General features: G+C 39.6%; 1 protein-coding gene across 1 annotated transcript; it reads left to right on the forward strand.

Moving 5' to 3' along the window:
• Positions 1–29,073: 29,073 nt before the first annotated feature.
• LOC124283432 (probable glutamate receptor) lies at positions 29,074–60,036 on the forward strand. The gene is made up of 11 exons (XM_046719489.1): positions 29,074–29,175; positions 33,113–33,223; positions 34,505–34,701; positions 35,333–35,473; positions 38,015–38,176; positions 41,358–41,458; positions 46,234–46,324; positions 47,835–48,153; positions 51,558–51,775; positions 52,243–52,508; positions 59,718–60,036. The coding sequence occupies exons 1-11, from the start codon at positions 29,100–29,102 to the stop codon at positions 59,968–59,970; spliced, it is 1,935 nt and encodes a 644-aa protein (XP_046575445.1). The 5' UTR covers positions 29,074–29,099; the 3' UTR covers positions 59,971–60,036.
• The last annotated feature ends 7,088 nt before the right edge of the window (positions 60,037–67,124 follow it).

A 67,124-nucleotide genomic window follows, 5' to 3' on the forward strand; every position in this document is an offset into this window, starting at 1 on the left:
CAGAGCATGGTGCAAACATAGCTACCTATATACTCAAAGAAGTGATATCATTTTATACGGAAAGATCCTCCAATGTATACACTGTGTTTCTCGACAATGAGAAAGCGTTCGATCGCATCTGGCACAACGGTCTACTACTAAAACTATTTAACCTAGGTGTGCAAGGAAAAGCCTGGCATATAATACGACAGTCGTACAACGAATCAACCGGATGTGTCAGATATGATGACAAGACAAGTCGTACGTTCAAAATCAGACAAGGCGTAGGACAAGGGCGTGTGCTATCCGCGTGGATGTTCCTTGTGTATATAAATGAGCTAATATGTCGCCTTGATCAGCTAAGACAAGGCCTTATCCTTGGAGGTGATCACTATCCAGTAGTCCTACTCGCGAATGACACGACACTCGTAAGCCCGACAAGTAGTGGCCTACGTATGTCTTTAGAAACTGTCCATCAATATGCTTGCCAATGGAGGCTGACATATAATGCAAGCAAAAGCTGTGTATTAATATTTAAAGGTGTAAACAAAATTGACCAGTCATCACCTTTCAGCCTGGGCAACCACATACCGTCCATGAAGTCGAACACAATATACGCAGGTTCCTTTATAAATTCTCATTTGGAATCCGAAAGGAGTACGAGAGCTTGTGCTAAGGCGAGACAAACCTTGAACTCACTTAGAGATATTGGACTTAAAGCTGGTGGTCTAAACCCAGTCTGTTGTGTTAACATTTGGCGAAGAGTAATTATTCCTTGTGCCTTCTACGCGAGTGAGCTGTGGTCAAATATGTCAAGCACAGAAATAAATACCAATGAAAATACCCAGCGCTACTTTGCACGAACTGTGCAAAATTTTCATCAAAGATCTCCGACCGCTGCAACTATTCAAACTCTAGGACTGTGGACTATGACAGCTACTATCGACAAAATGAAGCTGATGTTCCTTGGAAGGTTGTGCCGAAGCAACCACAGATATGCCTTTAAAAAGATATTCTATTTCAAGTGTGCTCTGTATATAGCAGCCGGTTACAAATGTGAGTCTGTAACACACGATCTTCTCAATGTAGCCAAGAAATATGAGTTATGGAATGCAATTGATCTCTTTATGAAAACTAACCAGTTTCCATCCAAGGAGGCGTGGAGCAAAACTATACGGGCCAAGATAAAAGAGCATGAAACTGCTCATTGGCATACATGCCTGCAAGATCGCCCTGAATTGGACAGATTCTACAGAATCCACAGTAAACTGGTTCCACATAGACTTTGGAATATATGTATACTATACAATATCCCAACCAGACCTGTGTATGCACTTGTGAAACTAGGAATGCTACCAATAACACCTGGTCAGTGTCTAATGTGTAATGAAGAATGCAATGATATAATAAAACACCAACTGGTATATTGTACAGCTTTAGCTAATGCAAGAAACATTCTTTATGAGCATCTGTTTGACACATTAAGCCTGGAACAGTACATGTGTATCGAAGACTGTGCAGATGACGAAGTCAGAATTGTGGCATTCCTAGGTGGAATAACCTCTATTATAGAGAATATGAGCCTTGACACCTGGGCTGAATTCATAGGTTCTGTATCACGTGACATAAGCTCCTGGAGCCTGCGATCACTCTTTATCTATAGACAGCGATCTATAGACAATGACTTAATTCTCACCAGAATCATGTAAATATGTGGCTTTGTAAAACTTCATGTTTTCTCTTTATCATATTTCTGTAAGTATGTTGTGTTTAAAGATCACCCAACGTTTGTCACTCTCCGAGGCTACTGGAGGAAATAAAGATCATTCATTCATACATACATACATACATACATACATACATACATACATACATACATACATACATACATACATACATACATACATACATACATACATACATACATACATACATACATACATACACACACACACACACACGCATGCATGCATGCATGCATGCATACATACATACGTACATACGTACATACATACACACATACACACACAGACACACATACATGCATGCATACATACATACATACATACACACACATACATGCATGCATACATACATACATACGTACATACATACACACATACACACACAGACATACATACATACATACATACATACATACATACATACATACATACATACATACATACATACATACATACATACATACATACATACATACATACATACATACATACATACATACACTATCTATATGCAAATGGTATGAGTTACGGTGGCTACGGTGGGACATGATATACTTAACCTTTCCGAGAACAACCGGTGAACAGACACAGTTATGGGTAAAACATACTGGAACACTTTACGGAGCATGTAAATCCATGAATTATAAAATGATCCCTTATAGCAGGTGGATCCTTGCACAACTAAGGAATGTAAGCTCGACCATCAAATTCAAACATCAACATGTAATATGTCACCCTGCGCTTATCCACGTGCATCACTTAAGACTTACTATGTACAACATTGTTAACGTGTTGGCCGAACCAGCTACGGCTTACACAGTGAACACACTTCCAAGCATACCAAAAGGGTAATTGCACATATTTATGAGTGCAGTGTAAGCTATGTTTCGTACGGGCCTTGGAAAAGCACGAGCAGCATTTTCGTGAAAGGTTCAACTACTCTTTTCTCTACTTCTTTGGCCTTTCGGTATACCCTAAATTGGAAGTTATGTGTCTTAAACAAATTATGAAGGAGGAATGATAACATTGTTGATTGTAACATGTACAAGTGGCCCAGTTGTTCAAGCAACCGCTGTTCACTTAAGAGAGTTGCGTCCATTTAGCCCTCCCAAACCCTTTGATAGTGGGTTAAAATCCGGGTTCCATCAAAATGGTAAACAGACTGAGACCCCATCACTTGTGTGTCTCCTACCACATAAGGTTGACACGACGTCGCGTCATGAAATTTGAATACTGTGCAAAGCGTCGCCAAACAACGCGAACTAAAAACATTAGCTAAAGCCAACTCACTGACCTTAATTATCGAACCGTGGCAATCATATAAACAATGTTAAAAAGAACCTCAAGAACACCCAGATTGTACGGGTAATACCAGTGTTAGTAATATATAACTCGTCTATAATCACCAATTGTATTGAGTACAAAGACAATTCAGATCTCTTGACCGTAACAATCATAATGATAGTGACACATTGTACAACGTACTGAACGCTTCCTTGGCATACCCGTAGTATTACTGACTGACTGACTGAGTATGGTTTTACGACGCTTTTAGCAATATTCCAGCAACATCACGGCGGGGGACACCAGAAATGGGCTTCACACATTGTACCCATGTGGGGATTCGAACCCGGGTATTCGGCGTGACGAGCCAACGCTTTAACCACTAGGCTACCCCACCGCTTTGTAATAGAAGCACTGATTGTTTAGCACAGATTCGTCAACTATGACACAATTAATTGTAACACAACTAATGTTATTTGTTTTCAGACATGATGTATAGGTTAGATGTATTCCAAATGTCAACACCATAAAAAAGTAGTCTCGAAAGGTGTCTTCTAGTTATTTAGGGCACAAAAAGCAAACTAGGGATGAAAACTGAAACAGTTAACGTCAATGAAAACAGCAGGTGTTCGCACTTAGCGTGAGCATGCCATGCACTACAGGTACACACTACTCACACAATCTTCATTAAATGCAGGTGAATCTGTGAAACACCGATGTAAAGGTTTGACATTGGACAGCACCATACATTGTGTTCACATTCGACTTAACATATTAATAAATTGCTCTTATGTCTACCTTCATTTTCTGGAATAACGTCATCAGACTTTTGGTTTAGAATCCTAGTTTGAACATCTTGAAAGTAAAATGAATTGTCCTTGGAATTGAAGTACCTAAGCAATGACGACCCACAAAGGAGGAGTTGATTGTATAACTCACCAGATAAGGGAAATTCACAATTTAAAAATCGTTATGACCTCCTTTATCGTGCAGCCTCGTACCGAAGCAGCCATTACTTTGTCTTTGGTTGCAAAGATCAGGATATAACATGTGTCATTTTGACAGTGTCATTAATACCTCAACGGTGGTTAAAAAACTCTTTTGAACTGTTTTATATAGCACGATATCTCAGGATACAGTTTAAATGGATATCATATTTTTATACCAATTTAACATATCCAAACATCTTACCTTTCTCCATGAGGGTAGACTCCGAGTGAAGATCGTCGATTTGGGTTTGAGTGTTTTATAGAGCCAGCGCTTGGGTAGACCTGTTTGATCACATACTTGATTGCATATTAACGGACCGCCGGTGGGAGGGGTCTGGGGTACTGTGGGTTTCCATTCACCAACGGGTGTACAGTGCTGCAATGTAAACACACAGACCGCTAACCGAACACAAGGGTAAACAAAGATCTACACTAGACATACGTCGGGAACCACACCACACATTAACCCTCCCTGCCCGGTTTACTTCTCCACATTTTCCTCATTCATTTCGTAGCGAAAAGTTCGCGGTCGTCCGGCATAGTGTATGGGAGCAGGGATTTGTATCGTAGTGTCTGTGCAAATTTACTCTATAACATCAAACGTAACATCTGAGTAAACGAGAAAGATGTAATAGTGTCACATGTTAAAAAATCGCTTTTCTTGTGTGCGACTTAAATTACATGTATATGCACTTCTTTACGTTTAGTTTGCGTCGAGTAGATAAATATTTTTAAAGGAGATAAACTGTTCCTGTATGCCTTGAACATTTAGTCTAGTAAACTTTGTCTACTTTTTATGAGTAGCAAAAAGTTATAAAATTGGAATTTTAATGTAGGAATGGTTTCATTACGATTTCTACGGAGATAGGCTAGTGGTTAAAGCTTTCTCGCCTCGATAGTTCGGGTTTGATTTTCCAGATGACAAAATTGTGCTTAGAGCAAATGTTGTTTCCCTCTTGTGACAGTGTTTGACTATTGCCAATGCCATAGCAATCCCATCACTCGTGCAACACGTTGGTAAGTGGATGAAGCGGGTGACTGCCATTTGTACCAAGGTTTCATCCCAGTGTGGAAATTTGAACTTAATATTGGCCATCGGTTATATAACAGTGCACTACAGACTTCTGCCGTGATCCCTGTTCGAGTTCGTGACTGCAGTCAAGGTGTCTGTCTGTTCATGGTTGAATCACGCGCAGGGCGACGGCTCAAAATACCTGTAACAATGAGCTGTCATTCATATTATATATATTCATTTCAGAATGTATTTAATATAAATCTTGACTGGTAATAGAAGATGCGTACTTTGGCCTCTGCAGTTGTGCATATCCGAATATACACCCATTTGCTAAATAGTGCACCAAGTTTTGAATCAACACTGCAGTGAAGTCCTTAAAGTTAGTGAGTAATGCATCGCTAACGTTTAAATATTCACCTATTTAAAAATCTATATTGTACCTTCAGGAAACCCAGTCTGTTTACAGGGACATTGTAAGGGAATTTCGCAATTCTTGACTGGAAGCACGATTTGATAAAAAAGACGTTTCATATTTGACGACAATCTAACCTGACCGGCGGTTGTTTGCGTAGTCAGTGAGCTATACAAAAGGTCTGTTTACCTGCAAGAGGAATAGTCACGACTTGACATGTGAATCTCAAGATTCCGGGATGAATGCACACTTGGAAACATTATGGGTTATCGCATATGTTTGAGTATGCAGATCTCCAGCATAAGTTAGAGAGAGGACATTCGCCTTTTTCAAAGCATGTGTAAACGTTCACAAAGATTCGTGATGAGGTTGGTCGTGCGTGAAGATATGAAGCGACATTCTGTTACTAAATATACTGAACTTACTCATACTCGACATCTCACTTCCTGGTTCGAGAAGGGATTCTGTAGGATATCTATTTCACACCGACAAACACGATTTAATAAGTCATAGAATAAATAGTATGACTTATATTTGTAAAATGACTTATCTCGAACTTTTAACTGGGTATCTGTAAGCACATACATGTATCTCAGAGAGTACCATCCCAGACTGGACTCTGTAAAGGTTTATGCAGTCAAGTTATATGATATGATTACAGTAAATTACGGTTATGACGAACTCAAAGGCACCATTAGATTTAGTTCGATATAACCGTAATTCGTTATACGCATTTCTCACGCCGAAGACCCGGTTTCGATTCCCCACATGGGTACAATGTGTGGAGCCCATTTCTGGTGTTACCCGCCGTGATATTGATGGAATATTAGAAAAAGCGGCGTAAAACTAAACTCACCCACGCAAGCAATGATACGCATTTCGATTGAAATCTAAAGCAAGGGGCAGGGACAAAGAAAACATTTCGTTATATCCGTCAGTTCGGTTTAAACGAACTTTTCTGAATTTGGAAACGAAGGATTGATGTACCCCGGTGTGGTAATATTCAGATGGTAATATTCAGATGGTAATATTCAGATGGTAATATTCAGATGACGAATATGCTGCAGCAGAGCCTTGCATCAGGACAGAACAGAATTTTTATAGCTAAGGCAGGGATACTCGACATAAGAGGTACAATTATACATTTAAGAATCAGAGCTACAGATTACTTTTTGGGTCAGTGAGTTATGAAACTCGCCTGTGTTCATCTCAATTGGGAATCCTAATTTCCCTTTGAGTAACCAAATAAATTGTACCCACCTCACTCACTCAAGCTCATTTGGGTATTTTGCCATTTTCCATTAATTGTAAAAATTTAATAAAGTTTAAATGTTGGTTTACGTGTTTGGTATTTATATTTGATCTGTAATATGATAAACGATAAGAAAGACTCCAAGTTGCCAAGTTCATGTGCTGAAATAGAACCTCTCAATACAGATCAGTTATTTTATCTCTTTTTCTTTGTACGCATGTAAGATCACATTTATTGAGTATTTACAAAAATTCAAGCGTGCTTGTACGCAATAGTCTTAATAGGAATTGAGTTTTCAAATATATATTTGCTAATTTATTCAGATACGCAGTTTAGCTGTATCTCTGTAAGAATACGTAGGATGGCGGGATGATCTACATGAAAGATTGTATATTGTTCATGATGGTATTACAGAATGTACACAGGTTTTTTTAAACCCTTTTTTGTTTACAGTTAAATAATTCTTTAAATTTTAACAAATTGTCTTTTTAACATAATGGTTTGGGATATGATGACGTTTGGAGAAAGGGCAGATATTAATGCAATGGAATTCATCGCACATAGGTTATATATTCTTTCTTTAATGGGGATTTTGTGCCACCTACCTAATTCTATACGTAAATGACGACAGGAAGTTGTAAACAAGAGGAATTTAAAATCCAAGAAAAACGTGATACAAGCCAAATAGTTTTCAAGTACACGTTCAGATTTGAATATGCGATAAGTTGTACCTTAGGAAGAATTCGAACTCTCTACACGCCATGTTTGAGTTGCTATATCATGTAACCACGAGGAGATAATAGATTGAAGTACATTGGTATAGATTTCATTGAAAAAGGCTTCCGCGGATCCTTCCCATTTTGTATTGCTATGGTTTATACAGGCTTCATTCTATAAGTTTTAATATAGCATTCTTGACAGCCTTAGTTTTTACCAGAGGAAGAGAGAGAGTTTACCACACGACGTTCGATAGAATCAATTAGGGGTAGCTGTCCAGGTTCTCCATATAACATTTATACTGGCGTGCTTCTCTTAATTTGCGTAAAAAGTTAATATGAACAGATTCCATTACTTTTCGGTTGTCAAAACCCTAATTTTCGCAGCCAAGTAACAGAATTGGCGTAACCATGGCATCAGAGACATACAATTGTAATTTTATTGACAGGTTAAGGTTTCGACTTTAAGCAGCACGAAATTCACTTGCTTTCGTGGCAGATTCATAATAGAGGTTTAAAATAGTTATTGTTTGTAAAATGAATTCAAAACTATTTTCGATTGGTGAGCACTGTAATAATATCTGTTTACTTTTATCTCTTTTCGTATCGCCGAAAATTAAAATTTATGTTTTGCTTGTGTTGATAACTAATTCCCATGTTTTACAGTAAGAGTAAATGCGTCAAATAATGTTTGGAAACTTTGATGGTTGAAGGCATAAAGAAGCATATGGACATATCTAACAGTCCGTCGAACAACTTTGACTCAACAGAAAGACTACAGCAATTTTGAAAATCTTTTCCAAATCATTAAGAAATAACGAGAATAGCATTGGGGAGAGATTTACCTCTTGTCGTATACCAATAAGGCAGGGTATACAACATTTGAACACACATGTGAATGAACGTCATCGTGCAATAATTCGAATGAGTTTGGCATCAATACCCTGTGCTAATAATTGTTTTCCATAAACCAAACATTGTCAAAAGCTTTCGGAAAATTAACAAAACCACAATACAATATGTTTCTTTCTCTTTTTAAGTAGATAAGTAATAGTACACAGACTAAATATATGGTTATTAGTATTGACCGTTTCTAAAACCTGCTTGCGATTCTGAGAAAATATTAGTACTTTCAGCATGATCGTTTAACCTTTTGTTGAGAACTGAGGCAACTTATCATACCTATGGGCCCGACACTTTCAGGGTCATCTGTACTTCCTTCATCTTTGTAGATAGGACGGATAATACCATTCAACCATTGTTCGGGGAAAATCCCAATATCAAATATTAAATTAAATAGTCTAACATACAAAGATGAATATGCTGGCACAGATTAAATATATTGATTAACGATGTTATCCTGGCCACATGCCTTACTATTTCTAATAATATTAATAATAATAATAATAGAGGGTAACCATCCCGGACCTCCTCAGCACAGACCCCCAACACCTCTTACTCATCTCCTTTACATGGATGACATCGAGCTCCTTGCCAAAGGAGATTCCAATTTGAAAGAGCAGGTTCTTCTTGTCGAGTCCTTTTGTAATGATATTGGCATGATATTTGGACTCGACAAATGTAATACTCTTCATTTGAAACGTGGCAAGGTAACTAATGATGGATCGGTCAAGTTACAAGGGGGAGGAGTTATTGAGCATCTTGTGGAAGATCAGGCCTACACCTATCTTGGAATGATGCAAGTTCGAGACAAGCTCCAGAATGCCCAGATTCAAGACAAACTTCGGGCCGAGTACAAATCTCGTTTAAAGAAAATCTGGAGCTCAGAGCTAAATGCACGAAACAAGGTCAAACTACCAATACTTTTGCTGTGCCAGTCCTTTCCTATTCCTTTTGAGTAGTTGATTGGACAAAACAAGACATCCAGAGTCTTGATCGTCTGACCAGAAGGATCATGTCTGATAACAGAGCCCACCACCCTCGTTCCTCTCTTAACCGTTTATACATGCCAATCAAAGCTGGAGGTCGGGGTTTAATTAATGTGGAGGCTCTTCATGATAGAATTTTATTGTGTACTTTTGCACATATTTATTTATCGGATGATCCTCTAGTGATGCATGTGAAGACTCATGATGAAAGCAAGGAATTCCACAGTTATTTTAAGCGTGCCAAGGTTGTTGGACAGAATCTGAAATTTGAGGTTGACTTTGCTGATGGCGATGTACTGCTGGACGGTACAGCGATGGGAGTAAACCAGGTGAAGTCCTTCACCAAGTCTGCCCAGAGTCGGTCTTTTGTGGAGAAGCTTTCTGAGAAGCCATTGCATCGTGTGTACATGCAGTGTGTGGAACAGAATAGCAATCCCACCGACTCCTTCGCCTGGATGAAGTCGGCTGGTCTTAAATGTGAAACTGAGGGCTTCCTTTTTGCTGCTCAGGACCAGTCACATCCCACTCGTAATCGCCAAAATGTGATTCTTAAAGAGAATATTAACATGAAATGTCGACTTTGCAATGAATTCACAGAGACTGTCCAACACCTTGTCAGTGGATGCCCTTCCTTGGCACAAACAGCATATCTTAAACGACATGATGGCATAGCTCGTTGCTTTTACTACCGTCTCCGACATGCCTGTGGATTTGACTCTTAGGCCCATCCATGGTACGACCCTGAACATGTCCAGGGCGTCATGGAAAATGATGCTTTCAACCTTCTCTGGAATAGGCACATATACAGCCTCAGAAGAATTCCTGCCAACAAACCTGATCTTGTCCTTTTTGATAAAGCCAATGAATTTATTTATATCATTGAATTTTCTGTCCCTTTTGACAGCAATGTGATTGGCAAGATTCAGGAAAAGCATGATAAATATGCGGATCTCGCCTTTGAAATGTCTCGCTTGCATCCCAAGTACACTGTCGTCAGGCTCCCCATTGTTCTCGGTGCCCTTGGTTTGGTAGCTCCTGATCTCTTGGCGCAGGTCAGGAGAGTGACCGGGTTCTCCACCTGGAGTACAGCCCTTCTGACACTCTGGGTAATGCAGAACGCTGCAGTGTTGGGGAGCCTTCATATTCTCCGGAAAGTTCTTGGTGGGTTCGACTAGGCAGCGTTTCCTGGGAGAAGTCCCATTCGCTGTCTGGGCTGCGTGTAGAGGGGGCAAGGGCCCTGAGCTGATGATGAGCCTTACCAGCCTGACTGTGCCAGGATCACCCGAACCCTCTCTGCTGCATACAATTTTTAATCTGTAAAACATAATAATAATAAACTGAGGGCTTCCTTTTTGCTGCTCAGGACCAGTCACTTCCCACTCGTAATCGCCTAAATGTGATTCTTAAAGAGAATATTAACATGAAATGTCGACTTTGCAATGAATTCACAGAGACTGTCCAACACCTCGTCAGTGGATGCCCTTCCTTGGCACAAACAGCATATCTTAAACGACATGATGGCATGGCTCGCTGCTTTTACTACCGTCTCCGACATGCCTGTGGCTTTGACTCCGAGGTCCATCCATGGTACGACCCTGAACATGTCCAGGGGGTCATGGAAAATGATGCTTTCAAACTTCTGTGGAATAGGCCCATATACAGCCTCAGAAGAATTCCTGCCAACAAACCTGATCTTGTCCTTTTTGATAAAGCCAATGAATTTATATATATCATTGAATTTTTTCTGTCCCTTTGACAGCAATGTGATTGACAAGATCAAGGAAAAGCATGATAAATATGCGGACCTCGCCTTTGAAATGTCTCGCTTGCATCCCAAGTACACTGTCGTCAGGCTCCCCATTGTTCTCGGTGCCCTTGGTTTGGTAGCTCCTGATCTCTTGGCACAGATCAGGAGAGTGCCCGGGTTCTCCCCCGGGAGTACAGCTCTTCTGACACTCTGGGTAATGCAGAACGCTGCAGTGTTGGGGAGCCTTCATATTCTCCGGAAAGTTCTTGGTGGGTTCGACTAGGCAGCGTTTCCTGGGAGAAGTCCCATTCGCTGTCTGGGCTGCGTGTAGAGGGGGCGAGGGCCCTGAGCTGATGATGAGCCTTACCAGCCTGACTGTGCCAGGATCACCCGAACCCTCTCTACTGCATACTATCTTTAATCTGTAAAACATAATAATAATAATATGGCTCGTTGCTTTTACTACCGTCTCCGTCATGCCTGTGGATTTGACTCTGAGGTCCATCCATTGTACGACCCTGAACATGTCCAGGGCGTCATGGAAAATGACAGCTTTAAACTTTTGTGGAATAGGCACATATACAGCCTCAGAAGAATTCCTGCCAACAAACCTGATCTTGTTCTTTTTGATAAAGACAATTATTTTATTTATATCATTGAATTTTCTGTCCCTTTTGACAGCAATGTGATTGGCAAGATTCAGGAAAAGCATGATAAATATGCGGACCTCGCCTTTGAAATGTCTCGCTTGCATCCCAAGTACACTGTCGTCAGGCTCCCCATTGTTCTCGGTGCCCTTGGTTTGGTAGCTCCTGATCTCTTGGCGCAGATCAGGAGAGTGACCGGGTTCTCCACCTGGAGTACAGCCCTTCTGACACTCTGGGTAATGCAGAACGCTGCAGTGTTGGGGAGCCTTCATATTCTCCGGAAAGTTCTTGGTGGGTTCGACTAGGCAGTGTTTCCTGGGAGAAGTCCCATTCGCTGTCTGGGCTGCGTGTAGAGGGGGCGAGGGCCCTGAGCTGATGACGAGCCTTACCAGCCTGACTGTGCCAGGATCACCCAAACCCTCTCTGCTGTATTTTCATCTTTAATCTGTAAAACATAATAATAATGCTAATTTTTGCGCCTAGAAATCCAACACGATGCTGCTCTCTGGCGTTACATTATTACCCTGACGGAATTGTACTTTCAAAGCCGCTACTAAGCGCTTGGCGCGACCGTAAAGGTCCGTACATCCGGTTCTCAGGTACCCATTTTGAACAGCTGGGTGCACGTGGACTGAGTGCAATGTGGACGAAGTGCCTTGCCCAGGGACACAACACAGTATGAGACCCAGGTCACAAATTTTGGTGTCTCCACCGGGATTCGAAACCGGGCCTTTGGCGTGAGAGGCCAGCATGCTAACCACTACAACACTGTGCTCCACAGTAGTCGTATGTCACATATAATTTCATGTTCACTTATGTCAATGTTCAGAACGTCAGACATTTATGTCAAAATTAATGCTAAGATCAAAGGGATCACCGGGGATATTATTTGCCTTTTCTGTATTAAAGTTCTTGAAATAATCAAAACGTTTTTTGATAGGGACGAATTTGCGTCAGTATCTTTCTAACGTAACATTTTCCACAATGAGAGTGTGTCACTTATATGTAATTAGGATAGATATTTACTTTATTAAAGGTGTTGCCTTTTTGAATACTGAATTATGTAAAATATAATATACTCATGCGGGCCAATAATGGTTGTCACCCCCCTCCCCACCTTAACCCCCCACCCACACACACACACACCACCTCCCCAATAAAAAAAATTGAAGGGGGTGACAACCATTATTGGCATGAGTATAGTTCCATACTATATCAGAAATGTTTCTGCTTTGAACATGTCATCATGTTTAATAATACGATGATGTTTACCATGTAATGCAAATACATCATGTAATCAACATCATCATGCTTATCATTATGCAGACAGATAAACGCTTCAAACTGGAGTTTTGTTTGTTCTCAATTTGCGATCCAAATATGTCCCACATTCACAGATCACCTCTAACAACTTGCGTACATTGTAGGCAACGTGTACAGGAGAGCTATATCAACCGTGCAAAAGTGTTAAAGCGACAACGACACAATATACTCGTTTTTAATTATTAATGTTACATGTATACACCCGAAGGGAACTCATCAGGAATGAAAGGTTTGTGAAAAAGTAATACTTTTACAGTATTTTAGTTATATCATAGCGTCAGTTGGAAAAATATTCTGAAATTATTTCAGATATCTACCAATTTGGGGAACTTACGAATACTGACAAAAACTATCATAGTCAAGGTGAATCTCAAATTCGAACTGACAGGCACAGTCATTTGATGACTAACAGGGTTCACCGAACGTTTGATGGGAAACGTGCAAGAGTTCATATAGATTACTGTGTATTGAGGGCATACACGACTGGATGTATCATCTCATAGATGCCCCTGTTGTGGTGTTGTGGATCATGACAGGGTAGCCGATACGTTGTCTCTAAGGGTCTCAGTACCCGACGGTTTGACGACTGACTCATGTTTATAATTTCGTTATGATATAGCTGCCCTAGTATTCACCCGGCATCGTCACATATCACAATGGCATCCATTATCCCAGCTTACTATGTCAACATCGACACTTTCGTCACACCCAGGGTTGAGGAGGAAGCAATGACCCCTGTACACTGAGTAAACAAACCAATGAGTTCCTGTTCGTGTGAATTGTAGAGGAATAAACGTATTCAAAACTAATCGTGTTATTTCAATGTTTTTTGTAATATTGTTCTAAAACAATGGGATTCACGAGAAACCCATAAGAACTTTTTTGAAGGGTGATCCTCTTACCCAAACCCATGTCTGCAGCTTCTACACTAGGAATCAACTGTTCGTAAGGAGGAAAGGCGTAAGACGTCCAACCAGAATTTTACAAAACAATACCATATCTATTGCTTTTATTCAATGAAATCCCTGACACAGGTATATGGAATATGGGATTGATCATATATTTATGCCAATTAGGAAATGCTGTCAAACTATTTTTTACAGAGGAATGTCTGTTTTGAATGTCATGGGTAAACAATTTGCATTCAATGTGGGAAAACGGCTTGAAGTATAATAATATGATATCCGAGGTTCAAGCACGATTTTGTTCCGAGTATTCTACAATCGACAATTTTTTCAACATATGTTATATCTAGCATTACGCTTAAAAATACAGATTCATGTACTGAGTAAGTGTAATCCTAAATCCAGCATATGTTGATATGACCACTTTCGAGAAGGTATCGTGTAATCATACCTTCATGGAAGCTGTTTCAATTAACGCTTGTGAGAGAGGTACACAATATCCCTAGTTACTTCCAGTTATCAATATAAAACAAACTTTATGGATAACAACTTCTTTTTATTCGTGAGTGCGACGTTTCGATACAGATTCTTGTACCGTTGCCATGCTTAATGAAGTTGTTATCCATAAAGTTTGTTCTATATTGTACTTCCCAACTTCTAAAATGCCACTCAAAGAAGTTACCAGTTATCGGGCTACCATTTTTGTGAAAGCTCCGGTGGCTGAATGGGTTCGACTGCTAACGTTGTGTGCTGGCGATAAGGTGCCTCACTCTGACAGTGGGGGTTAAACACAAGTGTCTGTACTTTGCTGAGAAAGTCTAATTCCAAATATAACATGTGTTGCATTTCACAAGACTTTGTTCAAAATATTGATGCAAATCTAGACGTTGTTATTATTGCACTTTTTTTATTTCCACATAACATCTGAATACGGTGGTAGAAGCAAATATGCCGTACCTATTGATCACTAAAGGGTGTCATAGGAAAACATAAATGGTTCTAAAATCTATGTATTCCTCAGTTAAAACATGTATAAACTTGGGAATAGCTTTATTACTTCCAGTGGTATTCGTTTCAGTTTCAGTTTCAAGCCCGTCGTATTTATAGTTTTAATGAACGAACTTGATACTGAAAATTTATAAAGAAGGTGGTCATGGTGAGTTTGTTGGCAAGACATGCTTACCCTTTTCGCGAACACCTGGTGTCATCACTGAATTCCAGTGATCCATTCATATAAGTTTCACAGTTATTGTTTCCTTTACAGCAAACGGAATATGTAAACATTTGAAAGTTGTTAGGTATTTTAAGTATTTGGTACTATAATGTCCTCACGATTAAGTTGATCCTAGGTTTGGCAGCATTTAGCAAAACAGGCGTCTAAGGCTATGTTGCCTTTTAAAAATAATTGTTTAAGGAAAACTACTGCATCACATTTTTCAAGGCAATTTCGATACTTAAAGGTATTATTATTTTCTCCCTTTGTGACATGCGGCTCGGAAATACGGTATTGAGTATTATGAACCCAGTGTAAACGTTCATTCGTTGTATTTGAAGCATTGATAGGAATGCTTCAAATATGACGGTACCTGTTGAAACTGGTTGAGTTTTTCCTTTGCATGGGTCTCACAATACATTGGTAATGAAAGTAATTCTATATTCACTTGAACAAAGTCTATAAGACATATTTCAGCAAAATTGACACCAACAAATTTCTTCCTGCCAGTTTCTCAAACAGTATGTTACAATGAAATCATAGCAACAAACTAATAAATATTTAACTTCTGTACAAGATAAATCTTTTTCTAGAGACATTTGTACATTTCTCTCCATAGCTTCAATGTCAGTAGATTTTATAGAACTGAAGATACATGTTTGAAGACCAGTTTTATGTTCCTTTTTTAAAAGTACAAAACTTTGATATCCTGTCAAATATGAGTATGCCACACGGAGACAAATAATCAATGATAATTTTGTTGATTTCCAACCAACGAGTACAGTAAAGATTACGCAGCAGTGGGTTTAAAACATACACTTACGTTATGAAAAAAATATATTAAGCTATGTTCAAGATCACATTAATTACCAATAAAATTGACCTTACATATTGACTAAATAATCTGTGTGTCACTGTTGAAACATCAAAACCCATGGCTACACTCTAAATCAACTGTGCGCAAGGGGACATCTTTGAAGTAACTGCTCTATATGTCAACAGTTGACTTCGCTGGGAGGCAACCGTTACTGTTGGTAATGATGACATTGTTGAAGTAACCGATCTATGTCTACTGTTGACTACACTTCATTCAACTGTTGGTATTGATGACATTGTTGAAGTAATCGATCTATGTCTGCTGTTGACTACACTTCAATCAACTGTTCGTAATGATGACATTGTTGAAGTAATCGATCTATGTATACTGTTGACTACACTTCATTCAATCGTTGGTATTGATGACATTGTTGAAGTAACCGATCTATGTATACTGTTGACTACACTTCAATCAACTGTTGGTATTGATGACATTGTTGAAGTAACCGATCTATGTCTACTGTTGACTACACTTCAATCAACTGTTCATAATGATGACATTGTTGAAGTAACAGATCAATGTATACTGTTGACTACACTTCAATCAACTGTTCATAATGATGACATTGTTGAAGTAACCGATCTATGTCTACTGTTCACTACACTTCAATCAACTGTTCATAATGATGACATTGTTGAAGTAACCGATCTATGTATACTGTTGACTACACTTCAATCAACTGTTCATAATGATGACATTGTTGAAGTAACCGATCTATGTATACTGTTAACTACAATTCAATCAACCGTTCATAATGATGACATTGTTGAAGTAACCGATCTATGTCTGCTGTTAACTACACTTCAATCAACTGTTCGTAATGATGACATTGTTGAAGTAACCGATCTATGTATACTGTTGACTACACTTCAATCAACTGTTCGTAATGATGACATTGTTGAAGTAACCGATCTATGTATACTGTTAACTACACTTCAATCAACTGTTCGTAATGATGACATTGTTGAAGTAACCGATCTATGTATACTGTTGACTACACTTCAATCAACTGTTGGTATTGATGACATTGTTGAAGTAACCGATCTATGTCTACTGTTGACTACACTTCAATCAACTGTTGGTATTGATGACATTGTTGAAGTAACCGAACTATGTATACTGTTGACTACACTTCAATCAACTGTTGGTATTGATGACATTGTTGAAGTAACCGATCTATGTCTACTGTTGACTACACTTCAATCAACTGTTCATAATGATGACATTGTTGAAGTAACAGATCAATGTATACTGTTGACTACACTTCAATCAACTGTTCATAATGATGACATTGTTGAAGTAACCGATCTATGTCTACTGTTCACTACACTTCAATCAACTGTTCATAATGATGACATTGTTGAAGTAACCGATCTATGTATACTGTTGACTACACTTCAATCAACTGTTCATAATGATGACATTGTTGAAGTAACCGATCTATGTATACTGTTAACTACAATTCAATCAACCGTTCATAATGATGACATTGTTGAAGTAACCGATCTATGTCTACTGTTAACTACACTTCAATCAACTGTTCGTAATGATGACATTGTTGAAGTAACCGATCTATGTATACTGTTGACTACACTTCAATCAACTGTTCGTAATGATGACATTGTTGAAGTAACCGATCTATGTATACTGTTAACTACACTTCAATCAACTGTTCGTAATGATGACATTGTTGAAGTAACCGATCTATGTATACTGTTGACTACACTTCAATCAACTGTTCATAATGATGACATTGTTGAAGTAACAGATCAATGTATACTGTTGACTACACTTCAATCAACTGTTCATAATGATGACATTGTTGAAGTAACCGATCTATGTCTACTGTTCACTACACTTCAATCAACTGTTCATAATGATGACATTGTTGAAGTAACCGATCTATGTATACTGTTGACTACACTTCAATCAACTGTTCATAATGATGACATTGTTGAAGTAACCGATCTATGTATACTGTTAACTACAATTCAATCAACCGTTCATAATGATGACATTGTTGAAGTAACCGATCTATGTCTACTGTTAACTACACTTCAATCAACTGTTCGTAATGATGACATTGTTGAAGTAACCGATCTATGTATACTGTTGACTACACTTCAATCAACTGTTCGTAATGATGACATTGTTGAAGTAACCGATCTATGTATACTGTTAACTACACTTCAATCAACTGTTCGTAATGATGACATTGTTGAAGTAACCGATCTATGTATACTGTTGACTACACTTCAATCAACTGTTGGTATTGATGACATTGTTGAAGTAACCGATCTATGTCTACTGTTGACTACACTTCAATCAACTGTTGGTATTGATGACATTGTTGAAGTAACCGAACTATGTATACTGTTGACTACACTTCAATCAACTGTTGGTATTGATGACATTGTTGAAGTAACCGATCTATGTCTACTGTTGACTACACTTCAATCAACTGTTCATAATGATGACATTGTTGAAGTAACAGATCAATGTATACTGTTGACTACACTTCAATCAACTGTTCATAATGATGACATTGTTGAAGTAACCGATCTATGTCTACTGTTCACTACACTTCAATCAACTGTTCATAATGATGACATTGTTGAAGTAACCGATCTATGTATACTGTTGACTACACTTCAATCAACTGTTCATAATGATGACATTGTTGAAGTAACCGATCTATGTATACTGTTAACTACAATTCAATCAACCGTTCATAATGATGACATTGTTGAAGTAACCGATCTATGTCTACTGTTAACTACACTTCAATCAACTGTTCGTAATGATGACATTGTTGAAGTAACCGATCTATGTATACTGTTGACTACACTTCAATCAACTGTTCGTAATGATGACATTGTTGAAGTAACCGATCTATGTATACTGTTAACTACACTTCAATCAACTGTTCGTAATGATGACATTGTTGAAGTAACCGATCTATGTATACTGTTGACTACACTTCAATCAACTGTTCGTAATGATGACATTGTTGAAGTAACCGATCTATGTATACTGTTGACTACACTTCAATCAACTGTTGGTATTGATGACATTGTTGAAGTAACCGATCTATGTCTACTGTTGACTACACTTCAATCAACTGTTCATAATGATGACATTGTTGAAGTAACAGATCAATGTATACTGTTGACTACACTTCAATCAACTGTTCATAATGATGACATTGTTGGAAGTAACCGATCTATGTCTACTGTTCACTACACTTCAATCAACTGTTCATAATGATGACATTGTTGAAGTAACCGATCTATGTATACTGTTGACTACACTTCAATCAACTGTTCATAATGATGACATTGTTGAAGTAACCGATCTATGTATACTGTTAACTACAATTCAATCAACCGTTCATAATGATGACATTGTTGAAGTAACCGATCTATGTCTACTGTTAACTACACTTCAATCAACTGTTCGTAATGATGACATTGTTGAAGTAACCGATCTATGTATACTGTTGACTACACTTCAATCAACTGTTCGTAATGATGACATTGTTGAAGTAACCGATCTATGTATACTGTTAACTACACTTCAATCAACTGTTCGTAATGATGACATTGTTGAAGTAACCGATCTATGTATACTGTTGACTACACTTCAATCAACTGTTCGTAATGATGACATTGTTGAAGTAACCGATCTATGTATACTGTTGACTACACTTCAATCAACTGTTCGTAATGATGACATTGTTGAAGTAACCGATCTATGTATACTATTGACTACACTTCAATCAACTGTTCGTAATGATGACATTATTGAAGTAACAGATCGATGTCTACTGTTAACTACACTTCATTCAACTGTTGGTATTGATGACATTGTTGAAGTAATCGATCTATGTATACTGTTGACTACACTTCAATCAACTGTTCGTAATGATGACATTGTTGAAGTAACCGATCTATGTCATACTGTTGACTACACTTCAATCAACTGTTCATAATGATGACATTGTTGAAGTAACAGATCAATGTATACTGTTAGCTACACTTCAATCAACTGTTCGTAATGATGACATTGTTGAAGTTACCGATCTATGTATACTGTTGACTACACTTGAATCAACTGTTCGTAATGATGACATTGTTGAAGTAATCGATCTATGTATACTGTTGACTACACTTCAATCAACTGTTCGTAATGATGACATTGTTGAAGTAACAGATCAATGTATACTGTTGACTACACTTCAATCAACTGTTCATAATGATGACATTGTTGAAGTAATCGATCTATGTATACTGTTGACTACACTTCATTCAATCGTTGGTATTGATGACATTGTTGAAGTAACCGATCTATGTATACTGTTGACTACACTTCAATCAACTGTTGGTATTGATGACATTGTTGAAGTAACCGATCTATGTCTACTGTTGACTACACTTCAATCAACTGTTCATAATGATGACATTGTTGAAGTAACAGATCAATGTATACTGTTGACTACACTTCAATCAACTGTTCATAATGATGACATTGTTGAAGTAACCGATCTATGTATACTGTTGACTACACTTCAATCAACTGTTCATAATGATGACATTGTTGAAGTAACCGATCTATGTATACTGTTGACTACACTTCAATCAACTGTTCATAATGATGACATTGTTGAAGTAACCGATCTATGTATACTGTTAACTACACTTCAATCAACCGTTCATAATGATGACATTGTTGAAGTAACCGATCTATGTCTACTGTTAACTACACTTCAATCAACTGTTCGTAATGATGACATTGTTGAAGTAACCGATCTATGTATACTGTTGACTACACTTCAATCAACTGTTCGTAATGATGACATTGTTGAAGTAACCGATCTATGTATACTGTTAACTACACTTCAATCAACTGTTCGTAATGATGACATTGTTGAAGTAACCGATCTATGTATACTGTTGACTACACTTCAATCAACTGTTCGTAATGATGACATTGTTGAAGTAACCGATCTATGTCTACTGTTGACTACACTTCAATCAACTGTTCGTAATGATGACATTGTTGAAGTAACCGATCTATGTATACTGTTGACTACACTTCAATCAACTGTTCGTAATGATGACATTGTTGAAGTAACCGATCTATGTATACTGTTAACTACAATTCAATCAACCGTTCATAATGATGACATTGTTGAAGTAACCGATCTATGTCTACTGTTAACTACACTTCAATCAACTGTTCGTAATGATGACATTGTTGAAGTAACCGATCTATGTATACTGTTGACTACACTTCAATCAACTGTTCGTAATGATGACATTGTTGAAGTAACCGATCTATGTATACTGTTAACTACACTTCAATCAACTGTTCGTAATGATGACATTGTTGAAGTAACCGATCTATGTATACTGTTGACTACACTTCAATCAACTGTTCGTAATGATGACATTGTTGAAGTAACCGATCTATGTATACTGTTGACTACACTTCAATCAACTGTTCGTAATGATGACATTGTTGAAGTAACCGATCTATGTATACTGTTGACTACACTTCAATCAACTGTTCGTAATGATGACATTATTGAAGTAACAGATCGATGTCTACTGTTGACTACACTTCATTCAACTGTTGGTATTGATGACATTGTTGAAGTAATCGATCTATGTATACTGTTGACTACACTTCAATCAACTGTTCGTAATGATGACATTGTTGAAGTAACCGATCTATGTCTACTGTTGACTACACTTCAATCAACTGTTCATAATGATGACATTGTTGAAGTAACAGATCAATGTATACTGTTAACTACACTTCAATCAACTGTTCGTAATGATGACATTGTTGAAGTTACCGATCTATGTATACTGTTGACTACACTTCAATCAACTGTTCGTAATGATGACATTGTTGAAGTAATCGATCTATGTATACTGTTGACTACACTTCAATCAACTGTTCGTAATGATGACATTGTTGAAGTAACAGATCAATGTATACTGTTGACTACACTTCAATCAACTGTTCATAATGATGACATTGTTGAAGTAACCGATCTATGTCTACTGTTGACTACTCTTCATTCAACCGTTGGTATTGATGACATTGTTGAAGTAACCGATCTATGTATACTGTTGACTACACTTCAATCAACTGTTCGTAATGATGACATTGTTGAAGTAACCGATCTATGTCTACTGTTGACTACACTTCATTCAACTGTTCGTAATGATGACATTGTTGAAGTAACCGATCTATGTATACTGTTGACTACACTTCAATCAACTGTTCGTAATGATGACATTGTTGAAGTAATCGATCTATGTATACTGTTGACTACACTTCATTCAACCGTTGGTATTGATGACATTGTTGAAGTAATCGATCTATGTATACTGTTGACTACACTTCATTCAACCGTTGGTATTGATGACATTGTTGAAGTAACCGATCTATGTCTACTGTTGACTACACTTGAATCAACTGTTCGTAATGATGACATTGTTGAAGTAATCGATCTATGTATACTGTTGACTACACTTCATTCAACCGTTGGTATTGATGACATTGTTGAAGTAACCGATCTATGTATACTGTTGACTACACTTCATTCAACCGTTGGTATTGATGACATTGTTGAAGTAACCGATCTATGTCTACTGTTCACTACACTTCAATCAACTGTTCGTAATGATGACATTGTTGAAGTAACCGATCTATGTATACTGTTGACTACACTTCAATCAACTGTTCATAATGATGACATTGTTGAAGTAACCGATCTATGTCTACTGTTGACTACACTTCAATCAACTGTTCATAATGATGACATTGTTTAAGTAACCGATCTATGTCTACTGTTCACTACACTTCATTCAACCGTTGGTATTGATGACATTGTTGAAGTAACCGATCTATGTATACTGTTGACTACACTTCAATCAACTGTTCATAATGATGACATTGTTGAAGTAACCGATCTATGTCTACTGTTGACTACACTTCATTCAACCGTTGGTATTGATGACATTGTTGAAGTAACCGATCTATGTATACTGTTGACTACACTTCATTCAACTGTTCATAATGATGACATTGTTGAAGTAACCGATCTATGTATACTGTTGACTACACTTCAATCAACTGTTCGTAATGATGACATTGTTGAAGTAACCGATCTATGTATACTGTTGACTACACTTCAATCAACTGTTCGTAATGATGACATTGTTGAAGTAACCGATCAATGTATACTGTTAACTACACTTCAATCAACTGTTCGTAATGGCTACATAGTTGAAGTAACAGATCGATGTCTACTGTTGACTACACTTGCATCAACTGTTCGTAATGGCTACATAGTTGAAGTAACAGATCGATGTCTACTGGTCACAAATGTCGGGTTCTTAGGCGTTGAAGGCCGTTACCATTCCAGTTCCAGAACCTGATGATCCCTCCCCTCTCAGCACTATTGCAATCATAGCCCCGTGATCATTGATTTGAAGGTTGACGTATCTTCGACCTGTGGTACATTGGATGAGTGAGACGGCATATCTACAATGATTAAACGCACGAACACAGCTAGAAACTGTGCCAGGTCTATACTTGCAAGCGGCATCGTAGGTTCTGAGCCTGAAAATATGTTGTCCTTCGTGTAGCCTTAATGTTGCCATCGTGACATATCTGTAGTTGTATTATTGAAAGGCTTATCAACATGCAAACTGTCCCTATAGATACAGATTATATTATTCTGGACGTTTTATTTATACTTCAGTTGTTCATTTCTCTCAGCGTACCAAACAAATAAAAGCACACGGTTCTTCTAGTCATGTAAAAACATTGTTAAACCAACCAAATCGAGACACTGTTATGCAGGAGGTTATATTGTAGGCATGTATCTGATAATTCTTTGCTACAGCTACCTGAAGCGCTCGTACAATACAGTGACCTCATTTGAGACGCTTTGCGATGGAACAGCTTAACAGCTTCTGGAATACAGGTTTTACCAACAAGATAATCAGGCAAGGGCAGCCGAATAATCTCAAAGGCCCGGTTTGCATGTCATCCGTGCGAAACTCTGATTTCCTGTCTGCTTCCAACATTGTTTTCTGGATTTGCGATCATTTAAGACTTCGTGTGGCAAGTACGGTATATTCCTGGGTGAAATGACTAATGCGATACGGCCCATTACATATTGCTGCTGTCATGTATTTGATCCACTGTATAGCCTTTTATGGTTATAAACCTCATCCTCAGAATGATTGATCTTGTGTGATAATTTACTCATTTTATACACTTAATCTTTGCGTTACAATTTTGGAATCTACACATAGCAATGTATCAATGTATCGCATCCCAGTCAATATGTCTTGGCTTTGTTCACTCTGGTAGTCGCGAAAAATTGTACACGATGTGTACTTCAGAAGAAAATTAATACTTAAGAAAGAATGAGTATCACTGTAGCCTTTGATCGATGGCTGTAACTGCAATAAAGTCATTACGTGATCACCACAAAGAGATATGCAACCATCCTCGCAGTGTGTACTCTTTGCGCTAATTCATTTGGGTATGATATACATTTGGTGGAGATTGAAAATCAGCTGATGTCATTTCCGTATCTTACAGTCGTTCAAAAAGTGGCACTCCAAAGTTTGGAAATGTTGCTTGTGGACACCACCTCCCTGACAATATTAAGGACAGCTGTATTCCTTGATCCAGCGGGCATTTGTTAATAAACGGGTGAGCACAGATAAAGTTACATTTGCGTGCTCCCTCAGAGGTTCATGAGGATATGTCAAAAATGAAAGTTAGTTTCACCTGACATTAACTGACGAAACCATAATGCGCAACTACACCTTCGTGTCAAACATTTAAACTAGAAATAGGTAATTTTGCCCTCGTGCTTTTGTGGGTATGTTACTTTAGTCAGAAAACAACGTATTTTTTGCGAACAAGTTTAACTTGAGCTTCAAATATATCGATGATCTGTTGTGGTTCAATGACAATCAATATCCAGTTCTCAGGTTTTCCCACCTGACATAAAGGAGCACTGTGAGGCCGCATTATGTGAGGCAGCATTACTCCCTGTCCAAAAGGTACTGCGATATTTATATATCGTGTCCATCACATGTTCTGGCAAGTTGGTTCTGTGGTAAAAAGGACTGTGGCCTTTAGGCCTTTCTGGGAGACTGTATATTCCTAGTTTCAAACTTCTTTAATCACTTTTCTGTTTCTGTTTGGGTAAATCGTCATCTAAATTAACCTTCGTCTGACGACTTTGCTGCATGGTGATCTGCTGTCTCTCAATGCCTGCAAACATACAACACAATTCAAGTACATATTATATTTGGCTGCATACGTATATACAGGGTGGTCGTAAAGATGGCGATTCACCTTAAACCGAATCCCATCTGAATCACATCAATGAACACTGATTCAACAAAACTCCATCAGATTGCCCTGAGAGATAGATTCGGATCATACCGTGCCGCTTAAACTGCTATGGTGCGTGATGTATCTAACTTCTTCATGCTTTGACAAGATTAGTACGTGCCGAACAAACATTTTGAGCAGCTATTAAATGATGTTCATACACAGCGTTCCCTTGCTGGATTTTCCATTTACGTATTTACATCGTTGTTTTGAATGATTGAATTCTTTATTGGTTTCAGTGTTGTTTGTTTGTGTCCATCAGTTGGTGGGATATATTCTAGTCCCGGAATGAGTTAAAACGACATAACAGATCCGGCAGTTCATTCAATCATTCGATGGCGTCAACAAATTGTGTTAAATGAAATCAGTGGGAGGTTTGAAACAGTGTTGAACTTTGAACATAGTTGTGTTGAATGTGTGCTGATATATCTGGATTCAAACATGTTACAGCATGACACTCCACCTCCCCCAACTGTTGACCTTCCTCAAATACACAATTTGTTCCAGGTGACAAGAAACGAAATATTGCAATTTTAACTAAAATGAAAACATCATTAAATGGCAGTAAGAGACCCATGATATCAGGCACCCATTTTTCAATCATCAGAAAATTATCATTCATTCAACAACCCATAACAGAAATTTGAACAATTTCTAATGATCATGAAACATCAGTAGCATGTGACGTTGAATAATGTGGTCGATGTACCGACATGCTGTCAGATTCCTTGGGACCACCACCAAGTCAGATCTCCGTGATAGGATACGGCTCCCCACAAGATCACATTTACATTTGAATCTGCAGACCCGACGAAACCACGAATGCAGTTCGGTGCAAAATGTTCATTTCGACGTCAGTAGACATCTTGCCTTTACAGAAGAAATCATGACTCGCTGCTATTGTCTCAGAGTACATGCGGTGTGGTGGGGTAGCGTAGTGGTTAAAGCGTTCGTTCATCACGCCGGAGACCCGGGTTCGATTCCCCACATGGGTACAATATGTGAAGCCCATTTCTGGTGTCTTCCGCCGGGATATAGCTGGAATATTGCTAAAAGCGGCGTAAAACTGAACTCACTTACTCACTCAGAGTACATGCCTGTTGTCATTTTAGTTGTGTTCAGTTTAGTTAGTTCATTTAGTTTTTTTTAGTTTTTACTCAGTATATATTCTATATACGATTCCAGATAAATCCAGCTCTGAAATATGCAATACTTTTCTGATATTCTCATTGTGCGTTCGAACGACTTTAAAATGTTTATATATTTTACACATTTTAGATGAGTAGACCATGCCACAAGGGACATTAATTGAAAATGTCAGCCCTTGGTAAAAAACAAGGTGTGTCTTCTTCTGCTAGAAGCGACACGTAAAGAGTTATCTATTAACCCCCTGCATGTCTTGGTTTGTTGTTAATTTATTCTTAATTTGCCATAGTAATGCTCACACTCAGACTCAGACTCTTTATTATATAGATGATGGCCCGTGAGGCCTGTAGTACAATTACATAAATAAATCAAACATTGTGGTTTGTTATATAAGTGCAAGATTTGCATTGCGGGCATTAAACATTTTAGTTACATAAATTGCTTGATTAAAAAAATAGTAGTATCATGGCTGGACAGTAATTGAATAATTTTTTGTTTAGATGGGTACTTATGGTGATATAGTGGTAGATACTTATCTCTTACATGTGTGTACAATGGGCAAATTAATAAGGTATGGTATTCATCTTCAAGACCAACATCACAAAGCGGGCACATTGCATCGATTATCGTATTCGAAACGGACCGTCTATATGCTGCAATCTTTAATTCAGAAGCACAACAACGGTATTTAGTAAGAAAGCGACGCATTTTAGATGATTTGATTTGGTTTAATGATTTAATATGGCTCCATTGGAGGGTTGTATTGAAGGTACAGTAAGATGTTAACATTAAAGCTTCGTGCAAACGAGCAGACCAGTCTTGCATCCATACATCTTTCGTTCGTAATTTAAATATGCTAATGCATTATGTCACATCACCAACATCCTGAGGTTGCCAAACGTATGCTAAACCACGCGAAAATAATATAAATCGGACGCATGATTCTCAATTTTTATAACCTTAACAATCAAAATGTTTGAACATATAATAACAATGTATGACCAAACCATTTGCCATGCTAACATTTTAGCCAGAATTTTATAACACGTTAATGTTTGCAATAAGTGGCATGCGCCCACATTCACTCAATACTGCGACATTAGAAGATCTATAACTTATTTTCAAAACATGTTTACAAAACGTGGTGTGAACTTTCTTTATTGGTTTATTTACAAAAACAACCCACAACTCTGACCCATAGAGGAGAATAGGCTGGATTTTACACTACAAAATACTGAAAAAGTGTTAACTGGTATGTCCTGAAAACGATTGAACATTTTCCGAATGGGCGCTAAGGCTTTATCTGCTTGCTTTGCCAAAGTATAACACGCTTTTGAAATATTATTTATTTTCGTTTATGGTATAGCAATTGTAATTCCCGTGCTACGCGTCATGTTTCCGATTCTTAAGCTGGGTGGTATCTTCCCAAAAAATTTAAATGTTTGAAAATGTCATCTTTCATTTTCTCTCTTTGGGCAGGCCTGTGAAGCTGGACATGACCGGCGCAGTACGTCCTATAACGTGCATGCTGCTGCAAAGTTAGATGGCGAGAATTGTACGCATTGACACGTACTAAATGACAATACTCTATTATACTTGACCACCATCCAGTTGGTAAGGGGGCTAGTGCGTTTACATTTAACGTCTCTTCGGTGTTATGTCAGCAAGATAGCGACGAGTAGAAGAAACGTATATGCTGGAGTATATAATTATTTACATTTATCAGAAAAAGTTTCGTTCTGCAGAGATGTTGCCTAGACTTTGAAACACGATGATATTATGTTTCCAAACATATTTCTTTGAAAAAAAGAACAAAACTTAGTTTTTGGAAAAGTGAATTTTCATTATTTACGACATTCATGTAACTTTTTAAAGGGCAAAATAATATGTCTTGTTTGTAAAACACACAACACGAGCGCATGCAAAAAGAAAAGAAAATACGCATCTGACGAACAAAATTACTACTTTACAGAATACATGTGCATGCTTATTTCTATACAGGTACATGTGCATTTTTCAAAATGTGTCAGTAAATTGAACTTTGAAAGATGATTTTTAAGATGTTTTCTGATCATAAAAAAATAAATTAATCACGTTCTTACGGGATTCAGTAGAAAGAGATAACAGCTGGAATTCGGATTGATTGATTTGTGTGGAAGCTCGCTGACAGTAGCGTCTATTGCTGAAGGCAGTTCGCCCCAGGGGAGGCGTTTAGAGAACATCCCTACCATTTACGCTAATGGCTTTCTATACCACCTGCGTTGCATAAACGAATAAATTTTCAAATTAAAAACAAGGACTGTCTTCAGGAGCTTTTGGACCATGACAATGACGATCACATTTCCAAAAACCAAAATTGAATTATACGATATTCCCAAAACAACATGCCATCAATTACCAAGTGAATAGCTTTCAATGCGGGTCGTTCGATCTGTGCTATGTGGTATCGATTGATATCACGGGTATATGTACGGATGTTTTCATAACGGTCTGGCGCCTCCTCCGATTCAATCAGCATCACTATGTTTTCTCTTCTGTTTCTTTCTACCTTGGCCCAAACGGCAGCATCTCAAACCAGCATGGTTCTAACAACGAAAGGTAAGCATATTATCATAGCGCCGTTGTTTGTTAAACATGCACAAGTAAAAGTATTTAGTTCTTCACGTCATAGTGTTAATATTACTTGTCATACTCCATTCACGTCTCTGTTTTCAGTTCTGTATTTTTGAAACGTTTGTGAGACTATTTCATTGGATGATGTATTTGTTCTTGAAACTGTTGTTTTTCCCGTTTCGATTGGGACAGTAATGACATCAGCAAATGTTTTGACATCGACGTGTATCTATTTAATGCAGTGGACTGTTGGTGTATGTACACAGGCCTTGCATGCAGGTGTGGTCGATAAGTCTGCGTAGTGCCTATGTTGACACTATTAAACAGTGGCACAGCCATATTTCTGGTCACCATCGAGATCTGTCCAGTACTCTACACGTGACAATTCCAACCTTCCACGTATTAACATGTTGTATTTTTTCATTTATATTTTGAATAATAGAAATATCTTTCTGAAAATCATAAAGAAGTGATTTTAATATACATTTAATTGAGTACTTTTGATTTAATTTGTTTCCGAACTTGTGGTGCTTTCATATCAAGATACGTCGATGTTCGCTAATTATTTTACCAAGAAATTTGACAGTAGGGGCTTTAAATCAAGAAAAAACCATATATCGGTGCTGAAATAATGTATTTGTGTATGCTACAGTTATTCAATAGTAAATAAAACCGTGTTCATCAGTCACATGGGAGCTGTTACAGCTGTACATATATGTTTGTTCTGGTAAAGGTTGAAACAAAGAAATATAATCAAAGGCAATATTTCAGCGTGAAATGAATGACAAGTCTCGAGGCTTGATTGAGTAAGGGACCGTTCATAACTCCATTTTTATGGAGAAGCATGTACAATCCCCCCAAAATTTTATGTACAACTAAGCCCCCACCGTGTCATGTACAAAATCAATGCCCCCCTCCCTTTCCATATTTTTAAAGCAATATTTTTAAATATTTTTATGTACAAAATTGCTGACCCTCCTAAACTCATCATCACCCCCTAGCCATAAATTATGAACTGTCCCTAAGGAAACCAAAGATTTCAATGTAGCTACAATTGAAGTGTACATTTACATTACCATGGCGTTGCATCAGATCGAAAATTCTCATCATGCATAAACAGCACGTGAATAACGTGGACCCAAACGTCAATGCGCGAAACGCACAAACGCAGATTTGAGCTAAACACACATGTAAAAAATATTCCGATACAGAATCTCAATAAACAGACAAATTAGCGAATGCGATAGACTAGAGGACGTCGATATCTCGTGTTGTCCGAATCAATGATAAATAAAACAGTGTAATTTATCGATTATAGACGAGTTCCGTGAAACAGCTGGGGTTGCAGGGAGAACTGACAAAGTAACGTCGAATTTGAATAAATAAGATTCACGTTTTCATCATCATTTTCATTTAAATACGATAAAAGCACGTGCACACTTTGATTACATGGAAATCTTATGTATTAGCCCTTTACTTACTCACAGAGACTTTTTACGATGCAAGTGCAGATAATGTAATGTGTATGGCATATTTTTGATGCGGTGCACGTGCACTACATGTACAGAGCCAGTAACGCAATAGTTTAAATGATTTCAATCAGTTTATTGATTTCAAATTTGTTATCATCAGTGTTTCTGCGATTGAATATAGATATCACAAGCATTAAAGGCATGGATATATCTGAATGAGGCCATTATTTGCACTTGTTGAAGGCACCCATTACTGAAAGTAATAGATGCCATAATGATTTTTGTTACTTCTTTTTGGTAACGGGGAATAACAGTGAAAAAACCCATTTCCATTATTATAAGACAGGTCTTTTAATCGCCCTCCATTGTATAATGATACTGATGTAGTGGAGGTGAGCGTATCCTGTCAGTCAAAAACACACGCAAAGGCAAATCTGCTGTTCGCTGAAGGGCCACTTGAACATATGGTATAAGTAATCATTGTTGTTACTGATGTGTTACTTGTGTCATCGATATGACTACCAAAAGCATAAACGAAATACTGGAACTGCTGGAATATCGCAAGACGTAAAGAAAAGGCTTGTTTGTTGTTTAACGCCGCGCTCAGCAATAATGCAGCTATGTGGCGTAAATAATCGAGTCTGCACTAGACAATCCAGTGATTGACATCATAAGCATTAATCTACGTACTTTGGATACGATCCCGTTAGTCGCCTCTTACGACTAGCTTGATTTCCGGAAAAAGAAGAGGTTTGACTATTGGAAAGATGAAGTCTTCCCTAATGCTGCACCGTGTTGTGGTTAGTTTTTGTCACTCCAAAACTCTAGGTTCTGATCTACAGAACAAATAATTAAATACTAGCTACATAAAGAAAATGCATTGTCAAAATATTATCCCAGTTGATAAGTACGATAACAATGTCAAAGGTACATATAAACTTTAATGGAGGGAACATGAGACCATAACAAGTCGGGAGAATTTCAATTGAAAAGTCAATCACAATGACCTCACGAGTCCACAAGCGGGACAGGGGTCAAACGACCATGTCACAAGCTCAATAACGGGTATGTCCACCATCGGCATTGAGAACAGCAGTGCATCAACAACGCATAGAGCCTATCAAACGTGCAAGGAAGGCTTGTGGGATATCACGCCAGATTCTCTCAAGTTCTGTTGCAAGGTCAAGGACGTTATCTGGCGGATGAGGAAGACGGCGTAGACGTCGACCCATCTCGTCCCAAACATGCTCTATCGGGGAGAGATCCGGTGAATTTGCAGGCCAAGACAGTAAGTCAACGTTGTGGTGTTGCAAGAAATCCATAGCAACCCTTGCCGTATGAGGGCGGGCATTGTCCTGTTGGAATGTTAACCCAGGGCCATGACGTTGCAGAAAAGGAATTGCCACAGGTCGAAGAATCTGATCCCTGTAGCCCACACCAGTTAAATTGCCCTGAAGAATCACCAAAGTTCTTTGGCGCGCTGTTATTCCACCCCAAATCATCACGGAACCACCACCAAAGCGATTCCTCTCCAAGACACAGGCCTGTGCATAACGTTCTCCCACGCGTCTATAGGCAGGTTGAGGTCCATCACTATGGGAAATGTTAAACCTGGACTCATCTGTAAAAACAACATTTTTCGACCAAAACAAGGGTCTGCGGACATGATTTCGGCACCACATTCGGCGAGCTTGTCGATGACGTTGTGTCAGGATAGGCCGTATGGCAGGACGTCGTGGTCTGATCCCGTAATGACGTAAACGTTGTCGAACTGTGTTGGGGTGGATACGGCGACGTCCTGGGATGGTTCGGGCAGTCATCACTGCAGTCTGAAACCTGTGGCGAAGATGGGTAACCCTTATCCACCTGTCCTGTCTTGGCGTTGTTACACGTGGACGTCCAGAACGTGGCCGATCGATGACGTCATTTGTGTTCTGGTAGCGTCTCACCAGTGCAGAAATGGTGTTCCGGTGGCAGTGGAAATGTGCAGCCACTTGTCGTTGAGACATTCCCCCACGGACCATCCCAATGGCCTCATGACGTTGTGTTTCAATAGCCGTTTAATTTTTTGAACGATCGCATGGGCAGGGGTTGAGCTTTCCAAAGTGACAGTATTGTGTGGCATTCATTTGCTCTGTTTCTCTTTCCCGGAATGCACGTTCAACAACGTATTGCACGTCTCAAGGACGAACCCACTGACGTCACGGAACGTGGCACGTACATGCATGTTAGATACATGTCACTAATCTCTGAGTTTAAATCCTTATTTGTCTACACAGGTTTGATAAATTTAGATTTTAAATTTTTGTATGCACAGGTTCTTTATGTGCCTAGTATATATTTGTCCCGAATGTAATTTTCATTACCAGAAAACGCCCTTTATACAGAAACTAGAATTCATGGACTGCGCTGCTGTCCATGTATCGGGATTAAATATTTTTCATTTTCAGATTCCAGTCCAGATGACGTTATGTGCAAGGACAGTACTATTCCGATAGTCTCCAACATTATCACACGTGAAGACATGGAGACAGTGTTCATTATATACGAGGATGAACAGGGTAATTATGAAGTCACTGAGTTGGTAGAACAGATTTACATAACGTCAGATTTCGGGACAATGTTTGCAATATTCTCGAAAATGGATACAAATAAATTCATTTGTCATACATTGTGTATTTTCAAGCATGGTATGTCGGTTAGTGTCAAGTACGTGAATATGTACAAATAATATTCAGTCGTATGTCGGTTAGTGTTTTAAGGTAGTCTCAAGTATGTGAATATGTACAAATGATATTATATCGTATGTCGGTTAGTGTTTCTAAGGTTGTGTCAAGTACGTGAATATGTACAAATGATATTCAGTCGTATGTCGGTTAGTGTTTCTAAGGTAGTGTCAAGTACGTGAATATGTACAAATGATATTCAGTTGTATGTCTGTTAGTGTTTTTATGGTAGTCTCAAGCATGTGAATATGTAAAAAGGATATTTAGTGGTATGTCGATTAGTGTTTTTGAGGTAGTCTCGAGTACGTGAATATGTAAAAAAGATATTCAGTCGTATGTCGGTTAGTGTTTTTGAGGTAGTCTCAAGTACGTGAATATGTACAACATGATATTGAGAATGTGTTTTGCGCAAGAGGTGGTGGGGTCGCCAAGTGATTAAAGTGTTCGCTCGTCACGCCGAAGACCCGGGGTCGATTCCCCACATGGGTACAATGTGTGAAGCCTATTTCTGGTGTCCCCAGCCGTGATATTGTTAAAAACGGCGTAAATCCAAACTCACTCACTCACTTACGATCTTGAAACGGTCCGATGACAGGGAGTGGCGTGGCATAGTGTGATGTGATGTGCTGTGATATGATGTTGACTTTATATTTTACTTAACAACCCATAGATCAACGTCAACAGTATATACATCAGCTTATTGTGTATTTCGCTGTACAATGAATACACATATGTTTTCTTGTGCAAAACAGTGAGTGTGTGAGGTTTTACGCCGCTTTTAGCAATATTCGAGCAATATCACGGCGGAGCACACCAGAAATGGGCTTCACACATTGTACCCATGTGGGGAATCGAACCCGGGCCTTCGGTGTGACATGCAAACACTTTAACCACTAGGCTACCCCACCACCCCTTGTGCAAAACACATTCTTGCACTGATACTGCATGTATTAAGTGTGAAGGAAGTATTTGTTTCAATTACATTAATGTAAATAGCATATCTAATATATTCCTCCTGTTTGAATTCAAACGGTGAAACACTATCTCTGTGCGTACTGATGTTGCACATCATGATGTGATCTCGTGAACAATTCTGCTTATAATTATCTTTTTCAGATGCATGTGTCAATAGTCTAATTGACAGCATATCTCACCACACAAAAATACAATACACGCAGCAAGATGCCCTCGGTAAACAGCTAACATCCGTCATTAGCGAACTTGTCCTGAAAGAAAACATCGACATAATGCGACGCACCCTCAACTTCGTCATGCTTTGTTCTGCCCAGTGCATTCAATACGCCCTAGCTACGGTAAGCTTCACTTTTGCACGTACCTATGTTGAAACATGATGGGTGTTTATAGGTCCTTGTTTGATGCTAGAGCACTGTTCAAATGGTTTGTTTGTTATTGTGAACGTACATTATGCCTCGGCACATATACAAATACTGTAACGTTAGCCGAAAGCTGTTGTATTCTTATTGAACAACAGTTCCGTTATCTCCCACAGATCTGCCTATCTGCATAAACGATTTTAATGATCACTGTGGATATGATCTTTTTACAAATCGAATTGTAACGTATGGAATCATTCAGTAATGACTTACGAAGAGTTCATTTAATGCAAAGCCACATATTATGTTCCTCATTAGTCAAAAGTTGACTATCATCATGTCTCTGAAATAAGCACACGTGTATTTTATAGAAACAACTTCAATGTGTTACATTATCTTAATACAATGTCATTACAAGGAGCCAAGAGGCTTGAAAATATATTAAATCATTAGGCTCGCAGAATCGGTACAGGTGTATTTTGTTCAGGGTGTGTATGACACAGGGGCTTTCTTACGTAACCGTATGCTGTCCGTTAATGAATAAGTATTTCAATCACTGAATGTATAATAGTACAACAGATGAAGCAAAGGGTATCTATATTTTTTGTAGGGACATGAGGTTGACGTGAAGGTCGGGAGGAAGTCTGTATTGAGGCATTTCTCCAAGTGGATCGCGCTTTCAAGTGATGACACGTCCATCCTGGTTCAACACCAAACATTTGATAACATTGTGCTACTCTCACAAAGCAAGGCAAGTTAACCAAGAAGAGACCTTTTTGACGTGGGTTTTACCAAACACTCGTCCTAATTAATGAGTGGTATTTTGATCATACTTTTGTATTTAATGATCAATGAAAGCAGTTGTCTGAGACAGAACAATCGATAGCTCTTACTGATCACAACGACATCAGAGTGGTCCTTTCGTCACATAATACAGGGTGAGATTCACGGTCGCTGTTGGAGTAGTTTTGATCGTTCAACATATGTATACATTGTCTCAGTTAATGTAATACTAAGTGAAGCGATACGTATGCATTGTACACGCAATCACTTTCGTGTTTCATTTTATGCATGCTTAAGTATATTCGGTCGATCCCCATCGCGTGTATGTTAAGGCAACCTGTAAAGAGGCGTTTAATAATGAAGTAAGAGTACAAGCCTTTACCATTATGAACCAGTATAAGATCTATACATCTTCTCATTCTAGACCTTCATTTGATTTTATGTATCCTAAGCTAAAATACTAAATGGAAGCTTTTAGTGTTACAAATGAAATATATTTAGTTGCAAAAATGATGAAAGGTAGCCCTTAAAGTACAATATTGTGATGGTTTGTATGATAAACTAAATGCCAAAAGAAAGTGTCCCATCAAATGTTGAAGTTATTTTGTGGGGAAGTGATTCCACAAGCTGAATGTTTTCTATGCACCCTAAAGCATCCAAAATGTGGGTCAAATAAAGAATTGCCAACAATTGAGAATTTCGTGCCCTTTGTGAATAAAACAGAAATGCATGATTTGTTTCAATATCCAAATACACAAAATTCACATTGAGAAATCATTGTGAATGCAACCCCATTGAGCTCAGGTGACAGGAAAACACATTTAAAATGCCCAGGCTAAGCCGCGAACAAAAAGAAAGAACAATAGACATGACCAACATGGGCGCGTCTCACGCCAACGTTGCAAGGACGTTTGGATGCCACCGTAAAACCATCAACAGATTAATGGAACGTTTTCAACAGCCAGGCACGACTCTTAGATAGACCAAAGGTCACGACCCCTCATGAAGACCGTTAACACAGGAATGGCAGAACATTCTCAACAATGTCAGTGAGACGTCGTGTTTATGGGTGCATTAACTCTCGATGAGGACACACCGGATACTGACCACAAGACTATCCTTGAGTGTACATTGAACTCATAACAAATTTTAAACTCTATGATTTAAACTGTGAAACAGACATTTGATCGTCATGTGAATCTTTTCCCTGTAAATTAAATAAGTTTGCTTTGTTTACATTGAAAATATTTGGGAAGCCATGCATCCTTCCAATACATATGAATTTTCATTCAGTGCAATTGGTTATTTTTTCCCATAACTATTTTCGTCATGGGACACTTTCTTTTGGCGTTTCGTTTAGGTTTTAAGGAATATTAAATATGCCCTTACCAAGCAGAATGCAAAACATCTCAGCTCTGGACCGTTTGCGTTAGTGTCTTTACAAACAACAACGTGTTAACTAACACTGTTTCTTAACAAAAGGGGCGGTGGGGTAGCCTAGTGGTTAAAGCGTTGGCTCGTCACGCCGAAGACCCGGATTCGAATCCCCACATGGGTACAATGTGTGAAGCCCATTTCTGGTGTCCCTCGCCGTGATGTTGCTGGAAAATTGCTAAAATCGGCTTAAAACCCAAACTCAGTCAGTCAGTCAGTCTTAACAAAAGGTATTAACGTCAATGTATTCAGATATATGATAACTGACGGGGTCATACCATGAAATCGACCCTGTGATTAGACTGAAAGTTCTTTGTTGATGTCTGTTTTAAACGTTATTGGGATGTTATCTATAACAGTCACAACATAGAGTAGTCTGAGAATTTGAACTATGTTGCGAAAAGGTTTAATCACGCAAATAGTGAATGTATATAGATGCCAGGACTTCACTCGAAAAGTGAGTGATTTAACTCAGAGAGGAGTTGTAGGAATTATCCATGAGTGAAAGTATGAAAGGGAAGAAGGCAATGTGAGTTTATTCAAATAAATGATACATTTACATGACTATATATGGCACAGTCGTCTCCATATTTGGGATTATTCTTATGTTTTAGTAAAGTACAGATTCTAGTACCTTTCTAGGTAGAGACAAGAATTGATCTTTAGCAACCCACGCTTGTTCTAAGAGGTGACTAACGGGATCGAGTGGTCAGGCTCACTGACTTACACGTCTTAGTATCCCAGGTAGATCGATGCTTGCTCTGTTGATCACTTGATTGTCTGGTGCAGACTCGATTATTTACAGATCGATGCCATAGAGCTGGAATATTGCTGAGTGTTAGACAACAACCCCGTGGTCAATATGTAAGGAGAAGATGTTTAGTTGTTAGGTTTAGAAGACAAATATTTTTCTTTTTTTTCTTTACTACTTTCAGAACACAGAACGCTGATGACCTAAAGGGACCAGGAAAGGATGCTTTCCTTCTGTTAGAATCACTCTTATCGTTAGAGGAATGTTGTTCTCTTCTTTTATAAGAATCTAATATCCAGATGTCGTTTACTTTGCTTCGTTTAGAATTCAACGAAAAAGGAGTTGTCAACGTTAATGTGGGCGGCGGGAGGCCGACGTTGGGACGTCCTTGACAGTGGAAGCACAATCAGTATAAGCAACATCACATTGTTCCCTAACATGGCATTTGGGCTCAATGGAAGAAAACTCCTGGTTGTTTCCTTGGAGGTATGCCCATAGGCCTTTATTATTGGCGAAACACGCTTATAATTATAACAATCATAATCATCCCATTGTATGGTTCCGACTGTGTATTTAAGCTTCTATCTAAAAGGGATTACACCAGGCCCCGATTTCTCGAAACAAACTTAAGGAACCACTAAACTTTGTTTTGTTACTCTTTTAACCATTACATATGAAAGATTTGTGGTTAGTCTTATGCGGAACACCAAATTTATTCTTTAAAACTTGTGGTTAATTAATACCGAGCGATTAAAAGTGGCCAAAAGTCGCCTGCTTCCCTCTCGCCCGCCAACAGAAACCCCAGACAGGTTACGTAACTCTGTCGCCAGAGCACTGCAGTGACGTCATATGAGGAACGATTTTCAGTTAGTTGTATAGAAAATGTGTAGCACGCTCATCATTTTGATGATTTCTCGACATCAACGAAGACATGCCGAATCGTTGCTTTGTCGTCAATTGCTCCTAGGGGTCGGGCGATGGTGTCCCCATGCACAGATTTCCACAGGACCCCGCAGTTCGTGCTAAATGGGTTATGTTTGTGAGTGCGAAGCGAGCGTTGTGGAAGCCTGAAACTATATCTTACTTGTGTTCAGATCGCTTCACGGAAGTTAAAGAATCAAAACTACTTACTAATTGTAATAAAATATGCATATGATTGATGACCATAAAGATTTTCCATGACACAACTTGTAACATAACGATTTCTTCCTCGGAAGCGAGGTTGTGGTCGAAGTAACAATAATATTGTAAGTAGTATTATATTGACACCCACCTCGCTGCCAGGAGAGAAATTGTTATGTTATACGCTATGTCATGCAAAATCCTATTGGCCATCAATAAAATACATATTTTACTACCAGTAGAAAGTAGTTTTGATTTTGCTAACTTCGGTGAAAACAAACCTAAATACCATTTATCCTCAGACTGGCGGATGTTCCCGACAGAAGCCGCCATTTTAAAAAATAAAAAAATCTGTTAGAATTAATGAGATTATAGTTTGTTTTCATCAAGTTAGAAAATCAAGACTACTTTCTACTCGTAGTTAAATATGTATTGGAATCATAACCAAAAGCATTTTGCATGACACAACTTATAACATAACGATTTCTTCCACGGAAGCGAGGTGGGGAAGTCGAAGTCACAATACTGCGCGATAACTTTCTTGCTACATTCCCATGGTTAATGTCCACTCACCAGTATGTAGATACTAGTCAATGTGCGTCTTTATATTTGGTCTTATAATCCTAATTAAATACTTGTATGCATTTTGAAACTAAATAAAAAGCAGACGATCTGCTGAATACTTATAGTGAATTTATAACAGAACTGTAATATCTAGACATTATATAGTTTGCCAATGTGAATCATAATTCGCACACACCCCTAGTGCATGTTGTCTGTCTCATTACACTTCACGGCGAAAACAATGATTCTGTTGATATGCTACGACAAATGAATAAAAACAAAATGCAAATATTAAAATTAAAACAGATTAAAGTTATAGGAACAATATCAGGCCATTACCTTGTTCGAGGAATGTATCCATCAATATCCACAAAACTGTTCCAAATGATGTGTCTTTTAACAGTTTAATATACGAAAAAGTGATAAATCTTTTCAGGTATTGGTATATAGTCTCATTGGTCACCCAAGATAGCACACCTGGCAACTAATTGCATAATGTCCGCCTTTCTTTAAAAACAGTAATTTAGTTAGCCAATAATGGGCAATCAATCAATCAATGTATTGCCGGTTAATCCTTTGAAAGAAGGACGTTGTTTTTACGCAGACACCGACACGACAGAGTGTATTCAGTATAGATTAGTAAATCTACATGCATAAACACTACCTTTTGACAATTCCGCTGTGTAAGATAAAAGTAATTAATCAATCAGCGTGTTATCAGTTAATCCTTTGATCGATGTTTATAATGTTGAATATTTACTCCAGACACAAGAAATGCCAAATGGGAACCTTTGTCGGGTAATCTAAGTGTGTTACCACTAATTATACCTGTTATAAATTCATTAACTGACCATCAAGTGAATGATGACAAATAACATATGTAGGTATATACCACCTAACACGGGTTACAACAAGGGAGTATTAATTGCTGTATTGCATGCATGTGAAAACTTATGGGCCGACACTGTTTGAGAATACAAACAGATTTTTACATGACATGATTAAATATCGAGGGTAAAAAACACAGAAATGGGATCAATTTGAATCAGTCATTATACAAATAGGGCCTAACGACACCAATCGATTTTGACAGAATCGTCTATGAAAACAAGTTGTAACTCGGAAACTAGGCAAAGCAGGAGACAAAACTAAATGACAGTAGATTGTGAGAACATATAGCTTTCATTTTTCCACAACAATTGTCACGATTTCAGGTTTATACAAGCCTGTAAACAAGATAATTTAACCCCTAAAATGTAGATGAATTCTGCATCGGCCCTCAAAGCTATTCCTCATATGACGTCACAGATGCGCGCCGCTCTGATTGGTTGAAATTTCGTTCGCGGGTGAGAATTGTGCACTGTTGTCAAAAGGTCGATTTAAGTCAATTAAAGGTCGAAATGAGTAGTTTTAATGACGGGGTTTCATTTATAACGATGCCAGTTAGTGATTTATGTATTTTCACCCCTAGGGTTTTATGTGACCTTTAAAGGGGCCAGGTGTTCGCGTGAAGGTGGCGATATCCTCCCGCGCCAATGGCATCCACGACAAACACATGCAAAGTAATGGCAAGTCAACAAAACTGGTTCGTGGTTGAGGTGAAAATATGGGATGGCATGGGCATTTGTTTGTCACCGATACATCAAATGTGGAAACAAGTTCTAAACATGTCAAGAACAGAATATTTCAACGCTTTACAAAGTGACGCGCAAACGCTTTAACATTTAGTCTACGGCACCACTGTTGTCATCGAGTTGTCAAATTATGCAAAACGAAAATTCCTAATAGTGGTTATACTTCACTTCTCGTAGCGATGTGGTACGCTAGTGGCTCACACGTTCGCTCGTCGATTCTCCGGTTTGGTACAATGATGGAAGCCCATTGCTGGTGTCCAAAGCCTTGATATTGCTGGAATATTGCTAAAAGCGGCGTAAAACTTCACACACTCACTCACCTTACTTATCGGGGTTTGTTTTCGCAGTGGAAGCCATACAGTGTAAAGGTCAGGGACACGGGCAATATCTCCTACACGGGGATCTCCGATGAGTTTATGGAGCACCTGTCCGTGCGCTTCAATTTCAGGTAAGCTATGTTTGGTTTGTGTGTTTCCTCTTTCGTTGCACAACACACGACGAAGCAGTGTTCCAATGATGTAGCAAAATGTTGTAAATATTAGAGAGTGGACACAGTTCAAACTAACTAGGTGATTACTAGGGCTGCGCAATATAACCGGTTTACCGGTATTTAAAGGTTCAGACATGAAAACGATACGTATTGCGAAACGCTGATCGAAAACCGGTATTTTGACTTTCATTCGGAAAACTTCGTAACACTCGGAAATCTTCGGATAATTCCTTGTTTGATTTGTGCCAAATATTATTTACATTTATATTTTGTCATGATTAAAAGTTTTTATTAAAGCTTAATCATAGTGATTTTGTTGTGTTCATGCTTTATAAATCAAGCATTAACTCGATTATACGTTTTTGTTTAAAAATACTTCATGCAATATATTGCAATACATATCGCAATATAAGCTTTCGCATCGCAATTTATCGCAAGATGAAACTTCTCTGCAATACCCACCTCTAGTTATTACAACCTACATATCACGCTATCGAGTTACGACGTCATCAACCATGTCAGCGAGTCGGACAACCCCAAAAACACAAAAAAACACCGCAAAAACAACAACAACAAACAAAACAAAACAAAACAAAAACCCCACAAAAACAACCCGATTCATCGACTCGTGCGACAGCCTTGAGTGCTGTTGGACTGTTCTAACACAAGAGTAAGATAAACCCGGCCACGAAACACCCTTCTATTTATCTATTTTCTGTTTTCTGTTTTTCTGTAAACCATACTGCTTTCCTGTTGTGGTATCATTCTCCGAACAATTATATGAATTCAAGTAGCCATTTACTTGTAGAACCTTACTTTCATTTCACTATGAGCAAAACACATTCTGGTGTCATCCATCTGTGTTTCTGTGACTCGCGTGCAGAGTTGTTTCCCTTTAGCATCCAAGAGAACGATGGTCGTAGGTTCGAATCCCTGTCCGCATTGACTATGTGTAGTTTGTAAGCACCATACCCGTGCTCGTGGATTTCACTAAGAGGTAAACATGTAAGACCTGCGTTACTTCGGATCTTCCTCCCACCTCAAGCAGACCTACCGTTACATTACTGAAATACTGTTAAACCTTTTGCTAACGACACTCACTCATCCACTCATTGTTTGACTCGATTTCATAATGCAGATACACTATATCTCACCTGTTGGTATACCCACCTCACCTATTGCTATACACGCCTCACCTAATGCCATACCCACATTTACCCAATGTAATACCCACCTCGCCTTATGCTATAATAGCCTCACCTAATGGTATACACGCCTCACCTAATGCCATACCCACATTTACCCAATGCAATACCCACCTCGCCTTATGCTATAATAACTTCACCTAATGGTATACACACCACACGTAATGCTATCCACACCTCACCTAAAGCTATACACACCACACCCAATGCAAAACACACCTCACCTCATGCTATACACACCTCACCAAAAGCTATACACACCTCACCTAATGCTGTACACACCTCACCTAAAGCTATACACACATCTCACCTAAAGCTATACACACCTCACCTAATGCTGTGTACACACCTCACCTAAAGCATACCTCACCTACACACACCTCACCTCCAGTGGTATACACACATCACCCAAAGCTATACACACCTCACCTAATGCTATACACACCTCACCTAAAGCTATAAACACACCTCACCTAAAGCTATACACACCTCACCTAGTGGTATACACATCACCTAATGCTATACACACCTCACCTAAAGCTATACACACCTCACCTAAAGCTATACACACCTCACCTAGTGGCTATACACACCTCACCTAAAGCTATACACACCTCACCTAGTGGTATACACACCTCACCTAATGCTATACACACCTCACCTAGTGGTATACACATCACCCAATGCTATACACACCTCACCTAGTGCTATACACATCACCTATACACACATCACCTAATGCTATACACACCTCACCTAGTGGTATACACATCACCCAATGCTATACACACCTCACCTAGTGGTATACACATCACCCAATGCTATACACACACACCTAAAGGTATACATCACCTCTCACCAAGTGGTATACACATCACCCAATGCTATATACCTCACCTAGTAGTATACATCACCCAATGCTATACACACCTCCACCTAGTGATATACACGTCACCCAATGCTTCACCTAGTGGTATACACATCACCCAATGCTATACACACCTCACCTAGTGGTATACACATCACCCAATGCTATACACACCTCACCTAGTGGTACCATACACACCTCACCTAGTGGTATACACATCACCTAGTGCTATACACACCTCACCTAATGCTATACACACCTCACCTAGTGGTATGCACATCACCCAATGCTATACACACCTCACCTAGTGGTATACATCACCCAATGCTACACATCTCACCTAGTGGTATACACACACCTCACCTAATGCTATACACACCCTCTCTACCTAGTGGTATACACATCACCCAATGCTATACACACCTCACCTAGTGGTATACACATCTCACCTAGATGCTCACCCAATGCTATACACACCTCACCTAGTGGTATACACCCTATCTACACCTCACCTAGTGGTATACACATCACCCAATGCTATACACACCTCACCTAGTGGTATACACATCACCTAGCTCACCCAGTGCTATACACACATCACCTAGTGGTATACCACACCCACCTAGTGGTACACACCTCACCTAATGCTATACACACCTCACCTAGTGGTATACACATCACCCAATGCTATACACACCTCACCTAGTGGTATACACATCACCTAATGCTATACACACCTCACCTAGTGGTATACACACCTCACCTAGTGGTATACACATCACCCAATGCTATACACACCTCACCTAGTGGTATACACACCTCACCTAATGCTATACACACCTCACCTAGTGGTATACACATCACCAATGCTATACACACACCTCACCTAGTGGTATACACATCACCCAATGCTATACACACCTCACCTAGTGGTATACTCACCTCACCCAATGTATACACATCACCCAATGCTATACACACCTCACCTAGTGGTATACACACCTCACCTAATGCTATACACACCTCACCTAGTGGTATACACATCACCCAATGCTATACACACCTCACCTAGTGGTATACACACATCACCCAATGCTATACACACCTCACCTAGTGGTATACACATCACCCAATGCTATACACACCTCACCTAGTGGTATACACATCACCCAATGCTATACACACCTCACCTAGTGGTATACACATCACCCAATGCTATACACACCTCACCTAGTGGTATACACCTCACCCAATGCTATACACACCTCACCTAGTGGTATACACATCACCCAATGCTATACACACCTCACCTAGTGGTATACACACCTCACCTAGTGGTATACACATCACCCAATGCTATACACACCTCACCTAGTGGTATACACATCACCTAATGCTATACACACCTCACCTAGTGGTATACACACCTCACCTAATGCTATACACATCACATAATGGTATACACACCTCACCTAGTGCTATACACACCTCACCTAGTGGTATACACATCACCCAATGCTATACACACCTCACCTAGTGGTATACACATCACCTAATGCTATACACACCTCACCTAGTGGTATACACATCACCCAATGCTATACACACCTCACCTAGTGTATATACACACCTCATGCTATATACACACCTCACCTAGTGGTATACACATCACCTAATGCTATACACACCTCACCTAGTGGTATACACACCTCACCTAGTGGTATACACATCACCCAATGCTATACACACCTCACCTAGTGCTATACACATCACCTAATGCTATACACACCTCACCTAGTGGTATACACACCTCACCTAATGCTATACACACCTCACCTAGTGGTATACACACATCACCCAATGCTATACACACCTCACCTAGTGCTATACACATCACCCAATGCTATACACACCCTCACCTACACACCTCACCTAGTGGCTATACACACCTCACCTAGTGGTACCTAATGCACATCTCACCTAGTGGCTATACACACCTCACCTAATGCTATACACACCTCACCTAGTGGTATACACATCACCCAATGCTATACACACCTCACCTAGTGCTATACTCACCTCACCTAGTGATATACACATCACCCAATGCTATACACACCTCACCTAGTGGTATACACACCTCACCTAGTGGTATACACACCTCACCTAAGTGGTGCTATACACACCTCACCTAATGCTATACACACCTCACCTACCTCACCTAGTGGTATATATGCTATACACCTCACCTAATGCTATACACACCTCACCCAATGCCTCACCTAGTGGTATACACATCACCCAATGCTATACACACACACCTCACCTAGTGGGTATATCACCCAATGCTATACACACCTCAATGCTATACACACCTCACCTAGTGGTATACACACCTCACCTCACCAAGTAATGCTATACACACCTCACCTAATGCTATACACACCTCACCTAAGTGGTATACACACCTCACCCAATGCTATACACACCTCACCTAATGCTATACACACCTCACCTAGTGGTATACACATATACACACCTCACCTAGTTGTATACACATCACCCAATGCTATACACACCTCACCTAGTGGTATACACATCACTCCAATGCTATACACACCTCACCCAATGCAACACGTGTCCCTGTCTTTGTTTAATAGCTACCAGTATGTGGAGCCGGCAGATGGCCAGTGGGGAGAGAAAATGGATAACGGTAGTTACACTGGAATTGTGGGGACACTCCAGAGAGAGGTAAGTTTGTGCTGTACACACGGATAGCAACTTTTGCTTAGTCAACTGACATCACGTTCAAACAGAAAATGGCTAGCTGATATAAATAGTACATTTAATGCGTTATTGGCAGATGGGCCTCACAATTCTCAGTGTCTCTTGGGAAGAGACATATGATTGTAGGTCCGAATCGGCCCCCACCCTTCGTGTTTTGAGGTTTGTCAGCAGCGTTTCCACTCCCGTTGGTTACACCAAAGAAATTAAGATCTTCATCACTGTCGTCTTTCCTTTTACATTTAAGCTGACACACCGTGAGATAACTGAAATAGTTTACGAATACTGTGTTCCCCTACAAGAAATAACTGAGTAAATGGATTAAAACTAACATATTTTATGATACATCTAGTGGTTTTATTTGATTTTGACAGCGCGGATCAAATCTGCCATAAGACCTGAGATACATCTTGCACTGTTTGCAGCTTCTCAATTAAGTTCATGTCACAAGTTCGCATTTAAGCAGGTTCCATACACTTGGACACGAGGCCAGTTGTTGTTACCACACAGTTTATTCGAAAACATAGCCCGGACAGACTGCGCATGTTCATGCATATGTAAATAGGGCGATTACAAAATCCGGAATGCGATTCTAATTATACAAACATTACATCCCCTTTTACCTTAAACTATGATATATATTAACATTTTGCTTGGTACTATATTCCTGAATACTTAATGAGTATGGCAACATGTTTTCGAATAATGTTTGCTTGGACATAAGGCGGGTTGCTCTACCACATAGTTTATTCGAAAACAAAAAACAGTACAGATGGCGCATGTTCATGCGGATGTAAATTGGGCAATTACAAAATCAGGAATGCGAAGCGGAATGTGATTCTAATAATACAAACACTACACATCTGACATCTTTATAACGAAAGGATTCTATGCACTGAATACCGTATATAATGTAATATATTTTCGTTCGTATATGTTTTTAAGATGGGGTACTGAACTGCTTAGTTCCAGACCAGCATTAAACTAAATTAAACTGAAGTACACATCTGATATGTGAGGTGTTTCCGCAACACGCACACATAGTTTGTAACTTGCAAGTTACAATCAATTAGAATTGAAAATGAATCCCTTTTCAAAAGTTCTGTCCCCGGCCGCGTCATACCAAAAAGACGTTAAAATATGGTACTTGTTGGTCAATGCCTGGCGCTCGGCATTAATGGGTACAAAAAGGACTGGTCGGAGTCAGTATAATGTGTCTGAGTGGGGTATTCATGCTTAACTGCGGCATGGTATCTCAGTGAGCTGGTACTATAAAACCAGCATGTCTGGGCTAGTACAAGCAGCCACACACACACACGCATGCACGTCGTCATATATTCTTAAGTACGACGTTAAACCCCATTTCACCTCACCTCACCTCACCTTTTCAAAATGTTTATATTTTTGGAAAAAAATCACAAAGCACCAGGTGTGTACTTTCTTTTGTGCGTCAGCTTATTCTGGTTTTCAATTTCAGGAGGCTGATATATGCTCTGTCCCCTATGCCTATAACGTGGAGCGGGCCAAGGTGATGCAGTTCACGTACTTCATGCATTCCGGAAGCACAACGGTTATGTACAAGAAATCAGAAGATGCCAATAAAACGTGGAAAGTGTTAATAGCATGTTTCAAATGGGAGGTTTACATCGTCGGGGGAATTGTTCTCTCTGTCGTGGGTTTAATGCATATATTTCTTGTTCGAACAACTCCTTATCCGTCCAAGATTCTAGAAGCAGAGAGGAAGTCCTCTTTGATAGCTGGCTTCACCATGAGCATCACGGCACCGTTAGCACAATGTAGGTAACTCCTGATTTCCTGTGTAATCTAAGAGTGAGTGAGTGAGTATGGTTTTACACCGATTTTAGCAATATACCAGCAACATCACGGCGGGGGACACCAGATATGGGCAGTACACGTTGTGCCCATGTAAGTAACTCCTGATTCTCTGTGTAAACCAGAGTCAGTAAGTATTGTTTTACGCTTCTTTTGGAAATATTCCAGCAAAATAAGGCGTTTACACCAGACATGGGCAGCACACACTGTGCCCATGTGGGGATTTGAACCCCGACCACTAGGCTACCGCCAAGAAAGTAAACCAAGAGAGTAGCGAATCAGCATTGGCTGTCCTTTACATTCAAGTCACTCAGTGATTGTTTAAGCAACATGGAGGCAACATAACAATTTTATGTCCATTATTATATTTATGGCCTCCCAGAGAAATGTGTCATCTCATTGGGTTGGCATTATTTTCACTTTCAAGGGCCTAGATGTTATGGTCGAGTCAATAAGGGATTTGTATACGTTACAAGAAGGAATGTTGTGATTTAGACATTATATCCTTCTGTCGACGATGGTAGGATTGCTGCTCTAGTGTTGTTGGACCTCTCTGCAGCCTTCGACACAATCGATCACCATAGACTCTTGTCCAGGCTCACACAACAGTACGGACTTGGAGGTCATGCCCTTCAATGGGTGACGTCTTATCTGTCTGACCGACAGCAATCTGTTGTTGTTGGCACTGAGAGATCAAAAGGCACTGTAATCACATGTGGGGTGCCACAGGGATCAGTCCTTGGTCCAGTCCTGTTTGTGTTGTATACCGGATATGTCGGAAGGATAACTACAGACCACACAGTTTCTCATCATGCCTACGCTGATGACACCCAGCTCCTGAAAGCATTTCATCTGTCAGATCTATCTACGTCTCTTCAGTGCATCGCTGAATGTACGCAGGACATCAAGTGCTGGATGACAGGAAACATGCTTAAACTTAATGACACAAAACAGAAGCAGTTCTCATTGGTACAAAGCAACAACTCAGCAAGGTCAAAACCGACACCCTTACAGTCGCAGACTCTGACGTCAGATTCTCTGATGTGGTTAAGGACTTGGGTGTCCACATCGACTCTTCCTTGACTCTGGATGCTCATGTTAACCGTCTGAGCAGGACCTGCTACTTTCACCTAAGATCCATTGGTAACATTCGGCAATACCTGACAACTGCTGCAACTCAAGCCCTTGTTCGAGCTCTTGTTACATCTAGGCTTGATTACTGTAACAGCATCCTTTCGGGCCTCAGTTCTAAACTCCTTGATAAGCTTCAGAAGATCCAAAATACTTCCGCCCGCATCATCAGCAAGACTTCTAAACGTTCCCATATAACACCAGTGTTGAAAGAAATGCATTGGCTACCAGTTAGGGCCAGAATTGACTTTAAGATCCTCTGTCTGACGTACAAGTGCCTCCATGGTTTGGCTCCCTCCTACTTGTCTGAACTCCTACATCCGTATGTCCCCGCACGCAACTTGCGCTCAAACACACAAAACCGACTGGTCATCCCATCCTACAAACTGAAATCCTTCGGACACCGATCATTCTCTTACTCCGCGCCTGTGCTCTGGAACTCTCTCCCATGTGCCCTTAAAAGCTCTGCCACAATTGACATTTTTAAGTCCAGACTTAAAACCCACCTTTTCTCAGTATATTATGTATAACTTCATCTGTAAATACTCCAGTGTAAATATTCTGTAGCGCTTTGAGCATGCCTTACGGTGTGGAAGGGGCGCATTATAAATATGCATTTATTTATTATTATTATTATCCTTATGATAAGTGGTATATCTGTTCCCTTGCCGTTGAGTATTTGTATGCACTGTACTGATTTGGTATATCTTTATACTGAAAGTGGGTTATATCATTTTTATCTACTGGGTGTACTCACTCATGTCTTGTATTTATGGTTGTATTGGAGGGTATAACATTTTGTCCTTATGGAGTATTTCACCCTGTCATAAAGAAGAGTATCCCCATACCCAGTCTAAATGAACAAACCAGTGAAGGTCCGGGTTAGAAAATTAATATTCAGTAACCCATGCTTGTCGTAAGAGGCGACTTACGGGATCTGGTGGTCAGGCTCCCTGACTTGGTTGACACATGTCATCGGTTCCCAATTGTGCAGATCGATGCTCATGCTGTTGATCACAAGATTGTCTGGTCCAGACTCGATTGTTTACAGACCGCCGCCATATAGCTGGAATGTTGCTGAGTGCGGCGTAAAACTAAACTCACACACTCACTCACTCTAAATGAGAATATTCTAATATTCACTAACAGGACGCATAGCCTTATAGTCAGTACACAGGGTCATTTCTTTCTATTCCATATAAAAGGGTATACCTTTATGCCCAGTAAAAATGTACATCCTTATATCCACTATAGAGGAGTATACCCTTAAATCCATCTGAAATGGTAGTTCTTACAGGAAGTATCAGTGAATGTACTTTTTATCCATATTAATGGGGTATTATCTTATCCTCATATCAGGTTTAAAACGGAGAAGCCTTGTATTTGTGTAACGTGAAAGACCCCACTACAAGTCTTAGACTTTGTCCCAGTGATTTCATCAACTTCATATCAGGTATAAAGCGGAATAGTTTGTATTTGTGTTACGTGAAAGACCCCACTACAAGTCTTAGACTTTGTCCCAGTGATTTCATCTACTTCATATCAGGTATAAAGCGGAATAGTTTGTATTTGTGTAACGTGAAAGACCCCATTACAATTCTTAGACTTTGTCCCAGTGATTTCATCTGCTTCATATCAGGTATAAAGCGGAATAGTTTGTATTTGTGTAACGTGAAAGACCCCATTACAAGTCTTAGACTTTGTCCCAGTGATTTCATCTACTTCATATCAGGTATAAAGCGGAATAGTTTGTATTAGTGTAACGTGAAAGACCCCATTACAAGTCGTCTTAGACTTTGTCCCAAAGATTTCATCTACTTCATATCAGGTATATAGTTTGTATTAGTGAATGAAAGTTTGTACTTTGTCCCAGTGATTTCATCTACTTTATATGTATAGCGGAATAGTTTGTATTTGTGTAACGTGAAAGACCCCATTACAAGTCTAAGACTTCGTCCAAAGACTTTCATCTACTTCATATCAGGTATAAAGCGGAATAGTTTGTATTAGTGTAACGTGAAAGACCCCATTACAAGTCTTAGACTTTGTCCCAGTGATTTCATCTACTTCATATCAGGTATAAAGCGGAATAGTTTGTATTTGTGTAACGTGAAAGACCCCATTACAAGTCGTCTTAGACTTTGTCCCCATGATTTCATCTACTTCATATGTTCTGTATTGATCGAATGCCACATTCAGCCTATACCCAGTCAAAGTATACTCCTCCTGTATTCAGCTTCCACTCACTCCCCGGTGTTTGACTCTGGGAGGATGCTGTTCAGCTTCTGGTGGTTGTTCTGCCTCGTCATGGCGGCTGTGTACCGTGGTAACCTAATGGCCTTCCTGACGGTCAGTAGAACGTTCGTCCCCTTCCGTAGCATAGAAGAACTGGCTAACCAGGATGTGTACGACGTCGGGTCAACTGCAGGCACCTACCACAGCCTGGCCATACAGGTAACAGCATACTGAAAAAGTTACATGAGTAACTCAATTCAAGTATCAATTCATTAACATTTGTTCAGTTACCCTCTTCCTTTCTATTTCCGCTTTCCCTTTGAGTTTTGGAGAATTTAATATAAAATAAGATGTCACGCAAGCACATCGCACATACAATATGCATGGTCGTGCTTTATAGTATTTGCTCACAGCTAGAGTGCTTCGCAATACCTGGTGTCATCACTGGTACAGTCAAATAGCATTTTAGTTCATGCTGGAAATTTGTTTCGGTGGATGACCGTCCGTGGATATTCTATGGTGTTTACCTTTTGTATTTCCAAGCGATACTTAAACACCTATTAACATATTCTTAATTTGTTTGGTTTGTTGTATTTTTTCCTTCTTTTTGTTTGTTGTGTGTTTTTTAACCTCCTTATCAGTACACCTACATGAAGTTCTAAATTGCATAATTTTCTATGTTTCAGACATCTAACCAAACTGTTATGAAAAAGTTATGGAAGAAAATAGAGAAAACGCGACAGGAAAGCCCAGCAAACAGAGATGCCGAGCATCAGTTTCAGCTACAGAGGCTGCATGAAGGCTACTACGCCCTCATCGAAACAAGCACCCTTGCCGATAACATCATGAGTGACACTTGTTCTCTGGCCAGGATGAGAGAAGGTTTCCTGCCATCTACCGGTGGTATGACCTTCCCCGTGTATTCCCCACTAGCACGGCTCTTCTACCTGGAGTAAGCGTACTGTCGTTACAATACCTTTATGTCCATATTCCCCACTAGCACGGCTCTTCTACCTGGAGTAAGCGTACTGTCGTTACAATACCTTTATGTCCATATTCCCCACTAGCACGGCTCTTCTACCTGGAGTAAGCGTACTGTCGTTACAATACCTTTATGTCCATATTCCCCACTAGCACGGCTCTTCTACCTGGAGTAAGTGTACTGTCGTTACAATACCTTTATGTCCATATTCCCCACTAGCACGGCTCTTCTACCTGGAGTAAGCGTACTGTCGTTACAATACCTTTTATGTCCATATTCCCCACTAGCACGGCTCTTCTACCTGGAGTAAGTGTACTGTCGTTACAATACCTTTATGTCCATATTCCTCACTAGCACGGTTCTTCTACCTGGAGTAAGTGTACTGTCGTTACAATACCTTTATGTCAATATTCCCCACTAGCACGGCTCTTCTACCTGGAGTAAGCGTACTGTCGTTACAATACCTTTATGTCAATATTCCCCACTAGCACGGCTCTTCTACCTGGAGTAAGTGTACTGTCGTTACAATACCTTTATGTCCATATTCCCCACTAGCACGGCTCTTCTACCTGGAGTAAGTGTACTGTCGTTACAATACCTTTATGTCCATATTCCCCCACTAGCACGGCTCTTCTACCTGAGTAAGCGTACCTGTCGTTACAATACCTTTTATGTCCATATTCCCACTAGCACGGCTCTTCTACCTGGAGTAAGTGTACTGCCGTTACAATACCTTTATGTCCATATTCCCCACTCAGCACGGCTCTTCCACCTGGAGTAAGTGTACTGTCGTTACAATACCTTTATGTCAATATTCCCCACTAGCACGGCTCTTCTACCTGGAGTAAGTGTACTGTCGTTACAATACCTTTATGACAATATTCCCCACTAGCACGGCTCTTCTACCTGGAGTAAGCGTACTGTCGTTACAATACCTTTATGTCCATATTCCCCACTAGCACGGCTCTTCTACCTGGAGTAAGTGTACTGTCGTTACAATACCTTTATGTCCATATTCCCCACTAGCACGGCTCTTCTACCTGGAGTAAGGGTACTCTCGTTACAATGCCTTTATGTCCATATTCCCCACTAGCACGGCTCTTCTACCTGGAGTAAGCGTACTGTCGTTACAATACCTTTATGTCCATATTCCCCACTAGCACGGCTCTTCTACCTGGAGTAAGTGTACCTGTCGTTACAATACCTTTATGTCCATATTCCCCACTAGCACGGCTCTTCTACCTGGAGTAAGTGTACTGTCGTTACAATGCATTTATGTCCATATTCCCCACTAGCACGGCTCTTCTACCTGGAGTTAGCGTACTGTCGTTACAATGCCTTTATGTCCATATTCCTCACTAGCACGGGTCTTCTATCTGGAGTCAGTGTACAAACCGAAACATGAGTCTCATTTACCAGTTCAGACAATGACCTACTTTTCAGCCGATCCGAATTTTCTCGTGTGAAAGTGAAAAGAGATACTACAAACAAACTATGGTTACACTGACTTCAAATTCCTTGTTACCTAAGAAAATAGTATTTACAAAGTAATCTTAATTTTTAAGTTTAATAAAATTGTATTTCTATATTTTATGACGAGGTTTAGGCAACATCTCTTTAACAAAGACGCCACAGACTGCCCCTGTTTGTAGAGGTCATACAATGATTCACAATTCATTTGGCTTACTGGTTACACCTTTTATTTGTTCTTTGTGCTTATTGAATGTATTTGTTTAATGTACAATGTGCTTGATATAATATCAAGTCCGTACCACACCGCCAAACTTTTCTAGCGGCAGAGCCTCGTTTTGAGATTTTCACGATTTCCAGATTTTCGTTTGTCAGAGCACGCTGTACGACAAAGCACGCTGCACGACGCTTTTGCAAGGGTTAGAAGGAGTGTACTGTTACAAAATACAAGTGATTAGATGTATCAAGTAATCCTGATTAATATCTATATATCCAGTTGAATGAGTTGGTCTCAAAATTCTGGACTGGTAATTCTTCTAAGTTGCGCAATAGGACAGAACTCAGTCAGCAGGAAACAAGACTGTTGTCTAGTCAATGTTTTGACTTGTGTCGTTACAATACCTTTATGTCCATATTCCCCACTAGCACGGCTCTTCTACCTGGAGTAAGTGTACTGCCGTTACAATACCTTTATGTCAATATTCCCCACTAGCACGGCTCTTCTACCTGGAGTAAGCGTACTGTCGTTACAATACCTTTATGTCCATATTCCCCACTAGCACGGCTCTTCTACCTGGAGTAAGTGTACTGTCGTTACAATACCTTTATGTCCATATTCCTCACTAGCACGGCTCTTCTACCTGGAGTAAGTGTACTGTCGTTACAATACCTTTATGTCCATATTCCCCACTAGCACGGCTCTTCTACCTGGAGTAAGCGTACTGTCGTTACAATACCTTTATGTCCATATTCCCCACTAGCACGGCTCTTCTACCTGGAGTAAGTGTGCTGTCGTTACAATACCTTTATGTCCATATTCCCCACTAGCACGGCTCTTCTACCTGGAGTAAGTGTGCTGTCGTTACAATACCTTTATGTCCATATTCCCCACTAGCACGGCTCTTCTACCTGGAGTAAGCGTACTGTCGTTACAATACCTTTATGTCCATATTCCCCACTAGCACGGCTCTTCTACCTGGAGTAAGTGTACTGTCGTTACAATACCTTTATGTCCATATTCCCACTAGCACGGCTCTTCTACCTGGAGTAAGTGTACTGTCGTTACAATACCTTTATGTCCATATTCCCCACTAGCACGGCTCTTCTACCTGGAGTAAGTGTACTGTCGTTACAATACCTTTATGTCCATATTCCCCACTAGCACGGCTCTTCTACCTGGAGTAAGTGTACTGTCGTTACAATACCTTTATGTCCATATTCCCCACTAGCACGGCTCTTCTACCTGGAGTAAGTGTACTGTCGTTACAATACCTTTATGTCAATATTCCCCACTAGCACGGCTCTTCTACCTGGAGTAAGTGTACTGTCGTTACAATACCTTTATGTCAATATTCCCCACTAGCACGGCTCTTCTACCTGGAGTAAGTGTACTGTCGTTACAATACCTTTATGTCCATATTCCCCACTAGCACGGCTCTTCTACCTGGAGTAAGGGTACTCTCGTTACAATGCCTTTATGTCCATATTCCCCACTAGCACGGCTCTTCTACCTGGAGTAAGCGTACTGTCGTTACAATACCTTTATGTCCATATTCCCCACTAGCACGGCTCTTCTACCTGGAGTAAGGGTACTCTCGTTACAATGCCTTTATGTCCATATTCCCCACTAGCACGGCTCTTCTACCTGGAGTAAGCGTACTGTCGTTACAATACCTTTATGTCCATATTCCCCACTAGCACGGCTCTTCTACCTGGAGTAAGTGTACTGTCGTTACAATGCCTTTATGTCCATATTCCCCACTAGCACGGCTCTTCTACCTGGAGTTAGCGTACTGTCGTTACAATACCTTTATGTCCATATTCCTCACTAGCACGGGTCTTCTATCTGGAGTCAGTGTACAAACCGAAACATGAGTCTCATTTACCAGTTCAGACAATGACCTACTTTTCAGCCGATCCGAATTTTCTCGTGTGAAAGTGAAAAGAGATACTACAAACAAACTATGGTTACACTGACTTCAAATTCCTTGTTACCTAAGAAAATAGTATTTACAAAGTAATCTTAATTTTAAGTTTAATAAAATTGTATTTCTATATTTTATGACGAGGTTTAGGCAACATCTCTTTAACAAAGACGCCACAGACTGCCCCTGTTTGTAGAGGTCATACAATGATTCACAATTCATTTGGCTTACTGGTTACACCTTTTATTTGTTCTTTGTGCTTATTGAATGTATTTGTTTAATGTACAATGTGCTTGATATAATATCAAGTCCGTACCACACCGCCAAACTTTTCTAGCGGCAGAGCCTCGTTTTGAGATTTCCACGATTTCCAGATTTTCGTTTGTCAGAGCACGCTGTACGACAAAGCACGCTGCACGACGCTTTTGCAAGGGTTAGAAAGAGTGTACTGTTGCAAAATACAAGTGATTAGATGTATCAAGTAATCCTGATTAATATCTATATATCCAGTTGAATGAGTTGGTCTCAAAATTCTGGACTGGTAATTCTTCTAAGTTGCGCAATAGGACAGAACTCAGTCAGCAGGAAACAAGACTGTTGTCTAGTCAATGTTTTGACTTGTGTCGTTACAATACCTTTATGTCCATATTCCCCACTAGCACGGCTCTTTCACCCGGAGTAAGTGCACTGGCGTTTACAATACCGCTCTGTCCATATTCCCGACTAGCACGGCTCTTTTACCTGGAGTAAGTGCACTGGCGTTTACAATACCGCTCTGTCCATATTCCCGACTAGCACGGCTCTTTTACCTGGAGTAAGTGCACTGGCGTTTACAATAGTAAAAGTAGTATCAATGCATTAACATTTTGTACAGATATTTGGTAGCCTTGACGTAGTCCATGAAATAAATCAGTCACTTACCAAATATCGTAAGCACATGTTGATTCGCTCCTAGTGCAAATATTTTGCCATGATTGAGAAAGGATTTAGGTGTGTGACATATCATCAATACACATTTGCAATCTTCACGTCATTCAGTAAAATATGGAACTATAATTCTAGGACAAAAATTGTCGCAAATAGTACGAATAGGTACATGCACCGTTAAACATTAATCACTCAGTCACTATTTAGAAACAGTTTTGTGAATTTCACAATACAACCATGGTACAATTTCATGTAATGGCGTTTGCAGTATAGCTGTGGTACAATATGTGATTTACACATCAGTGTGCGATAAACCTAGAGATTAAACCCTTTCCAGGCAGAATGTTTCTGAAGAGAGTCACGAGTGGGTATCCTGTCTCACTGACCTTCTCTAGTCAAGACCTGTAGTCTATTTGTCTCCTGCTAACGGGATCAGGTGGTCAGAGTCCTGAATAGGCGTTGGGTAAATAGAGATTATTAACCAAGTGTGTTTCCGTTTCATAAATATCATATATTTGGAATAAAAATTGTATTATGCGAGCCTTTGGCGAGCATAGTACATATTTCCTATTCTAATATATGATATTTTTTATACGGAAGCACACGAGGTAAACTCTATTTACCCAACGCCCATTCAGGACTCTGACCACCTGATCCCGTAATTGAATAGAAACTGCCTACAGTGTGATGACTCTCATATCAATTTTCCTCGAGTCAAGCAAGGTCTAATACCATTGCGACAGAGGCATTAGCATTGTGACGTCATAACTGTAACCATTATGACATCATATGTCTAGCGGTATTACACTAGTGTAATATTGCTGTAAAAATATTACACTGCAGTATCTTCCACGGGCGAGTAATAACAACAGACAGTAATACCATCTATGTATGAAAAGCGTCTATCACAGTCACATTAACAGAATTTTCGAAAGTACAGGACGTATTACAGGAGAGATTTCCGAAGTTGTTCGTGAACCTGTGATAATTACAAATGTTAGTCATCATTGATCAACTGGCCGTTCATTGAAATATGATGATAAAAATATGTCAAAAGAATGCTAATGTAAACTAGATTGCTGTATACTATTAGGTATCAGTTAAAATACTCGAGTCTAGAGTTTCGTTAGCAAGGATAAGTCGAAGCGAAGGTATTCTTGAACAGGGACGCAATCAAACTATCTGATTTATCTCAATTGCTTCTTTAAAAAACAACTTTAAGTTCACGATTGAAGACATTACGTCTTTTCTTCCTCGTTCACAATAAAACTTTTATTATTGTATTATGTATTTATATATGTGTATAGGTATAATTAGTAATGTGAAAACAATGATTTCGTTCCCTGTATCGACACCCTCTGTTATTGCACATACATGAACAGAATTTTTTTTACATAAAACCCTTTAGATTCAAATTATCCTTTTATTTATTCTTATCACGTTAAAATCAATGATATGATGTCATGTCATACACAAACTAATGTGTATTTTCTGTAATCTCTGCTGTAATACTGAATTGTTAACTGTCGTGTCCACAACATATTATCACGTTCATAGACACGCTTGTTTGTCTAAAATGAAACCCAGGCTTTGTATGCTATTAACGGCATGATATATATCTAACTTAGGCCAGGATGTAAGTACTCTTCAAACAGAGCTAATTGTTGTAACAATCGTTATGTCAAACTCACGCAGAGCTTTAGGGGAATTGGTTACAGTGCAATGAAATCAAGCACGATATAAATCAGGAGGGAAATATAGATCGATGTGGGTTAGTCTGTAAGTAATCAATAACATATGGTCATTTGGTTATATCGCCAAGCACAAACACATTTAGACATTAAATGTTCTTGACTGAATATTGTATCACTTATCTTTGAGTCCAAAAGGTTTTTTTAAAAATTCAAAACAAGTGTACCAGCCAAACATTTTAAGCATCAAAACATGTTTAGTTATCCGACAAGGACTGAAAGCTATTTATTGACTGGTTACACGTCTTCCAGGTAGAGAATATATAATATAAAGATAGAGGTGATATTAGATTACTTAATTAAATCTGACAATAATAATGTTCCGGTCATGAAATAATATCGTACTAAGCGATACACAGCAATGGTAAATGAGGCTGGCATTCTGTCGTCTTACAGCTCTAGAAGTGCATGACGTCGTAGTTTCAGTATCCTAGTACCTTCCAGAATCACCAGAATTACAAGAATGGCCGTCTATATTCGACATGAACTTGGAAATACAGACAATATTTTCTCCTCCTGGAGGCGTTGTCCTGTTTGAGGATAGAGGTTGTCCTGTTGGAACAACTGGTTTCAGGATAGGCGTTGTCATGTTGGAACAACTGCGTTTGAGGATAGGCGTTGTCATGTTGGAACAACTGCGTTTGAGGATAGGCGTTGTCATGTTGGAACAACTGCGTTTGAGGATAGGCAGTTGTTCCAACAGGACACCGTCTATCCTGAAACTGGAGATGGTTGATAGTGTTTATGTTTGTCTCTATGCATTTGTGGAGGAATGAATGCCACGTTAATGACATCATTTCACCCGTCTTTTCAGCCTTCCCTATCGACAAAATGGATGTTGCGTTTATTTTATTGTTGAGTATATATGGAAACTCACCCTGTTTCAGACTGATGACGGTGATGGAGGCAGGGCTTGAGAGGAAGTGGTACAGTAAGTGGGTTCCCAGCCAGGACTCGTGTTCCGACGACTCTATAGCCGTGGGAGTGTCAGCCCTCCGTATCCAAGACTACTACAGTGCCCTGGCTGCCTGTGTTGTGGGCATTGGGGCGGCTCTGCTTGTTCTGTTAGGAGAGACGTATATATCTGAGTTACTACCACGTACCGAGTCGAAACGATCAAGAGACAAAGGACCTGGTTAATCTGCGTTTTTCTGATTACAATAGAAAACAACACTACGAATGGAGTCGTAAAAAAAAAAGTATTATTAATATTTTGACTTGTTTGTTTGTTTGGTATTTACAGTGCCACAACAACTACAATGTTCAATGCTATGTGGAGGTACGGAAACGGTGTACATTTGATGATCCAGAATATGTCGCAAGATTACATTGTCAGTAAATCAAAGAAGAAATTGCATATGAGCTAATACCATGACGCAGGTGCATTTTCCACCTAAGCAGGCGCTTTTTTCTGTCTCTTATTTCCGTGGGGATTTCCTGAAAATCTTAAGTAAATAATAAGTAAAATCTGAAAGGACCCTGGAACAATTCTTAATTCCTTGATCTAAGGGAATCTAGACTTGCCCAGTTATTTTAGACGATTCCTTTCTTAATTATTCTCTATGCCTTACAACCTTTCCTAATTGGAGGTTTTAATGGATTTGCAGACCAGTTTAGTGGATGTGGGTATCGTTCCAACCCCGCGGCTAACGGTGCTGTTCATAATATAACCCACTGGTTCACTCGATTACTGAGATATAGCTGGAATATTGCTGAGTGCGGCGTTAGACAACGAACAAACTTGCAGAGTGCCGCTTTGAACAAAAAACAAACGAAACATTTGGGTCAATAAACACCTCAACATTCCGTCATTCTAATTGTATGGGATATTCTAAAGGGAAATCCGTCATATAGCTGAAATATTGCTGAGTGCGGCGTAAAACTAAAACGAAATGAGTTGTGGGTGCCACTATGGTCACTAGGAAATGTGTGACATCTATTTTTGAGTCAGACAGAGAAAGTCAATATTGATTACTTAAATCAGTGGTTACAGCGTGAACGACGATCGACAACATCACGATTTTACTAGCCTGTGAAGCTATATAGAATTGCACGTCAGAGATTGTACACATGTGGGAAATAGCTGTTTTCTTTATTATTTAATTTTAGTAGGTTTTTGTTTAGTTTTTGTTTTTGTTGATCACAAGTTATGCTATTAACGGTACATGTATTTATTTCTCATCCTCACAAGAAACGATGAACTTGACATGGAGATCACTGCGATTGATCACTCAGTCCAGTCCGATCATTTTACCATCATGGCAAAACTAAGTTTCTTAACACCTAGGAGACCACGCCAAGAACTATCATATCGGAATGGAGGCAAATAAGTCTTCCAGATTTCAAGACTGCTCTCAGCACAGTTCTGAGTGGTTACTCGGAGCTAAGTGTTGAAGCCTGTGCTCACCAATATCATACTGGGATCAGAACTGTCGTTGATGAACAGGCTCCTATAATGATGAAATTAGAGCTGCAAAACAATATCGTCGTCAGTTAGAACGACAAATGCGTTCGTCTACCTTAACAGTGTTTAAGGAGATGCATTCTGCCCAACGCAATGTGGTCAACACTCTTGTCAACAAGGCAAAGAAGACATTCTTCAACGATGCAATTAAGAACTCTAAAGGTCACAAAGATCTTTATCGGTTGTGTGATAGGCTTCTATTCAAGAATAAGTCGAAATCACTCCCAAACTCAAACTCAAAAGAGGAGATGGTGAATGCGTTTTCCAAGTTCTTCACAGAGAAGATACAAATTCTTCGTTCCAGTCTTGAAAGTACTTGTGGGACATCGGAGACTTCAAGTACCAATCACAACTCACCAGATCACCTTCCTCCACTATCCAGCTTCTCTCAAACCAGTGAGATGGAGATCAGGATTCTTATTTCGAAGTGTCCAAACAAATTCTGCAGTCTGGACCCTTTACCCACGTGGCTGCTTAAGGACTGTTTGGACGAGCTGGTCCCTGTGATCACCCATTTAGTTAATCAATCCTTTCTTGAATCAACCGTTCCTGAAGCATTCAAAAAGGCCCTTGTCTCGCCTTTATTGAAAAAAGCACTACTTGATGCTGAGTATCTTAAAAACTATAGACCTGTGTCTAACCTGTCGTTTGTTTCGAAAGTCCTTGAGCGTGTAGTTGCTTCACAACTCAACCAGCATTTGATCAGGTCAGGGAACGCTGAAGTTCTCCAGTCAGCCTACAGGAAAGGCCATAGTACGGAGACTGCCCTTGTTCGCGTTCAGAACGATCTCCTACAGGCAGTCGACAAGGATGGTGCAGCAGTGTTGGTACTCCTGGATTAAGCGCTGCTTTTGACACCATTGATCAGGGAAGACTTCTTGATATCCTTGAGCAGAGATTTGGTGTTACTGGCGATGCACTATTCTGGCTGAAATCCTATCTGATACCGTCTCACCTTCCATCTTTATGCTGACGACACACAGCTATAACTGTCCTTTAAGCCCACCGACAATGACTCAACCAATGGTGCATTTTCAAGAATGACTGCCGGTATCGAAAAAATCAAATCTTGGATGACAAGAAACTTTCTAAAACTGAATGAGGAAAAAACCTCGAATAATAATAACATCAAAATTCAACAGACCTAAACTGTCACTTCCTGAGTTCAAAGTGTCAACCCGTATCATCGACCCTAGCCAGGAAGCCAGGAATCTCGGTGTCATATTCGACTCTACACTCAGCGCCGAGTCTCATGTCAGCAAAGTCTGTCGGCGAGCCTATATGAACATCAGGAACATCAGTCGCATCCGTCAATTCATCAACTTCCAAACTTCATCCATGCTTGTGCAAGCCTGTGTTATGTCTCATCTTGACTACTGTAATTCACTTCTTTATGGCCTCCCAAACCGTCTCATCAACAAACTCCAAAAAGTCCAGAATTCCGCTGCACGATTAATCAAGAGAACAAGAAAATCAGACCACATCACCCCTATACTGAAGAATCTACACTGGCTTAAGATTGTAGACAGAATCAAGTTCAAAACACTGACTCTAACTTTCCGTGGATACCACTCTGAGGCACCTCCCTATCTCAACGAACTTATTAACAAATACCAACCTGCAAGATCTTTGCGATCCGATAGCCAACTCCTACTGACAGTTCCCTCCGCCCGAACATCTTTTGGAAATAGAAGCTTCCAAATCGTAGCTCCACGGCTCTGGAATGCTCTCCCTTTTGAATTACGATCTTCTCAGAACATAGAAACATTCAAATCACACCTGAAAACCTACCTCTTCACCTCATGTTACGCCTGAACTGCAAACTCTCCGTGTATATAGACTCACTGTTGTACATATTCCCCAGGACAATTCATTGCCCAAAAGCGCTTTTGAGCAGTTTAACAGAACTTGAAATAAGCACTATATAAATATATATTTATTATTATTAAGCATAATCATCACTTGTCTTTATGTTAAGGTTTACTGACACGCTGGTCTCCTATTCGATAAACAAGATTACAGTCCACCTTCCCAGTCAAAGTAAACTTAGGCTCAGTATTTTTCGTAGACTGTCCATCTTCCGCACTTCCTTTCAGAGTTATGCTCTGGAACCACCTTTGTTAGTCTATATGCATGCTTGAGGGGCGGTGGGGGTAGCCCAATGGTTAAAACGTCCGTTCGTCACGCTGAAGAACAGGGTTCGATTTTCCACATGGGTACAGTGTGTGAAGGCCATTTCTGGTGTCCCCCGCCGTGATATTGCTGGAATATTGCTAAAAGCGCGTAAATATGCTTGATAAATATTGGTACATAGGTGGTTCAGTCGTCTATGTCATCACAACTGGCTGTGGAGAGTTGCGTCCCTTGGTCCTCTCGAATCTATGATCGTTGGTTCAAATCCCTGTTCACCTCGATTGTTTCTAGGCATATCAGCATACCCGTGATCATGGCTACACCAAAGTGGTAGAAGTGTTAGGGACACATCAAGCCGTGATCTAACTGGAATACTGACTGTTCAAAGTGACATTGAACCAAACTAACACACACCGTCACTCGTGATAATATAACATGTTATTTTCATGTACGGCTTCATGTATTTGACATTGCTTGAAAATATTTTGTTTTACATTTTAAAGAGCAAAGATGTCGAACTAAGATGATCATTCCTTACATATATTTAAAATTTATAATCACTAACATAATGAGCTTTCTAAGTATGCTCTGTCAAAAAATGTGTATATCTGGTATGAGTATGCCTACATACCAAAACAGCACATGACAATTGACTTGACTTTGCATGTGTTTGTTATGGGTACCATCCCAGACAGCATTCGGACGTTGGCCCAACGTTGGCAATGTTGGCAAAACCATTGCCAATGTTGGGCCAACGTCTGAATGCTATCTGGGAGCGATTGGGTATGATACGCAAACGCAAACGCAAACGCCGGCTGCCATCACTATTGGATAGCAAAACCCATGCCTATGATGAAGTCAGAGTTGTACAACAGACTGTGATTTATCTATAGACTTCATAAAGTCACGGAAATAGTTTTGTTACTTTTATTTATCACATAAAGTTCCAAGTGTCGGATCACATTCCACGCACAACCATAAGAAGTACAGACAGGGTTGCAACTAATGTGATAATGCGCTTACTAAATATACACACTGATCCGAGCTTGTGTGGAAATGGTATTGTGGTCAGAGCAGGCTTAAGATCAAATACGAGCATTACCTGTGTCATAATATACCCGGTAGGGTAGTTAAAGGTGCAGGAATATATACAACCCTTTAATGGTATTAGACTTGGTATGGGCTTTGTCAACTGACACAGTTTTTAAATGGCATTATACGGTATATTCTCACTATAGAAGTTATATGATATTTAATTCAATTTGACAAAGAAAGAGACCAGCTTTGGGAAGTGTAAATGGTCAGACATTCTTGTTGTCCGTCCATCTGTGATTAGTTTGGTTGGTTTGGTTGTTGTTTAACGCCGCACTCAGAAATATTCCAGCTATATGGCGGCGGTCTGTAAATAATCGTGTCTGGACCAGACAATCCAGTGATCAATAGCATGAGCATCGATCTACGCAATTGGGATACGATGAAATATGTCAACCAAGACAAGCATGGGCTGCTGAAAATCTGTGATTACTGGTATATGACCTTTAACTCAATTTGACAAAGACCGAGACCATCTTTGGGAAGAGTAAACAGTCTGACATGGCCGTTGTCTGTCTATCTCTGATTAGTGGCAGAGTAAGCTTAGAGAGAACTGAGGTTGTAGGGAGCGTAATCTATAGAGCAACAACGTACACCGTTTATTGATCTTGTCTCAGTCCGTGAATACAAATAAAGGCGTTCTCCGAATGTTGTTTACCAGGGTCCGTTCGTAACGTTACGATCTGTCGTGACTCTATAGTTTATCATTGGCTTGCGAATGTCGTAGCGCTACAACGATTTGTGCATCGGGACATGCGCCCCGATCTACAAAGTGTTTGTAACGTTACGATCCGTCGTGACTGTATAGTTTATCATGGGCTTGCGAATGTAGCGCTACGAACGTTTTGTGGATCGGGACCCTGCGTACCGATCCACAAAGCGTTCGTAACTTTACGATCTGTCGTAACTCTATATTTTATAATAGGCTTACGAATGTCGTAGCGTTACTAGAGATATAGATATGGCGCCAATACCATTCCAGGTACACGATCACATGTACATTCGAAGCTGGAGTAAAGTAATGCAGGTGTTAAAGTGTATAGATGAAATTAAATTAAATTAAACTTCATCATGCGACATAAGACATGGTCCATGAAAATTATAGTTTTTGACCTTTAGCCTGAGCTTACCAAAGTGACATAATTTTGACTGCATATGCTTCAACAGCTTATATACAGATGCCAGACTTCCCGGGACTATCTGTTTTCGTCTAAGAAGTGAACAGGTCGTATGGGCTTTTAAAACTTCGTGTAAAATATTTGAATGTGTTTTATTAAAGGAAATACAGTCATGTCAGCTGACAAGATGATCTTCGAATACATCTGTAGTAGACTACCCCTTAGGTTCTGAAAATATATTACTTTAAAAAATAACTTAAATTGAAAAGAGCCTCAGTGTGATGGGAGATTCAAATTCCTGAAAATCTTGTTTCAATTTTTACATTACAGAAAGGACTGGGCGGAATGGAAAATAATATGTCTTGCGGACTACGAAACAGACTAAAGTTTCAGAGGTTGCGAAAAGCCAATAAGATCTACAGCTATCCCAGGTGTATGTAATGTTTACTTCTGAACCATATGTGTTTGTGGATCAGTGAATTCATTCCGCATGAAAGAAACGGGAACCTGATATATACAGCCCTACACATCAAATCCTGTTGTTTACACATGAAGGTATAGACATGAACCTTTAAATGAAATATATTGTTGGCATACAAAGCACAGGGGTAGAATTATCAAACTCGTGTCAATAACACTAATGCTATGTTCCGCACGTCAGTCATCAGCTATTATGAGCAACACATAAACCATATTAGTGTAAGCTCGTAGGTCGCAGTGCGTTATCAATCATTACACTACTGAGCGTGATATTCACGTGTTTAAGACACGCTAGATTACACCCGCCTTGAACAATATGTCGGTTATTCGTGAGCCTGATATTAGCCCGCGATATACTATTAGCGAGAAGATAATCTTGAGTAGGTTTGAAAGTCAGTAAATGGTTCCTCCACGCCTCATCGAACACTCGCTGTGATCCCGTTGTCATGGGATTACTGCGAGATCTGGCCAGAGAGACGAAACGAATCACAGCAACAAGTCGAAGTAAGATGGTACTCAAGAAAAACATAACATGGTATCCTGAAGACCTTCATCGTGAATAGCTGACGGTGAAGAAGACCGCGACCGCGATCAGGTGTCGTCTGCTTAATGACCCACACCGGTACGTGATCAGGAGGGCCTGTAACCTGTTTGTGAACAAATTACTTTAGTTTAATCACGGACGACGTCCCAAAGACTGTATACGGAGCGGAACACACCGGTGAACTGTTGCCGGGAGATTTTTTGTGTATTTGTTAGTAAGTGGAGTTGTCAAAGTGGGAAGCGTGGAATATCGGATCCAACATTACAGAATACGAACATGAGGATAGAAAGCTAACCCAATATCTGGTATGATGACGGCCGGGTCAGTTTTCACCTCCTCCCTTACCCCAGGGATCTATGTCCCAGGATGGAGTCGGAACACTGCATGTGGCTTGTCAAACCGAGAAACCCGGGAGGTGAAATCTTCGTACAGTTATACAGATACTTCTGGAGTTACATCCCCG

This window comes from Haliotis rubra, unplaced genomic scaffold (genome assembly GCF_003918875.1).
Source record: "Haliotis rubra isolate DU_JTF1 unplaced genomic scaffold, ASM391887v1 Scf315, whole genome shotgun sequence".
Classification (NCBI taxonomy): domain Eukaryota; kingdom Metazoa; phylum Mollusca; class Gastropoda; order Lepetellida; family Haliotidae; genus Haliotis; species Haliotis rubra.

Bases quoted from the DNA above. Each gene is read 5' to 3' on its own strand.
- LOC124283432 (XM_046719489.1), top strand. From the start codon at position 29,100: ATGTTTTCTCTTCTGTTTCTTTCTACCTTGGCCCAAACGGCAGCATCT. The intron at 41,459-46,233 runs GTAAGCTATGTT...TTTGTTTAATAG, and splicing joins TCCGTGCGCTTCAATTTCAG to CTACCAGTATGTGGAGCCGG. The intron at 52,509-59,717 runs GTAAGCGTACTG...ACCCTGTTTCAG, and splicing joins GCACGGCTCTTCTACCTGGA to ACTGATGACGGTGATGGAGG.